Source organism: Trachemys scripta, chromosome 4 (genome assembly GCF_013100865.1).
Source record: "Trachemys scripta elegans isolate TJP31775 chromosome 4, CAS_Tse_1.0, whole genome shotgun sequence".
In the NCBI taxonomy this organism is placed as follows: domain Eukaryota; kingdom Metazoa; phylum Chordata; order Testudines; family Emydidae; genus Trachemys; species Trachemys scripta.
In genome coordinates this window covers 102226866-102298651 of record NC_048301.1, presented here as the reverse complement: position 1 = coordinate 102298651, position 71786 = coordinate 102226866, and the positions used below count along the sequence as shown (strand labels likewise).

General features: G+C 41.9%; 3 protein-coding genes across 5 annotated transcripts in view; 1 reads left to right on the top strand and 2 right to left on the bottom strand.

Annotated features, from left to right (window-relative positions):
* KCNJ11 (potassium inwardly rectifying channel subfamily J member 11) overlaps nt 1-2786 on the top strand; it is a 4857-nt gene extending 2071 nt beyond the window's left edge. The window contains exon 1 of the mRNA XM_034770190.1: nt 1-2786. This exon is cut by the window's left edge and continues 2071 nt beyond it. The gene's annotated coding sequence lies outside the window, so the exon portion shown is untranslated.
* A 12944-nt stretch (nt 2787-15730) lies between these two features.
* On the bottom strand, nt 15731-24467 carry LOC117877250 (natural cytotoxicity triggering receptor 3 ligand 1-like). Its single transcript, XM_034770181.1, has 5 exons — nt 24281-24467; nt 20758-21111; nt 19540-19866; nt 18635-18745; nt 15731-15851 (listed from the first exon to the last, which is right to left on the bottom strand). Exons 1-5 carry the CDS (start codon nt 24435-24437, stop codon nt 15835-15837), a joined length of 966 nt encoding a protein of 321 aa, XP_034626072.1. The 5' UTR covers nt 24438-24467; the 3' UTR covers nt 15731-15834.
* A 5148-nt stretch (nt 24468-29615) lies between these two features.
* Nucleotides 29616-59975, bottom strand: LOC117877249. 3 transcript variants are annotated; one of them, XR_004645663.1, is made up of 12 exons: nt 56591-56823; nt 50632-50985; nt 49467-49793; nt 48617-48727; nt 47310-47711; nt 43676-43987; nt 40351-40665; nt 38192-38503; nt 35625-35939; nt 34122-34181; nt 33169-33398; nt 30344-30450 (listed from the first exon to the last, which is right to left on the bottom strand). XR_004645663.1 is itself a non-coding variant. In XM_034770180.1 (11 exons), exons 2-11 carry the CDS (start codon nt 50966-50968, stop codon nt 30137-30139), a joined length of 2805 nt encoding a protein of 934 aa, XP_034626071.1. In that variant the 5' UTR covers nt 50969-50985; nt 59501-59975; the 3' UTR covers nt 29616-30136. The 3 variants fall into 3 exon arrangements, 2 of the variants coding, with proteins under 2 accessions (XP_034626071.1, XP_034626070.1); XM_034770180.1 differs by lacking the exons at nt 33169-33398; nt 56591-56823 and adding an exon at nt 59501-59975 and having other exon boundaries at nt 29616-30450; XM_034770179.1 differs by lacking the exon at nt 33169-33398 and having other exon boundaries at nt 29616-30450.
* Between the last annotated feature and the right edge of the window lie 11811 nt (nt 59976-71786).

Here is a 71786-nt window from a genome sequence, read left to right as displayed (position 1 = left end):
GTGGAAACATTTTGTTTTGTTGCTTGTAATTTCAGTTCTGACTGTCTTGTTTATTTGCATGATCATTTTGGATGATTCATCCACACTGAATAATGCCTTTTCTTGAAAAATAAGTTTATCTGTAGCCTAGCAGGTTGCATTATTTATGGTCTTGCAATGCCTCTCAGAAAGTTAATGTTTTTAAACTGGTTTTGTAAACAATCACAATACAAGAAAAAACTCTTCAATTATAATTATTAAAGTTACATGGAGTTTAAATAATAACAGAAAGACCATGCAGTAAGATTTGCACCCCAAAAAAGTCCAGATATGAAGATATCTGTTTAGGTTATGGTGCTTTATGTCTTAAAGAAATAAACTTATAGATTTATTTAGTCCATATTGTATGTTTGGATCTGTTGATTGCAAAAGCAATATGAAATGCATGCTTTTGTGCATTTTAAAACCCTTTTACAAAATAAACATTTAATATATTTAATATACATTTCTGATAGTGAATGATGCAACAATGGCTCTAAAAATATTTTGTCTTTACAAAGAACAGCAGATATTAATTGGTATGATGTGAATGAAATGTGTTGTACATAGGAAAAAATTTAATATATTAAGTGGCTGTATTTAAGAAAACAAACAAAAACCCTGACACAATGAAGTAGGACACATATGAAAATTCATCTCCCAATCCTACACATCAGAGTAAATGCCATCAAATAAGGAGGAAATTAAATAAGATCAGAGATCTTATATAGAAAGTCATCTTAAAAGATGCAGAAGAGCAGACCCAAATTACATTGAACAGTATTTGAATGCAATCAGCAACAACTTTTAATTTTTTTTCAGGTTTAAAAATGATGTTAGTGTGATTTGTGGTCATGAAAAGGAAGGACGTATAGGACAATGCAATCCACTTCCTGGGTGCCATGTCACCTTTGTTTCCTTTTCACTTAGGGTCTGAGCCTAAATTCCCCTCATACCTTAAATTCTCCCTGCCTATATTGGTTTTGTGTGTGCTGTTAATACAGGATCAGGCACTTAATGGAAAACAAACTATCCATATTCATACAACGAATTCACTCAGTTTACAAATAGAAGAGAGAAAACTGGATAGCCAGTCCATATTAGCCTGATCCTGTAAATTCTCTACATGAGGAACCCTCCATTAATAACAATAGCATTCCCTGTGTGGAAGACTTGCAGTATAGGACCCTGATAATGCAATTTACAATATATTGTTTACAAATACTTCAAACTGTCATTGAAGTGAAAGGGAATTTGGTCTAAGCCTGAGCAGGGACTGGGCCCACATTAGTGACAGAAGTTGTGTGGTGGTGATATTTCATAAGAAGCTGTGAGAACTTACATTACTAACGGTTTTTTATTCAAAGGAGTTTCAGTGTGACAACTTTTTGTCTCTTATGCACTAGATAACTCCGAAAACAATTTGTGTTAGCGTTGCTCTGGTCAATTTTTTTAGACTTCTCTGTATCATAACACATTCATGCAAGCTAAGGTCAAAAGGGAAAAGGAAAGTTGCGTATTCACTAAATAAGAATCTATGGTAAAATGAAATGCAATTCCAGAAATAAAATCTCAGTCCATTTTAAAATATTAGAAATACTATTTATTTTAATGTATTTAATGTATTTAACTATCTTAATAGTTGCATATTTTAGCAATATTAAGGCTTGCACTGACACTATCCAGGCTGCCAGCTAAATGAATGCTTAGGAGCATGTAAATATGTGTCTAATTTTCCAAAGGGTTAACACACTTCTTATTATTTGTACAGTGCTAAAAGTATAGTAGGTGTTTCACAATGAGAAGACAAGGTCCCTGTCCAGAACAGCTTATGATCAAAATAGGACTAATGTATAGCAGTATGCAAGGAAAATTTGAACATATACATTTTATATTTTGGTAAAACAAAAACAAATGCAACATTTAAAAAAAAATAGGAAAAGCCTAAAAAATGTTTTTGGTGGTTGTTACTTTTTTTAAATTCAATTTAATTGCAATGTTATTTGCCTACCCTTTGTTTTACTGACTCTGTGCCATTCTGCTCCTGAAAGGTAGTTCTGCATGTTTCTCCTAGGTGCAGGTGGAAAGCGTATGCCCCTTTGAAAATATACTCTTCTGTTTACCACTTGTCACTATTCTACCATCCTGTCATTATAAAATGCATAGATAAATATCAGTGGGGGAATTTCAAATGACCTGAAAAGTCATTGTCTTTTCTCTATTGTGCCTTATATCAGTGAATAAGAGATACTTGTAGATGTTTATTGGAAATTATTTGGAAGCTGTCATTACACTAAAGCATTTTTTAGGATTTGGCCTACATGAGAAGCAATTTAAGCAACACTGCCATGCAAGTGCCCATGATTCTTCTTCCCTTAAGGGAATCTCTATTACTCAAGCTACACGGATTCTCTTTGTTTTCTCTGAGATGAGGAGGGCGAAGCTGGGAGGAGGAGCTTGCTGTTACTGAACTGTTTTCAGGACCATCTTTTGTGTATCTTTGCAAGAAACCTCCTAGTTTTCTCCAGTGCTGGAGTAACAGATGCCAAAGAAAGGAATCTCAAGGAAGAGAATGAAAAAGAAAGGAATCACAAAATAATGGTTTCTGTGGCTTTAACCAAGATTTTCGTGAATTTAACCAAGACTTCCATAAATCTGTTTTCAGTCTTTTATTTTTCTCAGTTTAAATTCTCCTCCTCTTTAGAGGTATTAAACACATAAAAAAGAAATTTCAGAGTCAAAAGTCGTGGGGGAAAAAAGTTAAATGTTTAAAAGTGCCTCCGGACATTAAAAATTTGTGAAGAACATTTTATTTTGTTGCCATCAACTGTTATTTACAAGGGATGTGAGAACACCCAAAATCTGAAACTTTCCGTGAATTTGGGTTTACACTGACAAAGTACATTCTCTCTTTTAGTGGTCCGGTTAAAGCTTTAGTGCTATCATTCTGTATGGAAAAAAAAATTATCTTAGCATGAAGCTAAATGACTTCTTCTATTGCTGTAGTCCACAAGTGGGGGTTTTGAACTCTCCGAGAGTCCCCTGGATATCTGATGGGGGTAATCCCTAGCAGGTACCCTGAAGTAGCCCATTAACGGTCATTAAGTTATGAGAAACTCACAGTTCATGCTGCTTAGTGCTCTATTTGGCAATATTGAGTAGGGTAAATTAAAATGATGAAAGAAAGGATTCAATTCTGCAACCATGTACACGAGGAACTTTATTCACAAATACATTCAGTGCCATTTAACTCAGGACCATGCCCTGAATAAGTCTCTGTGTTTGTGAAAAGCCAAGTGTCATGACTCAGATATTAATATATTATAGCAATAAGGGGGTGGAGAAGATTCAATTTAACAGATGGGATTATAAGAAAAAACAGGTGAATCATGTTCATAAAAATCAATTAAAAGCTAGTCAAGGTATTTGTCATAGTTTTAACATAATTTTTAGTCACTGTTAATAAGAATAATTGGCCCTGTTGTGCCATCAATTTTATGCAGAGCTCCTCATTGAAATCAATAGGCATTATGTTTTTTAAATGATAGCATTATAGCGCCCAATATTCGTTATAAATGGCCCTGCCGCAAAGCACTGATGGACAAGTCATAATAATATAGTATAAAACACAATACAAATGTCAATATTACAACTATCTGCAACAAAAAACATTAAAAACCAGAAGCAAACTCAGGCAGATGCATGTGGCGGCTGGGGACAAGGGAAGGTCCAATAGCCATCATAGCAAATATATTTTTAAAATACTTCTTTAAAAGAATATGATGAGAGAGGAACTGAGACAGATATCAAGGAGGAGTAAGTGCCATGCCTCGGCAGTCACCACAACAAAGGCTTGATCAGCTGCTGACCTAAGCTGAGATGACTGAATACCGAAAAGGTGGATGAGATGGTCAGGAGACAGGAGCAGGTTAAGCGAGATAATATATACTGTAATGGGCTTTGATTTTGAATTGGCCTTGCAGGTTTTTAATCTACCCTTTATAGAAGTCATAATAGAGAATGCAGGTCAGACGTAATGTGATCACAGTTGCTCAAACCAGTGAGTAAACGCATTGCTGCATTCTGCACAAGCTTCATGCAACGGAGGAGCCCTGCTGGAAATCTTGTTGGGAGGGAACCGCAGTAGTTGAGTCTCATGATTGGCTATTTATTCCTAGTTAATAATGTAATACTAATTATAATCAACAGAATGTGCGTTGAAGTTGTAATTGTTTCTTTAAGATTTTCCCTATCCCCCTCTCTCTCTTTCACACACACCAACATATGCTGGTTAAGTATTGTAGGGCTGCTGGCACAGATTTGATGTTGTGAAAAAAGCACTGAAGAATTTGTTTCCAAAAAAACAACCATAGGAATTACATAGATTTCAGCAACACAGAAAACAGTTATGTGAAATATCAAGACTATCACCTGTCACTGATTCTTATTAATAAAACTTAAAGAATTAGTGGTCTATTAATATCAATTGGATATTAATAAGGTCTAACAAAGCATCTTGTTTTGTTCATGTTGCAGTGCATTGTGGGAGGGAGTGTGGTTTAGATACTGGGGAATAGGTAGTGGTGGGGGTCAGTAATCCTGCGCTCTAGTCCCATCTCAGTTACTTATTTGGTGCTTTGCTATAGTCACTGAAGCCTTAATCCTGCAAGCTGTTCTGCACAGGTGGATTCTGTGTCCACCCAGAGCTCTTTGCCACCTTGCTACAGGGGTCTGCCCATGTGTTTTTACGGGAATGCTCCTAACACGCAGATCACCAGTGTGTAGGATTTGCCCCCATTAACATATCTGTAAAATGGTGATAACCATTGTCTGGGTGTTTAAACCCCAGTTATCACCATCCTGTCTAAGCACTTGCACACCTCACACAGGTGTGTGAGGCTTAGCTGATGCTTAGCAGTCTGTGAGCTTTTGATGAAAGATGCCCTGTTAGTTGTATTAATTAATATATGTACTGTGTCTCCACGCCTCAGCCAGGAGCAGGGCCCTAGTGTGCTAAGTGCTGTACGCACATATAATGAAAAAATGACCCTGCTCAAATGTGTTTACAAGCAAAGGCTGAGGCAGGAGACTACAGTTGGATACCACAAACAGACAGGGGGAGCACAAAGGAATGTTGAGACAGTGATGTGATTAGTGACTAAGCATTGGTTATAGCGTATCGGCTGCCTAGCCATGGTCAGGTAGTTTGTGGGTATCATAACACGGGGGTTTTCAGGAGGTTATAGTAGTGGCTTTGTGGATTTTTTATGAGTTCCCTCTAGAATGAAAAGAATTGTTAGTGATGTTGGCTTTAGAGGTGGGACAAATGTGGATGAAGCCTCTGCAGTTGTAGGTCCCAAAGGCAGTGTGATGACTCTACTAAGGAGTAAATCTGCTGCTCTTCTGACCCTTGCACTGGTGGGCTATAGGTTGCCAAGACAAGCAGGTTCCATGCCAGTTGGGGGGATGGTTGCAGAGAGAGGTAGGGAGTCTGAGGGTGGTCAGGGAGGAGTGTAAAAAGGCAGTTGGAGACCAAGAGGGACAGGCTGAAGGGAGCTGTTCCTGGGCAGCTGGGCTGTGATGACTGAACTAAAGAAGAGAGGAAAGCCTGTCTAGTGGTTAGGGCAATAGCTTGGGACTACTGCCATATTCCCTGCTCCTCCACAGATTTCCTGTGTGACGTTGAACAAGTCACTTAGTCATGCTGTGTCTCAGTTCCCCATCTGTGACACTGGTATTTTAATGCTCCTTAACCACACAAGAGTGTCATAAACATAAATATGTTAAAGTGTGAGAAACGCTCAGATACTATGGTAATGGGGGATGAGGGGCATAAGCTCGGGCAGTCCCTGCAGAGCAGATTGCCTGCTTGCAGTTTGTGACTCCCTCTGCTGAAAACCAGCAACATTTAATGTATATAGTGTGAATGAATAAATCACACTAGAAGATGCCTGACTCCATGAACTCCAATTTCACTAGCAATGGAAACTGACCTGCTGCGAGGCCCTGAAATTAAAGGTAAGAGTCAATGATTCCCCTATAGTGCCCCGTTTGTGTATCCTCTTCCCTCGGCAGTTAATGCTATGGGGCTGGGAACAACAGGAAGAAAATAAGATTTTATGTTTTTAACTAGGTGGAAGATGGAAACAATGAAAGCGAGGGGGCCATGAGGATGGAGTGACAGGACTCATGGGAAGAAGGGATTTTTAAATAACGCATTTCTCTTCCTCGCCCTCCTCCCCCTTGCAGTGCCACACTTGTGTTTCCTCTAAAATTTGCAAGATCAGCACTGATTAGTGGCACTCTCTGCATTTTGACCTCACACACTGGCTTCCATTTGGTCAGATATAACTGCCCCAATTTGAGAAGTGTAAAAGACCATGTCCACAGTATATAGAAGCACAACAGGCCTGATACAAAGCCGATGTAAGTCAATAGAAAAACTCTCATAGACTTCAGTGGGCTTTTGATCAGACCCAAAGGGCCTAACCTGTCTAACTTCACGCAAACATATAGTCTCATTGAAGTCCGTGGTGAGGAGTTAACCCAAAGACAGAAAACTGAGGGGCCAGTCCTGCAGTCGTTACTCAAGCGAAGCTACCACTGAGATCAATGAGAACTTTGCCTGAAAAAAGACTAGGAAAATATTTCAGGCTTTACGTCCTACAAGATTATATGAAGTGTGTTCAAAATGTCTGGTGGGTGTTTTGTTCACTGTGTGTAACAAATGACTCTGTGTACTATTTTTGATGTTAGCAACAGGAGAAAGATACGTGATATAAACCTATACACCCTCGTCCAAGCTGTGCTATTAAAAGAGCAGAAGACATTCTTGAGAGTGTCTAGATATCATCATCTCTTAGCCGTGCTGGGGGTTTATGAGTTGCTCTATGCAGTTCTGGCTTACCGAGACATTTTCAAACCACCCAGAGGCAAAAACACAATAAAGCTTTAAAGAACTGTCACACATGTGAGTCTGTAATGACAGACTTGGAGGAATTCCCCAAGGCAGAGCACTTGCAGGCTCTCTTTACTCCGTTTCCTGTTTGTCTTCTGACACACCTATTAATACTGAGTTCAGTCAGCAGATTAAAATATCTGCACTTACCCATAGACAGTAACTCTCTGAGGGCTACATGTTTCCTACCTGCCTCCTTTCCTGCCAAGGAGAGGGGGGTCTAGGTGACCCTGACCTGGGCTGTAGCCTGCATCCCATCAGAGCTGACCTCTCCAGTCCTGCCTTGTGCTTTTCTGACATGGGAGAGGAGGGCCGGGGGACCCCCCCAGCCAGACTAGGCTCTAAGGAAAACTGCACTCTTCCCACATAGCCAGATAGGCTCCCAGTGGGACACTGGATATGGGAAGCAAGGGACACAGACCATTCCTTTCATCTGTTTTTGTCAGCCTAGCTCTCTCTCTGAAGCCTGAAGGGGCAGCAACTGCTGCAAACACCTCAGAAGGAGAAACAGAGCTGAAGGAGACAGTCTCCCCAGAAATCAAATGCAGCCCTGGGACATGACTGGAATTACATGGACACATTTTTGAGCTGAAGTATTAGTCAGAAATTTGAAATAAAGTCTGGAATTTTCCCCAGCAAAGTTCTGCAGCAGGAAGATCTGGCTTAGCTGCCAACCACTGAGGAGGCAGAAAAAATAGAAGTGAACTGTGTGGTGTTCAGGAATCACTCTGTGACCAAGTTGCTTGAAAGAGATCCTCTCCATTCCAACTGTCCCTAACAGAATACGGGTTTCTGCAGCACCCCACCCCAACTTTCCTGTCTGGGGAGCTAATCCACTTCAAGGGACAGTTCCAAAGCAGGCTCAAGTACCCATTGTAATGGATCTATGGACCTGAGCACTCAAAATACATTTTCTAGTAAGCACAGATACATTTTCCTAAAATGGTTTGGCAGAGATAGGGCCTGCTGCAGAGACACACACATAGACTGAGCATTTGGGAAACTCTTGGCCAAATCCCACAGAGTCTGCACCAGCTGCACAAAATTCTCATCCCTCAGTCTGCCAGCCATGGCTGGCCTGGTTTCCATGGTACCATTGGCTCCCAGGGCTACAACAGCAGTATTCTCTGATCCATGATGTAGTCGAGACCACAGAGGGCTATTTAATGTACTTCTAAGCAGAAATATTTTGTTATTTACATGGAAATAGACTTGCCTTGGAGGGGGCAAGGTGCTTAGCCCCTTTCCCCTGAAATCTCCCTGCTTTATGACTGCCTAGTGAGCAATGTGACCCTTCCCTTATCTTGGGAACCTTTCTGAGCATGCTGTCTTGATAGCTGGCCTTTTTAATCTGGGAGAGCGAGCCAGCTGTGCCCCTAAAGGAGCAATTTGGTCTTCAACAACTACAGGCTGCAACTCCTTCTCACCTTTCTAGCTAGTGAGTATTTAACTCTTCTTGTATGGTTGGTTTTTTTTTTTTTTCTTTTCATTTTCTCTTTGCCCTGAGAAGCTGGTAAATAATCTCACAGATATGTAAACAAATTGAACAATGTCTTTTGTTTGAGGTCCTGTTCATTTAAGATAATTACATTTTTAACCCCAAAAGCTACTGGAATGCACACACAACACTGGGGTAAGATGTGGGTGGCTAGTACTCTCAACACCCCTTTGCTGATTTGGAGAATTAGCCCTGGAAGGGGTTTTTTTGTTTTGTTTTGGGGGCAGATGTCAGTAGCTCTGCTGTTGGGTTGGAAACCAGTAGCTTGGAAGACAGGCTGAGTGGGAAGATAGATCCAAAGGCAAAAGGGTAGGGATTGGCAGTAAAGGGGAGATAGTGGGTGTCTGGTAAAGAAAAGGAGAGAACCAGCCTGGGGAGTAGGGGCAAGGTTAGCATATTTCCCAGGTGGATTGTAGATGGATAGGGAATAGGGAGAGTTCAGTGGATTGTGAATTGTCCCGAAAATTGTTTCTCTGAAATGATAGTTATTTTGATAGGAAGGGTCACAAAAATAAAACCCTGTTTGTTAACGTGTTTATATACTCTGTAGGAGTAACATCAAAGACTGCATTAATGGTAGATAGATTCAATTTACAATATTTGTCTGAAGTCTGTAGAATTTGCAGTAGGTAACTAGAAACCATATGGAATAGGCAAAATCTTGTCTGAAATTTATCTCTGACTGTTACAAGGAAACTGAGGCCCTGTCTACATGTGAGCATTCCACTGTTAGAATTGTCCTAGTTAGTGCATTGTGCTTATGTATATGGTGCCTGAAAGATATCTTTGTTTAAATTAATCTCTTTAACTCTTAGAGTGTCTCTTCAACAGTATATAAAAGGTAAAACTGTTCAATTTCATGTCAAAGTTCTGTAGCCTGGGGCTAGAAATTTTAACCGGCTACTTTACACTCCAAACTATTCTGAAGACATCGTGAGCATTTGTAAGAATGACAGTTGCCACAGTAAGGTTTTTTTCTCCATTGCATGTGTTTTTTTTTATTTTGCAGACTATAGAGTAGATTCATGCAGGAATCATCACTGTATTTCAGATTATAATACAGCAACATAAATACTTGTATTTTGAAAGGTTTCCTAAATCGAAAACAATAATGGTCTAATTGTCAAAGCGTCAAAGCATCTCTCATTGAAACTGCTAGCGATTTTGGGATTACAAGAACTTTTGAAAGATTATTTGATTTTTCAATCTTGCATTCCAGTATTATGTCAGTACAGAAATCAATGAGAGCTGTGTGTGCACAGAATCATCAAAAATCTTCATAAACACATTACCAGAATTCCTTAATTTCTTCAAATATAGTATCAATACCTATCTTCAGTGTTTAAGATTTTATAAAGAAACATTTTCAAGAATTTGTGGAAAGTTTACAGGTATCTTTCTGGGTAATTTACACCACACTGTGAAAATAACTTTATGCAGGTTAGAACATAGAAGCCTTTTAGTTATGTCGAGGTGGTTACCTTCAGATTCACTCCTGGACTATCTGCCCCCATTATTACAACGAAAACGTACCACGATACCAATACAGTTTTTAAAAACACGATAATTTGTCCAAGTCCCAGTGAACATAAATTTTAATTTTAATTAATTAAAACTGTATTGGGGACAACATCTTTATTTCAGAAGGTGGAGGAAGTAACTAGAGGGAACAGCATTTTAGACTTTATTCCAGCTAACAGCGATGAATTAGTTGAGAATCTGGCAGTTGAAGTCAATTTTAGTGAGATTAATCATGACATAATAGATTTCATGATTTTAAGGAAACAGGAGTGACAGCAGCAAATTAAGGACAATGGACTTTAAAAAGCAGATTTTAACAAACTCAGAGAAGTGGTCCTGTGGGAAGAAAATCTGAGCGAAATGGTTGTTCAGAAGAGCTGCAGTTTCTCAAAGAGACAATATTAAAGGCACAACATCAACCTATCCCAATGTGAAGGAAAGATAGGAAGAATAATAAGAGGCCAATATGGCTCCATCAGGTCTTTAATGACCTGAAAATCAAAAAGGAATCCTACACAAGTAGAACATGGACAAATGGCTAGAAATAAGTACAAAAGAATAGCACAAGCATGTAGGTACAAAATCTGAAAGGCTAAAGCACAAATGAGTTATGCCTAGCAAGGGACACAAAAGTCAATAAGAAAAAGTTATATAAATACATTGTCCTGTATGATTTCTACAGAAGTTAGACTTCCATTGTTCCTGATTCCACTATGCTTAATTTACACAGAAGACAGGTAGATAGCTGTGACATTCCCTCTTGTCTGGGCAGACCGTATGGCCTAATATCAATGAGTATCCATAACTCCTATATAATGTTAATACATACATTTCACAATGATATTAATCACCTGTTTGTCATTAGCTTTCAGAAATGACCTCACTTTATATACTTGTACAATATAGTAATAGTATATACAATCAGTTGATTCAGTTGTTTATCACCTCAGTTTCAGCCCCCCCTCCCCCGCCCCCATCTTTATAGATCAGTAAACTTTTGCAATGTATTCTTTGAAAAGTAAAACCGAGGACAAGCTTCTCTCTCCTGCATGTTTCTCACTTATATTCGGTTCCAGAGACTTCAACTCCCACCCCTTTGATGAAGGACCTATCTGTCTCAGGTCGAAAGAGTTCTATGCCCCTGTGTCTGCCTAGTGATGGATGCCAAAGATGGCTTCTGTCCTTGCTTATATCTTCCAAAGCTCAATTACTTTGTTTCAGGAGGCAGGATGACCTCATACTGTTCTTCCCTTCTTGTGAGGTAAATACAAGTTAGGACAGAGTAAGCAGAAGGGGTAACACACATTGGAGGTGGTCACTTGAAATGAAGTGGGCAGTTGGGAGTTAGTAGAATTATGCAGAAAGAAAATAAATAACACTTTGAGATTTTAACTCACTCAAATTTTTCTGCATCCAAGCAGATTCTCTATACGGTTTGAGCCTTTAAATTTAGCTTTGCATATGAATTTCTTTCCAAGTTCCTCAACTTTAGGACAAAATGGTGCAAAAGAAAAGCCCCTCTGGTCCCTTGGTCGCATCACTAATGAAGGGTTTCTCTGGCACTTGTTCATCTTTATGCCAAATCAATTGTTTCAGGGAAGAAAGAATGAACTGTGCAAGTCAAATTAACTGTGCTCATCTGGTTTTGGCACATCTGTGGAACACAGCACTGGATCCAACACTGGCACAGCTAGAAAGGAAAACAATCAGATTTGCACACTTTTTAAAATTTGATGAACAATATATGTCTGAGTCCTATAAAATGCTGAGTATCTCCTGCTAGAAACCGCACGCTATCAGCTCTTATGCTTGGGCATCTCTTAAAACGGCAACTGTTGAGGTTTTATAAGAGCTGATGCATTTTCCCAAGTTTTATAATTTCACTCAAAAGTAAAATATTTTACATTGTGCCAAATGAAATACTGTCCTCAGGTACATCAAAAAGTGAACTTCAAAAAAATCAAAATCACAAAGTAAATGTAACAAAGGTTAAATTCTAGCTTCCCACTGGTGTATTCTACATGTATTTGTAAATGAGATATTTTCTGATGTCTGTTCAGGAAAAATCAAACCCCCTCCCACCAACAAGAATTCCTTTGGATGTCTATCAATATTATATACTTTTATTTAGAACAAAATATTCCCAAGATTATGCTCTGAATCACAACCTACAGATCTGAAAGCTAGCATGGTAAATAGACTGTGAGTGTGCACTTTGCAGTATGCATTTGAAACATCTATATGCAATACTTACAAAGAGATGCAGTTTTTTATACTATGAGGCTCTACTACTCACCTATGGCTCTGAACAGAAAGCAAACATTACATATTGGTACCTCTAACTTTGGGCAGAAGATTGCTTCATTGATACACTGAAGCTGCAACCTTACACATCTGATCTGCTAAGCAGTCAATCCGTTTGAGAAAACTTGACTGTCTTCTCAATTCTAGACCTAACCCCTAAATTTCAGAAGTAGATACAAAAAATCAATTAACTGATTCAGAGCTTGGCATCAAGAATGTCAGTGATTGGGGAACAGGTAATTCTGAATCTACATGTAACTCCTGAGGTTCCAACATTGAAAATGTGATGCCATGACATCAATGTCTACCTTAAGCAACTCAAACTTGTACATGTTGTCTCTGACACAGTAGAAAAGTTCTGTGAAATCTGGGCCCAATATACAGTAGTCTCTGGTTCTGAATGAGAGTTGGCAGATGTAGATCTTATTCCAGTTAAAGGGGCCACATTAATCATAATAGTCAATGTTTAAAATAACAAATTTAAATGTAAAGTTCTGTATTATTAAATGGAAGAGCAAATATATGTAGGCCTTTCCACCTGAATGTTATCAGGTAGTAAAATACGAGCTCTGAATGTTATTGAATACTATCTTATTGACACTCTTCTACCAACTATTGTGTAGTATATTCATCTTTAAATTCTGTTAACCCTATGCTGAACTATATCTGATGCAAAATATATATATACGTGTGTGTACATTTACCATGTTCAAATAAAACGGTGTATCTCCTCTCAAGGAAAAACAAGGAGTTGGGATTGCAGGGACTACCAATCAGTAGTGAGGTACTTTGGCAAAGCTGGAGTGGGAACCCATCTACAGATCAGGCCATACCCACAAAAAAGCAGTCTGCTTCAAGCCATTGCTGCTAATTCTTCTTGCTCATAAGCATTTAGTTGTACAAAAATGTATGAAAAAATAGGGTTCATATGCACACATCTACCAAATTAGAGGCACTGTTACCATAGAGTAAGAGTTGAATTGTGCCCTAACTTACATAACAAAAGGGAGCTGCCACATGTGTGTTCTGACCACCACCTGAACCTGTGCCCATTGAAATCAATAGTCAAGCTTCCACTGACTTCAATCATGTAAGATAAAGACCCAGGTCAGGATAGGGGGATGTGTTGTGAAATTCATATCGCTGCATCTCTGAGAAGTAGCAAAAGGGGTGTTACCAGTCATCATTTGCTAATGACAACATATATGCCAGTGATTTGGGGTTTTTCAGAGGTTAAACATGCCACCAATTCACAGACTATGCCCTCTTTAGGGTGGCAGGCCAGTATACTAGCCAGGCATACTTCCTACCATCTGTAATTCCTTTAGACTCTATGTCCATATCAAGTGTACCCTTTGAGTTCTCCATTGCAAGAAGTACATGATACTTATGAATACTTAAAAGGACCTGTCATTCTCAAGCATCCATGTTTCTAGGAATTTCAAATGCAAACTAGGGAAGCACTTTGTGACTCTAACATTTTATACGGGGGAGGCGGGGAACAAGGCGAATGACTAGATGCCGGGGAATTCAGTACTGATATAACAACATAGCCACAATGGCAGGGCCTATTATCTTACCACCAGCAATGCTATGTGTACAGATAAGGATAACTAAAGCCCAGAGATCATCCAGGAAAGGAAGCCTGGGGCAGGGCAAATGACTCTTATCCTCAGAAAAAAAACACCCAGCCTCACTACCCTGAAGCGCAAAAAAAAAAAAAAAAAAAAAAAAAAACAATTACTGCCTGAATTTCCCATCATGTGGATTTGCAGTGTGGAGCTAGACTCAATATTCATTTTGAGAAATGTTTTATTGTAATGCCAGCTATGAACCTGTCAACAGGAAACCTACTGCACTTGCAGAAGCCAAACCAAGCCCTTCACATACTGTAAAGCACTTTGCTTACCTATGACCTTCAGGGTTCTTGACTGAACAGCAGAACATTGCTGAAGGGCCTTATGTGTCACTTCAAGGGAGCGCTCTGCCTTGTCAAGCTCATGCACGTCTGGAGATACATGAATTGTGCATGGAACTTCGAAAGTGCCATTACCTAGTGACTTCCAATGTATCTGAAACTGAAAAGCCTTTGATATAGGACAGCAGCACTTTCCCCATCTCATTCGAGGGCACCCTTTATTTCACTGTTCCAAGAGTAAATTTTCTCCTTTTGTTCTTGTTGATACTTGTTTAGAAAAAAGGCTACACTTAAAGGTTTTAGGCGAAAGCCTGAAATCTGGCAATGCAAAAAAGCATCGTCCAAATGCTTCATTTCCGCATTCCCTACGAATGGTATTATTGTTGGTGGTGTGACAGGTTGGACCCCCTTTTCCGGGATGCTACTTGATGTGCTGGAGTCCTACTGAGCCTGCCCTTTCCACCAGCCCGGGTTTCCTCGCCCTGCTCTTGCTGTGCCAGGCTCTCAAGCCTTCTCTGGCACACACACAGGTAAGGCCACATCAAGCTGCAGACACAGACTGCAACCAGCTCTGTGTGGGAAGACTCAGCTCGGGGATTATACCCAGCACTCATGTGCACATCCCTTTTGGGGTGCAAACCCAAAATAATATTGTCTTGTGCTCTATAGAGAAATCTGTACAGCATAAGCTCATAAAAATTGCCCTCTCCCTCAATGTGAAGAGAGATATGCACAGCTTCCCCCCCCCTCCCCGCCACCTCCCAGATATGAGTTGCACAACCTGGGTTATGTTATAAACAAGAAATACGTTTATTAACTACAAAAGGTAAATTTTAAGTGATGATAAGGGATAGCAAACAGAACAAGGAAGATTACTGAGCAAATAAAACCAAACACTCAAACTAAGCTTAATACACTCAAGACATAGGTTACAAAATGTAATTTCTCACCCTAAATGTTATTTTAGGCAAGTTGCAGAGTTTCTGTAGCTTAGAGTTCCAGTTATTTCTATTTAAAGACTGGACCCCTTGTCTCAGCCTGGACTCAGCCCTTGCCTTGCCTTCAGCTCAGTTCCTTTGTCTCTTCAGGTACTTTCAGCAGTCTTTCTTCTTGGGCAGGAAGGCAATGGAGAAGAGTCCTCTTTGTCTTACTCCCTAGCCTTAAATAGAATTTACATAAGGCAGGAAGCCTTTGTCTCCAGTGGAAAAGTACCAGCAGTGTCCAAGGTGGTACTTTGTACCAGGTGACATTGTCCAGTGACCTAGCAGTGTCAAAGCAACTATGAAACCAGGTTTATTTGCAATGTCCATAGGAAGGAACTCCCAGAAGATAGGAGATCCACATCTTTAAAGACTCATTGTCTTTTCCTAATGGTCTATCAAGGCTGATTGCTTACTCTGTGGTGGGCATCTCCAAGTATAACCATGGTTGTAATTGTTATATAGTCAATATTCCTAACTCCAGATACAGAAATGATACATGCATACAGATTGGATAATCACATTCAGTAAATCATAACCTTTCCAATTATATCTTACATGAGTCATCTTGCATAAAATATATTTTAGTTATGCCATATTCATATCGTAGGCATATTTCGATAACGAATATGGAGTGTCATGTCACAGGTGGAACTGCAAGGAAAAATATGTAAATTAGTTGCTTGATACACCACATTATGAAGAAAGACAAGTGAAAAAATTAACTGAAATTTTTCTATCTCTGCTGCATAACATTACACTATATTTCAATACACTAAAAACCCTATCAAAATTAATTACATAAGAATGGCCCTACTGGGTCAGACCAAAGGTCCATCTAGCCCAGTATCCTGTCTTCTGACAGTGGCCAGTGCCAGGTACCCCAGAGGGAATAAACAGAACAGGTAATCATCAAGTGATCCATCCCCTGTCGCTCATTCCCAGCTTCTGGCAAACAGAAGCTAGGGACACCATTCCTGCCCAACCTGGCTAATAGCCATTGATGGACCTATCCTCCATGAAATTATCTAGTTCTTTTTGAACCCTGTTATGGTCTTGGCCTTTACAGCATCCTCTAGCAAGAAGTTCCACAGGTTGACTGTGCGTTGTGTGAAGAAATACTTCCTTTTATTTGTTTTAAACCTGCTGCTTATTAATTTCATTTGGTGACCCCTAGTTCTTGTGTTATGAGAAGTAGTAAACAAACTTCCTTATCTACGTTCTCTATATCAGTCATGATTTTATAGACCTCAATCATATCTCCCCTTAGCCCTCTCTTTTCCAAGCTGAAAAGTCCCAGTCTTATTAATCTCTCCTCATACAGGAGCCATTCCATACCCCTAATCATTTTGTTGCCCTTTTCTGAACCTTTTCCAATTCCAATATATCTTTTTTGAGATGGGGCAACCACATCTGCACACAGTATTCAAGATGTGCTATGTGTACTATGGATTTATATAGAGGCAACATGATATTATCTATCCCTTCCTTAATCATTCCCAACATTCTGTTCGCTTTTTTGACTGCCGCTGCACATTGAGTGGATGTTTTCAGAGAACTATCCACAATGACTCCAAGATCTCTTTCTTGAGTGGTATCAGCTAATTTAGACCTCAACATTTTATATGTATAGTTGAGATTATGCTTTCCAATGTGCATTACTTTGCATTTATCGACATTAAATTTCCTCTGCCATTTTGTTGCCCAGTCACCCAGTTTTGAGAGATCCTTTTGTAGCTCTTCGCAGCCTGCCTGGGTCTTAACTATCTTTAGTAATTTTGTATCATCTGCAAATTTTGCCACCTCACGGTTTACCCCTTTTCCCAGATCATTTATGAATATGTTGAATAGGACTGGTCCCAGAACAGACACCTGGGAGACACCACTATTTACCTCTCTCCATTCTGAAAACTGACCATCTATACCTACCCTTTGTTCCCTATCTTTTAACCAGTTACCAATCCATGAGAGTACCTTCCCTCTTATCCCATAGCAGCTTACTTTGTGTAAGAGCCTTTGGTGAGGGACCTTGTTAGAGTTCTGAAAATCTAAGTACACTATATCCACTGGATTCCTTTGGTCCACATGCTTGTTGATCCCCTCAAAGAATTCTAGTAGATTGGTGAGTCATGATTTCCCTTTACTAAAACCATGCTGACTCTTCCTCAACAAATTATGTTCATCTATATGTCTGACAATATTGTTCTTTATTATAGTTTCAAACAGTTTGCCCGGTACTGAAGTCAGGCTTACTGACCTGTAATAGCTGGGATCACCTCTGGAGCTCTTTTTAAAAATTGGCGTCACATTAGCTATCCTCCAGTCATCTGGTACAGAAGCTGATTTAAATGATAGGTTACAGACTACAATTAGTAGCTCTGCAATTTCACATTTGAGTTCCATCAGAACTCTTGGGTGAATGCCATCTGGTGACTTATTGCTGTTTAATTTATCAATTTGTTCCAAAACCTCCTCTAATGACACCTCAATCTGGGACAATTCCTCAGATCTGTCACCTAAAAAGAATGGCTCAGGTTTGGGAATCTCCATCACATCCTCAGCCATGAAGACCAATGCAAAGAATTCATTTAGTTTCTCCACAATAGCCTTCTCATCCTTGAGTTCTCCTTTAGCACCTCAATCGTCCAGTGGCCCCACTGGTTGTTTAGCAGGCTTCCTGATTCTGATGTACTTACTTATGTTTGCCAATGCTGTCATATTTTATATATATTATACATATTGTACTGATAAACCATCCAGTTGAGTTCCCTTGATTCAAATGCCCCAATTTTTTTTTTCTTATCCACAGTTCTTGGCAGATAAGTGACTATATGGTCAGCTACTTACAGCCTCTGACTTTTCAGCCTGTTACATGAATCTCTCTCATGAAGGCGGTGATTTGGGCAGGAGTTACTTCTCCCCTTGTGTGTGTGAGAGTCAGTGTTTTTTCTGCACAGTTACACTAACAAAAATGCATCAGCATACTGTTACCACTTTAAGTTAGTTCCAGTTACTATTGATGCTGTGTTTGTGCTACTAAACCAATAAAAGGCAACTTTAAGAGCAAACCTTTATGTGACAGTATGTGAAAGCAGAGCATTTCTTACCAAGCCTGTCATTTCTCCTGACTGATAGCTATCAGGTTACAGGTTGTTTAAAATGTTCTAGTCACATACAGTATGACCCCAATTTTTCCCAAAGGGCTTCAGAGGCACCTGACACATTTAGCAAACATTGTTTTTTTCATAAGCAAGGGAGCAAAAGCGTGGTGGGAGATGACTAACCTTCACTTAATGGGTGAGTGGATAACGAACATTCTGAGGTTTTGATTATTGTTAGTTTGTCACTGGTGTTAAGGGTTAGAATTCAAGCATTCACAAGAGCTACTGGTTGCCATTAAGATATCCTTAGCACAGTGCACCTTTAAAACTACTTACTTTTCTTCAAACACCTACAGTACACGAAAGTTCCCAAACCGAGCACAATAATACAGGCTAGTATTGTTCCAATGACTGCTCCAATTATAGTGTTCAAATGTGACTTGGGGGCTGTAAATGAAAAAAATGAAGAAAATTCTGGTTCTATGTTTGTTCATATTAAAAAAACAAATTTTAGTGGACTGCACCTACACTTTCACAGTAAATGATTAACTGGTTATTTTTCTTGCTGAGTATTGTCATAAGAAAGTCAAAGTAGGAGTAAAACTTCTACTAGCCACTACACTACTAAAGAAATCACAGAATAACTGCCAGGCACATTGTGTTGTATCAAACCACAGCTTCAAAATGCCTTCCCCATAAGTAGACAGCATTAACGGTATCAAAATGCCCACTTAAAAACTTAAATATTAACAACATTCTATAGAATGAGGATAATAAAATGTAGGGTCAAGACAGCCTTTTGTAAAACACACCTGTGGATCAACTCAATTAGCTCAGAGAGGCCCTAAAATGTGGCATGTCACCCAATCTTACCAACACAAATATATGGCACTAAAATGGTGCATCCAGAAAAGCCCTGATATCAAAACGTCAGACCTTTGAAATGTTGCCACCACATTTCAACCCTTTCTTTTCACTGAACTTGCTCTCCTTGGCTGCTCTGCCACTCCTCCCACTCCCTTTCTGGCTGGCATGTCAGCAAGCGGACTGTTCTGAATGTCACTGCATGACCAGCTCTCCTGCCCTGCTGTCTATCTCAGATGACACCTGGTATCACTGCACCGCTGGGACAGCATAAGGTTAACAAGGTTCAAATTCTTTCAAAGAGGTCTAGCCATAGCATTCTGGAACACATGATATATCAAAAGAAAGAAGATAAGACCCTAAATGGGAATGGATACCTGTGACAGTCAAGGTGCTATTGAGAAGTAACTTGGCAGGAAATGTTTTGTGACTCACAATACATCTATAGACATTTCCATTATCTTGCAAAGACGGTTGCAACCTTAGTATGCTAGTGACATTAAATGTGCCATCTTCATTTTCTACAGAGGCTCCTGTGTGGATATCCTCTGCTGCTACGCTACTGTCCTGGTTATTCTTTGATATCTTCATCCACTTAATGTCAACCAAATTTGGATAGAACTTATTGACTTCACATGACAGGGTCTTCTCCTTGTCACTTTCTATTGTCACTTCCTTTGGAGACAGGCTGACTTCCGGTTGAGCTGTATGGAGATAAAGGTTTTATTACTGTCGTCATCATCAGGGATATTCTGGCTCTTTAACAGTGTTAATGTACACTGAATACACACAGTACCTAAATGTCTGATATGTGCATGTTTAATGTTCATTGCAGGAGTGGGGGTTTTTTGTTTTGTTTTTGGGTTGTTTTTTTTTTATAATCCCCCAGAAACAAGATCACAGAAGAGAATATTCTTTAGAAAATAAATATCATTTATGATCATTAGGACTTCAGAAGTTTTGTTATTTTCTGCTCTTTGTAAATAAGTATCTACAAAATTAATAGAGTTTCTCAGATTTAGAGCATGTCTGGATATTGAAAATGCCACTGCAAGTCTGAGGATTGGATAATGAAAACGTTACCTGGCCAAAACCTTAGAGATTATGACAAACAGGCTATTTAGGCCCATATTTTCCCCTGGCCTGCAAAAAATTCATGGAAGGGGAATATTTAGACTGATACAACTATGGAGAGGTTGCAGGGCAAAATGAACTGCAGTCTTCTCTGCTTGTGGCAAGGAAAGTGACAGTGAATAAGGAATAGGGATTGTGCCCTTTTAAAGGCAACTATGATGGAGAGACATAAAAAATACCAAGATAAACTCCAAATACATTAGCCTGATGAAGACTGCTAATCCCCATATAAAATCTCCTGCAGAAGGCTGGGCTCACCACACCACCACCATAACTGTTAGCACAGCTTACCCAAGTGCTGTGGCTATTCCACTGATATAATGCAATTCTCACCCCCATCCCATCCCCACAGAGGCTCAAGGGGGTGAGGAAATTGGTACCACTAAGATGGATTCTAATCTTCTGCCTTCGGGTCTCCAGGTGATGCAGTATAAAAGAAATGGTACAATAAAGTCACTTACCAACTACCTCTAAAACAGCTGTTCCATGAGCATCAGAAGGTGCGACAATAACATAGCACCTATATATTCCTGCTTCCTTAAACTGTATCTGTGGTAGAGAGAGTGCAGCATTTCCTCTTCTCAGGTCACTGTCAGACATACTGGCCCCATTTCTATGGGAAATATGTGCTCCAGCATGAAATGTGAATACTTTTTCTTCTTGGTCTGTCCTCGGAGTCTTAAGATACCAGGTAACTCCCACGTTCTTGCTATCCAGTTCTGCTGTATTGTACCCAGAGATCTTGCATGGTATGGAGATGTTATCATTCAGTGACACGATCAGTGGGGTGCTGCCCATCAACACTTGAAGAGTTTCTTCAAAAATAGAAAATGTATATTTGGAGCAATACATTCTAAAGGCAAGGTTCCTTTTAAAAGAGTTATTATTGGCTCAATGATCATGCAGTTTTTTAGTAGCCTGTTTCTGCACCCATAATCCTTTATAACCTCTCTCTATGGTAATCTAATGAAAGCTTTCCTTCCTAAATTGATAATGGCTTTATGAATAACAATCTTTGCTTTTATTTGAATGAAATAATAGAGATAACACAGGCTAGTTGGGTGGCCCTGGCTCTCGGAAACTACAATTCAGGAGAAACTTTAGCAGTGAATACACTGCATTTTACATGTAATACACTGGAGCTTTGTGGTAGAACTACAGCAGCAAGTGATGGGGAAAAAATGTCTATTCTATCTATCTGTCCATCCCAGGTATATATATGGACCCCATTACCATAATAGCTGAGCACCTCACACTCTCTTATGTATTTTATCCTCACAGCATCCTTGTGAGGTAGGGAAGTGCTATTATCCCCATTTTACACATGAGGATATGATGCACAGAGAGACTGAATGACTTGCCCACGGCCAGCCAGGAAGGTGGCGCAGAGAATTTAACGCAGATGAGTTCCAGACTAGTGCCCTAAGCCAGGAGTCACTTGTCCATCTCCTTTGAAGGAAAAACTGTCCTGCTGGCTCCCCATCACTGCTAGGGAGATAGACACAACATCACCAATTTCTTTTGCCTTCCCCTTGAGGGGAAAGACAAATGAATAATTAATATAGATAGATTATTACAAAAAGTCTATTTTTGGAAATGACTCAGAATTTCACTGGGTGTTTCAAAATATCCAGGAAACAACTCCAGGATCTCCATAATCTCAATCTTTGGCAAATCTAAGTGATAACAGTAATAGAAATGGCACCATATGCACATTTTCCTGCTTGGCTGCCTATGGGGACACTGTCTCCATTCAGGTACATTTCTGCTCTTGTCCCTATTTTCCATTTGCCGTGTTCTATACACACAGGATGGTGTAATGCAGCATCACTCAATAATGATGAGAACTGTGACCTCAGCCTCTCAAATTTATGGGCTCCCTCTAAGACTTGTGCATTCACACATGGTTTAAAGTTGCTGATTTTCAACTTTCTGAACTCAGACTCATACTGCTCACGTACCAGGAGCTTCAGGAATCCTTGTATAACACTCACTCAGGTGGAGAGATGACATGAGATGGCATGTGCTGAGGCTGAGGAAGATTACCAGGGGATAGAATGGAGGTTGTATCACTCCCTTACTGTACTCATTGCATTGACAAGACCTGTATGGACCATAGGAGGTCTGATGGTGGTCTCAAGAATTTAATTGTTACTGCAGAGTCCTGAAGCAGGGGGGAACCTACCCACCATATCTATGCAGCCAAATTGGGCTCTACAGTTATGGAGGCAACTTCAGCAGATATGGAGGGGGAAACTACTCCCTAATAGGTTACCAAATAATTCATCCCCACCCACCCCACCAGCACAGAATTCATGATTCCTGAAGTGGTGGGGAGGCACTGCATACTCATAGTGCCATGATGTGTGTGGTGGTGGTGGGTTGGTTTCTTCTCTTTTCCCACTGCCCCCAGAGGAACTTTAGAAGGACTGTGCTCCCCTTATGCAGCACTTTCAGCTGACAACACTGAAATTGGCAACCAGGGGAGGTGATAAGGTCAGGTGGACAATTAAAAGGACATTGAAAAACAAAAGAAAAAGAAAAATCTTTTAGAACACAGGAATCCTCCAACCCCCTTTCCATAGCAGTGGCTATGGGATCCTGCTGGCCAAGTCAGGGAGAAGCACTGGGTTATTGTGAGCTGATCTGAGAAGTAAGGATTTAAGTGACCTCCTTTTCTTCTCTCAAACAATTCTCCAACTTGCTTCTGTGAAGAAGAGGTCAGATGCTTCCACACTGAGCCAACTGTCCTGAAGATCAATCTACCCAATTCATGGAACAGTTTATGTGGCAGTGAGGGATTACCCCTATCCACTGTTACTGAATAACCAGCTCTGAGGATTTGGTCCACCAGGAATACCTGGCATACTTCCCTTTTACATGTCTATTTTTAGTGGCCGTCTAGCCTGAGAGGCTACAACCCATCTGTGGCTTAAAAATAGTTCAGCTGAGAGCTTCTCAGCTCTAACTCTTAAGGTTTTGCCCAATAGGACATCTCTTAGATATGAAATCATTTCCTGGGGTAGAATATTTATTCCATGCTATTGGCACTATGTTTAGGTTTGCTCACATATTACAGTTTGGAGTGAAGCTTTATAGTGAAAATGTGTCAAAATAACCTTTCCGCTGTTAAAGGCTGTATGCACTTTTTGCTGTCAATAAGAGGAGACTCTGAAACTGTTCTGAAGGAGCTGGTACGGGCCATTTTCTGACCCCAGGTGATATTTCTGGACTAAATGCTGCCACCCCATAGCCCCACCCTCTTGCAGTTTGCTAATGCTCTTTGAATAAGAAAGGAAGGAAGGGGGCCAGAAATAAAGCTGTGTGTCAGGGAATGGCATGTGCCAGCTACTTCGGAACAGCCTAATAGTCATAAGGATGAGTCCCTTGACGTGCCAAGGATTTTCTGACAGCTACTCAAAGCCGATTCCTCACTCCAGGAGCATTTGCAAAATGGAAAATTGGGTGGGTGATATATGACAGCATGTTGCACAGAAGTAAAGCTTCAGGTCAGGGAGTGGCATGTGCCATCTATCGCAGAACAGATTAATAGTTGCAGGCATGTGTCAAGTTATTTGTCAGTTATACACCCTCAGACATCAGTTACTTATTGCAAGTGAGAGGCCATTACACCATGTGGGATTGGGGGTCTTGCTCGAATATATATTGTTACAACATCCAAGAGCTGGTGAAATTTCTAAAACTATAAGCCCGCAGCAATGACTTTTGATGGCCTTTGGAATAAAGACCTGGGACTAAGGAACCAGCTTCAGCCTTGGGACGCCAGAAGTGCCACCCCTGCCCCCAGACACATCCCCACCACTCCCCCTCCGGGCGAGTGTTCTGGGGTGGGGGAGGACCAGGACCCTGGGCTGGGAGAATCCGCAGGCTCAGGAGGACCCCAGTGACCCTGCCCCTATAGTCTCTTTGCCAAGTTGGACCCGATCCTCCCCCGCCTTATGGGACCCGGGATCTCTCCTTTACCTGCAGGCTGGAGCGCGCTGCTGAGACACAGGAGCAGCCCGAGCAGCCGGCAGCACCGCCCGGCAGAGCCCGCTCCCCACCCCATGCTCTGAGGTAGGGCTGGGGGCTTCGCTGGCCCAGGTCGTGGCAGTGACGGGACTGAGTGGTTCCCCTTCATTTTCCTCCCTCGGACACGTGCCCCAATAAGGCAGCGCCCCGGGCGGGGCTGGGAGCCAGCAGGTGGCTGCTGTGACTATATAGGGCAGTGACCGGGCTGCAGGCACTGTGCAGCCACCCACACTTCAGTGCCCCTCGGGCAGCGCCTGGGAAATGTACCCGACCGGCCCGGGTTAATCCCCGCTCCGCAGATCGGGAACTGACCCTCAAAGACTGGCACCCTCGTCTCCGTGTTTAGGGACTTGCTCAGTGCCTGGGCTGACCTAGCGGGTATGTGCTGGACTATTGCTAGCACCAGCGGGCGTTAAGAATAGATTTGCAGCCTTAACTCTGGATTTTCTAGCTGTTGTGAGTTTACATCACAGACTCCCACCGTCTCATCTGAACGTCTTTTTTTTTTTTTTTTTTTTTTGTTGATTAACTGGCCTCTTTCATCAGAGAGCAATATGCAAGTTATTTCACTTAAGTGATCGCCACTTTCCCACGCACTCCACATTCACAGGCAGAATTTGGTAAAAACAAAACAAACAAACAAAACACCAGCCATCTGGTTCTGAGTTCCAATTTTACCCACTTACAAATTAATCTGTACAAAGTATGACTGAGGCAACATTATCCCACAAACACTGCACTGGGCATTCTTAATTTTTACCAGTGACCAACCCTCTTCCCCCCTCCATTCCATCAACAATCCCTGCCTTAAAAAACTGTAAAATCAATATTTACATCTGTTGGAAATCTCAGAATTCTTACCCAAGCCAAGATGCATTCAGCTATTGCCATGCCAGGCAGTTGGAGAAGGACAGGAGCATCAATGATTCCATTCCATTCTCACTAAAAAGCACCATTTTTATTACTCAGGGTGGTAGCAAAAAGTATGTACAGTGTTGTTTATTGTCAGACAAATGAAAGTCAATTGCATTTTTAAAAGGCATGTGTAACATTTTAAGCAACATTGGGCATGCTAAATTTATGTTCTGTCACTTAAATTTCAAATCAGATTGTTCTGTTGATTTGCATGATCATTTGGTATTGATTTATCCTGATTGAATGATGCTTTTTCTTAGAAACCAAGTCTAGCATATAGCAGGCTGTTTTATTTAGGGGGTTGCAAAGAATATAATAAATTTCTGATATGTTAACGTTTTTAAAACACAAATGCTATCATAATTTAAAGAAAGGCTCTAACAATAATTATTGCAATTAAGTGGAATTGAATAATGCAAGACCAGGCAGCAATATCTGTGACAAATACAAAAGTTCCATGAAGATATCTGTTTAGGTTACAGTGCTTAATGTCTTAATGAACTACATTTAGGAATTCATTTACTCTACATGTTGTATTGTGTGGATCCAACTATTGCAAGTGCAATATGCAATGTATGCTTTTCAATACATTAAAACTCCTCTACAGATCAGATCTGAAAACTTCTTGATTCAGACATTAGTCTGAGTTACTGACAAATCATCTGCTGAGCCAGTCTGTTTTACAAATTAAAGTTAGCAAAGAAATGGTCACAAGCAAATCAAACTGCCACTGACTGTTGCCCTGGTGGCAGGAGACCTAGCGGGCTGCACGAGTGCACAAGTCAAGGGGGAGTGGCCAACTTACAAAACTGAACTGCCACCACTAACTGCATGTCTGAACTGTGGAAGACAGAGCTGCAGAATACATCTTTTCCCTCTTGAGATTTCAGGCCCTGATTCTAAGCCAACTGAAGTCAATGGGAGTCTTTGAATCCAGGGTGAAATCCAAACCCCTTTGACATCAGTGGGATTTTTGTTATTGATTTCAATAGAGCCAGAATTGCACCCTCAGAGTTTAGCACTGTGAATAGATTAATGGGCCAAGAAGCAGGTCCAGATGATACATGAATTTTCTTTTGTCACATGTATGAAGCATCTGTCAATGTTCAAGTGGTGACATGCTGAGAGATGTAGTAGTCCCTTTTCCCTCCCTGCTTTCAATGCCACCTTTTCATGGACACCTTTCTGAGCATGCTCTCCTAACAGCTATGTGATGCTTCCCAGAGGTACCCAGGGTTGTGAGGCACCTCACTACCACCTGCCTTTCGGGCAAGGAAGCCTTGTATGTGCCTCCTGTGAGTCAGTTCCCTAGCACCACCAGCCTCTGGCCAGGGCAGGCTCCAGGGTTTTGGCCGCCCCAAGCAGCCAAAAAAAAAAAAAAAAGCTGCGATTGCGATCTGCGGCGACAATTCGGCGGGAGGTCCTTCGCTCTGAGAGGGAGTGAGGGACCGTCCGCCGAATTGCCGCCGAATAGCTGGACGTGCCGCCCCTCTCTGGAGCGGCCGCCCCAAGCTCCTGCTTGCCAGGCTGGTGCCTGGAGACGGCCCTGCCTCTGGCAATACAAGCCCTGCCTTTCAGCCTTCTGCAGGCCTTGCTCTCTCTTTACAGGTTAGCGATAGGCTCACTCCAACCTCAAGTCCTCCATGATGTTTCCCTAGTGTGCCTAGGGTGACCAGATGTCCCGATTTTATAGGGACAGTCCCGATTTTGGGATCTTTTTCTTTCTATAGGCTCCTATTACCCCCAACCCCCGTCCCGATTTTTCACATTTGCTGTCTGGTCACCCTAAGTGTGCCCAGCTCCTGAGCTACTGGACTCTCACAGAATTCCCAGATCCTCTGCTCCCAAAGGAGCTGTACACCAGAGCTTTCCAAACACAGCTCTGCTTAACTCAAAGCACTTCATTTGTTTATAGGGAAAGCAAGTATAATTTTATTGAACCAAGACCAGAGATTCAAATGATAGCAAGCAGCAATATTGAAAACAAGGTTACAGATAAAATAAAAGCATGACACACATACTAGAGCCTGAACTTAACTAATAGGCCATTATTAAGTCATAAGAGCAAAAGCTCACCCAAAATCCTTCCAGTGTATTACAGACGCCTGGTGGGATCTTTCATTCATCAAGCAAGCCCGCTGTCAGCTTCCATCCTCGGCGAAAGATACCAGGGTGTGCCTTTGCAACCCCAGATATATCAAAAGAGCCCTTTGATCTTTATTCCTAAACCAGACACCATCTGGTTGTATGCTCCTTCCTGTAGATTTTATGATCCTTTGTTAGTTTCTTAATCTTGATTATCTGGTTGCTTAGTATGCAAATGGGCATCCATTGTGAAGTATACAATATTCAATTTGCATACAACCAGACAGATAGATAAGTGTCTCCTGCCTGTCTGAAGGAAACATGTTTGTCACCTCATGGTGACCTGCTTTAACTCACAGACCTTAAGAACATAATTTCCAGTATAAGAACATAACTCCTTATAATATTATCTTTACATACATTTTGAAATGGTTATGATGAGCTGGGGGTTTGTGGCTCTTAGCAGAGATCTCACATGCCACCCTTTATGAATTATTATGCATATAACTGACCCAGGAGATCCCTATAAGGCTCTATGCACTATCTATGCCTTCTGCCAGGTGGCATCAAGAGGTTCCTGTGTCACAAGCTGGCCCTTTCAATCTGGGAGCAAGAGCCAGCTCCATCCCAACAGAGCAATTTTGTCCTTAACAGTTACCAGCTGCAATTCCTCCTCACTCTTTCAGCTAGTGGGTACCTAGCTCTTTTTATGTTCTTCCTCTTAATCGGGCATGGAAACCAGTAACTGGGGAGACAGAGTGAGTGGGAAAATAGATCCAAAGGCATAGAGATTGACAATAGAGAGGAGATAATGGATGTCTGGTGATGAAAAGAGTAGGGGCAAGGTTAGCAAATTTCTCAGGTGGGATGTAGATCGATAAGGGCTCAGGGAGAGGTCAGTGGTTTGTGACTTGCCCAGCAAAAGTGACAGTTGATTTTGCTAGAGAATGTCAAAAAAACAAAACCCTGATTGGTAACATATCCGAAGAAGTGGGCTGTAGTCCACAAAAGTTTATGCTCTAATAAATTTGTTAGTCTCTAAGGTGCCACAAGTACTCCTCGTTCTTTTTGCGGATACAGACTAACACGGCTGCTACTCTGAAACTTTGTAGGATGAACATCAATAATTGCATTAATAGTGGATAATTGAGCATAAAATAATTGTCTGCAGAATTCACCATAGGTAACTAGAAATCATAAGGAACAGGCAAAATCTTATCTGGAATTTACCTATGACTGTACAGGTAAACTGAGGCCCTGTCTACATGCAAACATTCCTCTGTTAGAACTGTCCTGGTATTGGCAAGAACTGCTGTGTGTCCACACAGAAGTTATCTTCCCTTGAGGGTTCTATGGATATTGATAGATTGAAATTACTCCGATACCCATCCTGAGTAATTCAGCACTGGAGTAAAGGTTATATTTTACTTCAATGATGCATGTTACGCTAAACTTTCATATTTAGACAAGCTCAAGTGCTCTTAAGATTCTCTCGTGATTTTTGGTCTGTTCCATTTTATGGGATCATTGGGGTGGAAAAATATATTTTTTATCTAAATTATTTCCTATTTTAGTGTATTTCTGCTTAGCATACATGGTGCTTGAAAGGTAGAGTGACTCTTTAACAGTATATGCAAGCTAAAACTATTCAACTTCACTTTATAGCCCTGGAACCTGGGGCTAAAACATTTCAGTAGCCCCTTTGCAATCCAAAATATTCTGGTGGCATCATGAGCATTTGTGAGGAATCACCCTGCAAGGACTTTTTTCCACCATTTGATACGGTGTGTTATTTTGCAGACTTTAAAGCACCATCATTGTGTTCCATATTACAATATAGCACCATAAATATGTGTGGTATAAAAGCAGATGCAGGAACAAAGAGTGTATAACATCCATCTGACTTAGTTTTTCTTTAGAATACTAGCAGCGAAGACTGTACTTCAGGTAGTCTTCTGAAAGGTTTCATAATCTAAGAACAATAATAGGCTGATTTTCAAAGGGCTAAACCCTCACAGTGCCCACTGAAGCTGTTCGTGATTTTGAATATACAAAATCTTTAAAAAGACTGATTTCCAATCTTGCTCACCTGTTAAATTCAGGACAGAAATCAATGAAAGCAGTGTGTGCTCAGCACCATTAAAAATCAAGTCACAAACACATTACTAGAGTTCCTTAATTTCTTCAAATATAGTATCAATGCCTATCTCTATTTTAAGACAATATAAAGGAATGTTTTCAAGAATTTGTGGAAGTTTACACATATCTTTCTGAGTCATTTACATCATACAGTGAAAATATCTTTATGTAGGAATGTACATACAAGTAGTTGCCCTTTAGTTTTAGCCAAGAGATTTTCTTCAAATTCACTCCCAGACTATGTTTCCCTATTGCTATAATAAAACCTTCCAAGATACTAATAAAGTTTAAAAAAAAATTCATATTTTTTTCCAAGTCTTGGTGAATATGCATTTTAATTAAGGATTCACTCTGTTGGTGTTAAAACCATTTTCCTTCGTTCTTTTATCATAGGATCATTACAGTCTCTGGCCAAGAAATTGAAGTAAAAAATACTCGAGATGGGGAAAAAGTGGTCTAGATAACTTCAATCCTGCGGAAGAACTTGGGTCCTGAACAGTCCATATTTTCTCAAACCCTGGTTCTCCCGAGTAGTGTATTTGTATACGCTGATAAAGTTTTAATTCCTGAAAGAGGTTTTTTTTAAAAAATGAGGTAACTGTTCACTGAACCCTTGAAGCACTGAAATAGAGTTGCTGTTTGATGGCCACATTCTTCACTGAAGGGAGATTATGCAAGTTTTAAAATGTATGAATCCTCAAAAGATTCCTCATCGTTAGAAACCTCACATCTGATCTTGCATTCTTTGTCCTGTTCTTCAGGTTTAAAAGTTACAGAAGTAATAAAACCAGACTCATTCTCACAGTCTGTGTTCTCTATTCTGTCTTCAATGGGGTATTTTCCCTTAAACCAGGAAACATAGGCACTCTCTGTAGTCCATCCATGTACAAAACAGCGAAGTGTCACATCCTCCCCAGCCTTTGGGTTGCTAGTAATGCATTCTATCTTCAGGGTGTTAATCTCTTGACTGATGGGTCTAGGGCCTAAAGATAGATACAATTGTCAGAAAAAGAAGATTACAAATAAAGGCCTCAGTACCAGGGCCATTTCATTAATCAGCTGCATTCTGCTGTTAGTTATATATTTTCCATTTACATGTCACTGATATGTTTTATGGTTACACTGATGTGATGGAGTGTGGACCCCACAGGGACCCTGAATGGGTTAATGTGGGCCTGAGAGGCGTTAACTGGCTGCACCCAGAGGAACAGCCAGGCTTAACTGATCATAAAGCTCAGCTGGGCAGGAGCAGGCCAGGTTAGTATAAAAAGAAGCAGTCTGTAGCAGAAAGGGGACTGGCTGGCTGTAGGCTGCAGGGGGGAGGGGCTGGACTGGGCTGGGATTAGGTTAGGTTGGGCGGGGATGGGGCTGTATGCTAGCATCTGGCTGGGCTGGGCTATAGGAGCAGGTTGGGCGTAGGGCTGCAGCTGACCCCTAACTGACAGGAGGCTGAATGCTAAAAATGACCAGGGGGAGGGGGGCAAAGGCGCTGACTCCATGGGTGCTCCAGGGCTGTAGCACCCACGAAAAAAAAAATTAGTGGGTGCTTAGCACCCACTGGCAGCCAACTTCCCCCCTTCCCCCAGCACCTCTTGCCTGCCGGTGGCCCTACCGCTCAACTTTTCCCCCCTCCCACCGCAATCAGCTGTTTCGTAGCATGCAGGAGGCTCTGGGAGGAAGGGGGAGGAGCGGGGATGGGGCGCGCTCACGGGAGAGGGTGGAATGAGGCGGGGAAGGGACGGGGGTGGGAAGAGGCAGGGTAGGGACTTGGGAGAAGGGGTGGGGTGGGGTAGAGCCTGGGGCAGACAGGGGACATGAAGAGGCGGGATGGGGGTGGGGGGTTTGATGTATTGATGTAGGTGAAGAAAAGTTTATAGTGCTCGAAGCAATTAAATTCATCTTGCAGATGTGGGGTGGGAAAATGAAAGATTAAAGTCATCTTTGAAATGTCAAAAAAGCCTAATGTAATATGAGTGCAAGAAACATGGCTAATTAGTAAACTTGTGTTCAATCTACCAGCTAGTAGATGCAGCTGGAAAATTATTAAAGAAGATGGAATGGGACGAGATCACTTCCCTACACTTACCTAGTACTAAGGCTGAAAAAATGTCAAAAATATAAGAGGAGTTCCTTGCTGGAATTTTCCAAAAGCTGACTGGGGTTTTTTCAAGAATAAATATGATGCAAATTTATGCAGAAATGGTACAAATGATAACCTAGGAGAATTCAATAACGTAATAAAAGGAATTACAGCAGCAGCTGATCCGGCCATCTATAAAACATCAAATTGCCCCAGACTTAGAAATCTGGATCCCTGGTGGAATAAGGATTGCAAATTAGAATGAACAATAACGACTTAATGAATTATAAATGATGTAAGGTGGTGGCACAAAGAATTTTCAAAAACACAAAAAAAGAAAGCTGGAGAAAATTCTGTGGGGAAACTGAACAAAGAATCAAAGCCTTCAAAAATATATAGGCAAATTCAAATGAATGGACTTCAAAATAAAAGTAAATGTATACCTGGTCTTACTGAAAACAACGAAAGTGAGGTTTCCAACGTAGGAAAGGCAGGCATTTTAGCAAAAAAATTCCCAAAGGACAGTAGCGATATGAATTAAAACAATGAGTTTCATGAAAAAGGAGGTTTATTGAGGATAACTGAACTATTAAATGGCTAGAGAGAATATACTGATGATGTGTTAAACAAAAATTTTAGTGTGCAGGAGCTTATTGCAATCATTAGAAAAAGGAAAAACACAGCTACAGGTAAAGATAATATAAGTAATTAAATGCTTCAACACTTGCCAGAAGGGAGTCTAAAGAGTCTGTTGTGATTATATAATGATGTATGAGAAGAAGGACTGCTGCCAATAGAATGGAAACCACCATTGGCGATATCAATTAGAAAATCAGGTAAGATACATACCAGATCTGATGCTTGTCAGCCTATTGTCCTCACATCATGTGTGGGGAAAATCATGGATAAAATGAAATGTAAGACTAGTGGGATACTTGAAGAAAAATGATGTAACAAAGTGGTTTCAAAAAAGGAGCATGGACAGTTGAACATATAGTGAGATGAGAAACAGAGGCACAAAAAAAGCCTAAGGGCTAAGACCTTTACGATAACTGTCTTCCTGGACATTGAACAAGCATATGACATGCTAGAGAGGGAAGGCCTCCTATATAAACTGGTCAAAACTAGAATAAAAGGGAGAATGTTTTGGAGGATAAGGGACTTCTTAAGTGACAGAACTATACAAGTCAAACTGGGAACAGCTTTATCAAAAACCTACAAGCTTAAAAATGGAACTCCACGAGGGTGTATTATCAGCCCTGCTTTGTTTTCCATTATAATAAATGACCTTCCAGAAAGAGTGCAGACAGGAATAGGTATTTCCCTTTTTGCAGATGACTGTGCTATATGGACTAAGCAAAAATACTTTACGTAGCATGGAAAAGACAAATGAAGCACTCCAGAGAACTTCCAAGTGGGGAAATGATTGGGGATTTAAATTCTCACTTGCAAAAACAAAAGGAATGCTTTTAACCAGGGAGAAAATCTGAGAAAATTGGACTTATTTCTTTATGATGAAAAAATTCAGACAGTTCACAAGTTTATGTGCATAGGAGAAGTGCATGATATATATATTAACTTGGACAGGTCACACAGATAATAAAAAGTAAGATGAACTTACTTAAAAGTGTAGCTGGAAACAAATGGGGTGCAAATAAGACGATACTGATGATGGTGTATAAAGCATCGATAAGACCAGTTTAGAACAGAGCCCAAGCTTTTGGTTCAGCTGCAAAAACAATGCTTGGGCCTGAAGCAATTCCAGGTTTCTAAGTTCTGAGACTGGCATGTGGCACAATGATAACACCAGTGTGTGTGCTGCAACTAGCCACTGGAGAAGCACCTATAAATCTAAGGATGAAACTATCAGATCAAACCTTTTGGGTAAAGGGAATAATGAAAATTGAAGTAAACAACAGATTTATGCGGATTGCTGAGAGCTTAGTAGACAAAATGATCTAGATTGCCACAGACTTCCTCATACTATCAGAGTCAAAAATGGGTAAAGGAGATATATAAAAAAGAAAAATTGAGAGAACTAAAAAAATGTAACCATGGGAAATCAAATTACAGCTGAACAGTTATTTCACCATTTGGAGATTTGGAGCTTGTAGCGGGGTGGTTACCCGCTCCTGCCCCCAAATCCCAGGGTTCTTGTGAATATGCTGGATAACAGGACCATCCGTGTGGAAGCCCTGTGTGTTCACATTCCTTCTCTGGTCTCCGGACTCTTCTCCAATTACCCAACCTGCCATGAACCCCAGAATCTCCCTTGGCCATCCTCAAGCGAGTTCCACAGCTGAAAGGGCTCTGTGAAAAAGTTAGGGTTTTTTTTGAGTTGATTCTTTCTATGCAGGGTTGAACTACCACCATCCTGCCCCAACACACACCCATCCCTGATCCCACACCCATAGGAGAAATGGGAGGAGGATGCCAATCAGACAGCACTGCCACTTTCTCAGATCTCCCACTAGGCTTTCCATCCCCTGTGCCTGAAGGGGACAAGGTGATGGGTTGGACCATTGCTATTAGAAGGAGGATTTACAATTATTCTCAGTTTGATATAAAACTCACTCAATGTGTAGTTCTGATTTACACACTCTGACTGGATATCTCCAGTGCTGGTAGAAAAATCTGTGAAGTAGGAAGAAATACCATGTTATCTATAACAAACATACATTTATCATCCGTGTAGTTAACATATCAGTAGGAAAACACACAATTATACACATTGCGAAATTTTGTACGGTTCCATGGCATCCTTATAAATATGTTCTCATCCCGTTATTTAATGTATCTGTTTTCACATTCACTGTCAGAGGACCTGATCCAAACTCCTCTGAACTCAACAGAAGTCTTTTCACTTACTCATTTCACTTATTTTCTCTGATCATTAAAACAAGCCAAGTTTTGACCATGAGTATCTTGAGAGGTTCTATCTCCATTTTAATGATTTTAATGATCATCTAAAGGCCATTTGCTCTATAATGCTAAGGATGTGGATATAGTTAGTTCAGTGGATGATGCTGGGAGGGAAAGCTAAGGTTCAGAACCAAGCCTCCCATGGCAGTGAATTCTATACGGATACTTATATAGAGACTCAAGCTTATTTAGGGTCAGATCCTGACACCTTTACTCACACTGAGTAGTATCTTGGCAGCAGATTTTCAAAGTATTTAGGTGCTTAAAGATGGATAGGCAAGTTTACCTGCCTAAATACTTTTAAAATCTGGCCCTTCCTTCATTAGCCAGTTCCACTGAAATCAACGTGAGTATCTGTGGAGTAAGGTGCTACCCAACCTAAAACTGGCCCCATGATGGGATGCACCTGGCCTTTGTGGCTCCCCACAGGAGGCCACACTGCTCTGCTATACCCTGCCCCAGGAAGCAGTGAAGTGAAACAGAAAGGAGCAGCAAAGGTGAGTGCTGCCTAGAGAGGCTTCATGGAAGCAGCCAATAAGAGCCTAGCAGGCTCAGATAAAAGGACCTGCAGAGCCTTAAAAGGTTAGTTCCTAGCTGGGACTAGAGGTCAAGGGTGCTGTGCTCTTGAGGGAGAACCAGAGTTTGTTTCTTGCTGCATTTGCTTGAACTGGGTTTGCAGGGAGAGAGAGAGAATCTAAAATCCTTAGCTCTGAGGGAATAGTGACACTAGAAGAGGCCCAAGAAAGAAACAGCAACAAACTAAAATCAAGCAACGTGTACTGCTGTTTATAATGTCCGTAGGGTTGAACCCTGGAGTGGTGGGTAGGCCTGGGTTTCCCCTATCGCCACAATGGCATGAACCCCAAGAAGGGGACAGGGCTTATGTGAGAGCGAAAACAAAGGGCTCAGAGCTAGGGCTGAACATCCTAGTAGGGGCAACAGGACTGTTCATTTATTGAACTCTTTACTACCCTGGAAGTGATTCATTTGGACTCTGACTCAGCCAGAGGGCACAGGTCATGGAAGATCCATCAAAGTCAGCTTGCAGGAGGCACAAGGTGAGAAAAGGACCACAGTACCACACTCAGCTGCTAACAGGCACTCAAGAGGTGAGTGCCTCCCATCACAGGCCCTTATTTAAAAAATCCAACTTACCATCAAGTTTCAATGTAAACCTTTTCTCTGTGCAGGAGTTTGTTGCTGGATGAATAACCTCACATCTGAACATTTTTCCATTATCAGATGCATTAGTAGTAAATTGTGTTTTCAATGTAGAGAAACATAAACCATTTTTTCCAATTTGAGTATCTATGTTATGGTTGTCTTTAGGTAACTCTGACCAGTCTTTATACCATGCAACTTTTATATTTTCTGGCGCAAAATCTGATATGGAAACTTCAAGACAGACAGTCTCATTGACCTTCGGTGATGTGGGTGTTGCTCTAATCTTGGAAACGGCAGGAGACTTTGCTAAAAATGAGGGATAATTTTCCATTAGAAACACAGTGCAGTAAAACACTCCTGGACACTATCAATGGGATTTATCAAGAAAAGATAATTGACCAGCAAAATATTCACTTTTTTTTTTTATGGGACAGAGCACCTGGGCTTGATCCTGCACAAGGACATGTACACAGTACTCTGCCATATAAGCACAGGCTAAAAGTGCTAAGCAGAACAGAGAGAGCCAGGGAATCTGATCTTGCATGAATAAGTTCTGCCACCAAATCACTTCTCTCCAGGAGCAGGAATAAGGCCAAAGAGTGGCATGTGCTGCTAAGCACTTCATTAGAATAATGAGGATTGTGATTGAATAAATGCGTCTGGAACACCCATCTGTAGGGCCCTACCAAATTCATGGCCATGAAAAACATGTCACAGACTGTGAAATCTGGTCTTTTGTGTGCTTTTACCCTATACTATACAGATTTCAGGGGGGGACCAGTGTTCCTCAACTTGGAGGTCCTTAGGGGGGTTGTGGTATTCATAGAATATCAGGGTTGGAAGGGACCTCAGGAGGTCATCTAGTCTAACCCCCTGCTCAAAGCAGGACCAATCCCCAATTAAATCATTCAACAGATTTTTGCCCCATATCCTTAAATGGCCCCCTCAAAGATTGAATTTACAACCCTGGGTTTAGCAGGCCACTGCTCAAACCACTGGGCTATCCCTACTCCCCCACCCCCTTACTTCTGCGCTGCCTTCAGAGCTGGGTGGTTGGAGCGTGACAGCTGTTGGCCAGATGCCCAGCTCTGAAGGCAGCGCCCCGCCAGCAGCAGCACAGAAGTAAGGGTGGCAATACCATAGCATGCCATCCTTACTTCTGTGCTGCTGCTGGCACCAGTTCTGCCTTCAGAGCTGGGATCCAAGTCAGCAGCCACCACTTTCCAGCTGCCCAGCTCTGAAGGCAGTGCCACCACCAGCAGCAGACAGAAGTAAGGGTAACAGTGCCACAACCCCCCCTAAAATAACCTTGCAACCCACTTCCCCCCTCCCCCTCCCCACACACACACTCCTTTTTGGGTCAGGACCCTTACAATTGAAACAACATGACATTTCAGATATAAATAGCTGAAATCCTGAAATTTACTAATTTTTAAAATCCTATGACCGTGAAATTGACCAAAATGGACCATGAATTGGGTAGGGCCCTACCCATCCGCAATCCATGTCCCACGCCCCTCAGAAAGGGGAGGTCGAGACTCTAAGTGTACGTCTATCTTACAGTTAGAGACACGCAGCTGACCCAGGCTCATGGGGCTCAGGCGGTGGGACTGTAAAAGTGCAATGTAGATCTTCAGACTTGAGCTGGATCCTGGGCTCCGGGACCCTCCTTTCTCACAGGGTCCCAGAGTCCAGGCTTCAGCCCAAGTCCAAACGTCTACATCGCAGCTTTACAGCCCAAGCCCCGAGAGCCTGAGTTAGCTGACACAGACCAGCTGCAGGTGTCTAACTGCAAAGTGACTATGCCCATTTACAGACAAGATACACATTAGGAGAGACTTGAAAGAAAGGGGTGTCTCTTTATTTGTAACACATTTTCTAGGGGGAGGAATCCCAGATCCTTCTGAAACTTGGAATTTTAAATGGCTAGCAAAAGACAGACAAACCTTTAACCTCAGCCTGGGCTAATCCTAATTTCTGCCAACGTGAAGCAATGCACAAGGTCCCAGAGGCAAAAAGTCCCTCAGGGTGGGGTGGTCTGTAGAGGGAGTTCTATGGACTACTGCTACACTAAAAGTAGCCAGCAATGGGGTATAGTCAAGGGGGCACACTAACAAAGGTCTTCAGGTGCTCAAAGATGTAGATAAATACTTGGTTGGATTTATGAATGGGTCTGGCAGGTTAAGTGCCCAACTCCCACTGAAAAGCAATTGGAATTAGGCACTGATATATTGGTGCCTTCTGTAGATCTTACTAGGTTCCTATCTGCATCTTTAGGCACATGTCTACCTTTGAAACTCTGGCCCTATATCTTTTCAGCAGACTCCATTTATGGGACTCCCATGCAGTCCTGACTGGACCCTAAACTGCCCCTGGCAAAACACAAATAGGGAGAGCAATAGCCAGGTGAATCTCATTGTTGCTAGAGGGTATAATTTACACCCTCCTGCACCATGGTTGGTGGATCTGGCCCTCTATCTGTAAAACAAAAATACTTTTTTCCTAATCTCTAGAAAACTCATTGCTCTATCATAGACCCAGAGACTTGTTAAACATACCTGGGAGTTTTAGATACACATTTTTTCTAATGGGCTTTGTCAGAGTCTTGTGCATCACCATTACACCAATCTTTCTGCCATAATCTCGAGCAGAGGGTATTAGCTGAAGATCAGAAGATGTGCAGAAAAGGCCCCTTGTATCCTGCTTTGGCTCTTGTACTGATGAACCCTTCTTGATTTCATTGTTCTCCTGAAACCACCGCACTTGAATATCGTTGGGATAGAAATCCATGATTTTGCAGGTCAGAGAAAGGGGTTTTCCATACTCCACATCATTTGGACTAAGAACAATACTTGTAATTTTTGGGAAACCTGCAAAAAGTGTTGAAATGTATTTTATCTGCATAAACAAAATTAATATTCAAGAAAGTACTACTATTGTTTGTGTTAATGTTAAATATATACAGAGTAGAATGTGAAGTTGGTAGCTAGTGGGTCTGATACACAGGAAGTAACCAAAGGCTCAGGGTTATGGAAGTGACTGTGCTTTTGGCAGTTTAAATATATTTCAAGAATAACTTTGCACCCCCCATAAATACATGTGTATAACTGGCCAAGAGAAGTGAAGTCCTACACTCAATTTGATGACATTTCTGTTTTTTATCTGGATGTAATGCAAGAATTCTTAAATGCTGCATCTGCTTAATTCCAAAAGTTCAGGAAATGTTATAGACATCAGTGGGCAGAATGCTACTGATTTTGGTGAAAAATGGAAAATTGGAAAGTGGAATGCATGAAGATGGGCGCTAGCATCTGGTTAGCGTAGACAACAGCTTCAACCGCTTATCTAATTGTCTATAGATCCAACAACCAGTTGATGGCACTCATTAACACATTCCCGCCTAACTCCCCCTCTGCCATCTAAGCTCTGCCCATCTTCCCAATAAAGTTTAATATGGTGACTTATCTCCCAGAGAGAAGGGGGGGGACTAAAAACAAACACAAAAATTGTAAGGGGGAAATAGAGTGATACCCAGAACCCTTGGCATGGGCTGGAAGAGGGGAGTAGGGAGCATGGAGGAATGAGAGTGTATCCAAAGCACTCTGGAATGGAAAAATGGGGGACCTTGGCAGAGGGCAAGGGGAAAAATGGGGAGCACACAGATCTTACCATGGGGGAGGGCTAATGGAGGGAGAAAACAGAAACCCTGGCATGGAGGAAGAATGGAGAACAATGGTATGGGCCTCGGGGGGGGGGGGGATACAGACCCCTGACATTAGAGAGGATGTGAGAGTGCAGGGAGTCCCTGCAAGAGAGGGGGATGTGGGGGTGGCATACAGGGAGTTTGTGGTAGAGAAGGGAGGGATGCAAGGGGTGCCTGGTGCGTGCAATGAGCTTGACCTACAAAAGCTATGAAGTTTGACCCCCTAATTTATATACCTCTCAGTAACTGTTCAGTTACAGAGCTTTTCTAAAAAAATAGTTCCTTCTTTGCTTTTTGGTTGAGCTCCCAGGAAGTTACTTCATACTTTTAGTCTTTAAAAAGACACAGAGAGGGAAATGTTCCATAACACCTAAGAGTGCTTGTTTTCTAGTTGTTCATAAATTTTTCAAGCTTCCAAGAGTCTCTTAAAGCCTGAGATTGTTAAATTTGCCTAAGAGATTTGGACACTGAGTTCCCATTAAAATTACTGGCAATGCGGTATCCAGATCCTCTCAATGGTTTTGAAATTCTCATCTAAATCTTTCTTTACTGAGTATTTTTCTCTACCTTGCACACACACTGGCTTGTTGTTGTAGGGTTGCTTGTCAGAAATCTGTTGGTTATTGACACTGGGACAAGTAAGTGTTTTACTTGAATAAATTATTCTATGTTCTACCCTCTACATACAAGGGGAAGGGAGCAGATCCTTGCGGAGCCAGACTGAGTGGTGAAGAGAGCAGGAGCAGCATTTTCACTGCATGCTCACTCCTTCTCCTCACCACACCTCATCTCTGTGGGGGCAGGGTCTGTGGCCAGGGGGGAGCTGTGCTATGGTGAAGATGCACCACACAGTATTCCTCCTGAGTCACTAATCCGATATCTCCAGAAGAGTTAATGCTGGTCCAAACAGTATCAACATCTGCTCTAGGCCTGTGCCCTTCCCATATAAGGTAAAGAAGACTAAAGGAGAAAGCAGGAGTACCTTGCACAAAGAACAGACAATTAAATACTCACCTTTTAACATGAGGGGATGGGACTTCTTTGTACTTCTGTTGCAATGGATGACTTCAATAGTGAACTCCACTGCATGGTCCTCAGGTTCAGGTGTAAATGTCACCTGGCTTACTCTGTGGAACAGGTTTGTTGCTGTATCAAGTTGAGGGTCCTGGGTTTTAATTGCAGCCTCGGTGAGTTCTTCAAAGCCTCTTATCCAGCGCACCTGACACTGTGCTGGGTGGTAATCTGTCACCTGGCAAGATAATGTGACGGCCTCCCCACTCTCGGGGATACTGGGCTCACATACAATATTTGAGACTTTTGGAGTAAATACTGCAAATAAAACAACAAATAGGGCAAAAGTAAAATGATTAGGAAGTGAAAGAGCACAGAAGTAAAAGTAGAGACTTTCCACTGTTACTTGCAGTATTGCTGTAGCCACGTTGGTCCCAAATATTAGAGACAAGGTGGGTGAGGTAATATCTTTATTGGACCAACTTCTGTAAGAGAAAGAGACATGCTTTTGAGCTACATAGAGCTCTTCTTCAAGTCTGGCTTTTCCCAGACTCAACTAGGCAAAAGTAGAATGATTAGGCGGTTGAGAGAAAACAGAAGCAAAAGTACAGACCTTTCGCTGTGTTTCTATTAATTAGAAATTCACAATAGCTCACAATACTTCCAATGAGAGCAAAGATCTTAATGGCTGTATGTGAGCAAAAGGAGAGGAAGGAGAAAAATAACAGGAAAATAGGAATGAAAATGGGAATAAAACTGAGGGGAAGAGGTAGAGACTCTAAATGATACAGTTCTGTAAAAAATTGCACATCCTGACTCTCAGAAACAGAAGTGTTACCTCTATGAAAGTCTCTTTCATTATTTGATGTCTTATTTTATTTATATCTTAGGGCTGTCGATAAATTGCAGTTAACTCATATGATTAACTCAAAAATATTAATCATGATTTAAAAATTAATCGCAGTTTTAATCTTACTGCTAAACAACAGAATACCAATTGAAATGTATTAAATATTTTGTATGTTTTTCTACATTTTCATATATATTGTATTCTGTGTTGTCACTGAAATCAAAGTGTATATTTTTGATGATAAATATTTGACTGTAAAAATGATTCACCTCATACATGTACTGTAGTGCAATCGTGCAATCTTTTTGTCGTAAAAGTGCAACTTACAAATGTCGTTGGTTTTTTTTGGTTACACAACTGCACTTAAAAACAAAACCATGTAAAACTTCAGAGCCTACAAGTCCACTCAGTCCGATTTCTTGTTCAGCCAATCGCTAAGACAAACAAGTTTGTTTATATTTACAGGAGATAATGCTGCCTGTTTCTTATTTACAATGTCATTAGAAAATGAGAACAAGGCATTTGCATGGCACTTTTGTAGCTGGCATTGCAAGGTATTTATATGCTAAATATTCATATGCCCCTTCATGCTCTGGCCACCATTCCAGAATACATGCTTCCATGCTGATGACACTTGTCAAAAGAAATGTTAATTAAATTTTGTGACTGAACTCCCTGGGGGAGAACTGTATGTCCCCTGCTCCGTTTTACCCACATTCTGCCATATACTTCATGTTATAGCAGTCTCGGATGATGACCCAGCACATGGTGTTCATTTTAAGAACACTTTCACTGCAGATTTGACAAAACGCAAAGGTACCAATGTGAGATTTCTAAAGATAGCTACAGCACTCGACCCAAGGGTTAAGAATCTGAAGTGCCTTCCAAAATCTGAGAGGGACAGGGTGTGAAGCATGCTTTCAGAAGTCTTAAAAGAGCAACACTCCAATGCGGAAACTACAGAACCCGAACCACCAAAAAAGAAAATCGACCTTCTGCTAGTGGCATCTGACTCAGATAATGAAAATGAACATGCGTCGGTCTGCACTGTTTTGGATTGTTATCGAGCAGAACCTGTCATCAGCATGGACACATGTCCCCTGGAATGGTGGTTGAAGCATGAAGGGACATATGAATCTTTAGCGCATGTGGCACATAAATATCCTGCAATGCCGGCTAAAACAGTGCCATGAGAACGCCTGTTCTCACTTTCACGTGATACTGTAAACAAGAAGCAGACCGCATTATCTCCTGCAAATGTAAACAAATGTGTTTGAGCAATTGGCTGAACAATAAGTAAGACTGAATGCACTTGCAGGCTCTAAAATTTTACATTGTTTTATTTTTGAATGCAGTTTTTTGTACATAATTCTACATTTGTAAGCTCAACTTTCATGATAAAGAGATTGCACTACAGTACTTGTATTAGGTGAACTGAAAAATACTATTTTTTGTTTTTTTACAGTGCTAATACTTGTAATCAAAAATATAAAGTGAGCACTGTTTACTTTGTATTCTGTGTTGTAATTGAAATCAATATATTTGAAAATGTAGAAAACATCCAAAATATTTAAATAAATGATATTCTATTATTTTTTTAATCACGCGATTAATCACTATTATTTTTTAAATTGCTTGACAGCCCTAATATATATAATATATATATATATGATTTCCCAGAGGAATGCTTCAGAGAGTAAAGCATGCCACATTTATGTACAGTAGTTTACAAATGTCCCCAACCTCCTTGAGAACTGAAACTTTGCATGTGTAGGCATCAGTTTGGGATCAGAAAAGAAAAGTTGGTAACTTGAACCAAGCACAGGATTTTTAAAGAAAACTCTGGGGGAGGCATTTGTTCTTGGTTTTCTTTTATACATAGTAAAAGAATAAAACGTGATCCTGCACTTACCCACTCATTTTCTAGTCAGGCAAAACCTGCAGTGATTTCAAAGGGTATTTTGCCTGCACAAGGAGTGTAAGATCTGGCCTAGAGATAGAACAGGGAGGCCTTGTCTTCACTAAGAAAAAACGTGGTTTGTTATGGATTTTTACACATGTAAAAAACCAAAATTTCAATACGTGTTAGTTCACTGAGGTGACACCAAAACTCCTACTTATTAAAATTGTAACAGTCTTGTCTACCGTAGGATTTTAATGTGTGTTAATGTGTAAAAATACACCCCTTTTCCTAGTGGGGATGTGGCCTTTTGATGAAATTCACCCCCGTGCAAAGATCTAGCAGCTCTAAGCCTATGCAGCAGTTAAATCCACAAAATATGGCTTTGATGGTGTCTAGGCCTTCTGCTGGCCCTCTGTGGAGGGTTGTATTTCACCTTTTAAAAGAGAGCACCTGAGTAGTGCAGAAAGTCACCCAAAGATCGATAATTTTTCTTTTAAAAGCAATGTGTATGTTATGGTGATGGTCATTACAGTTTTCATTCTACTAATAAAATAGTATTTTGAAAATTAACTTACTCAAATTTTCCAGCTTCCAAGAAGATTCTTTATACTGGTGTGAGCCTTTAAGTTTAGCTTTGCATATGAAGCTCCTTCCAGTGTCCTCAACTCCAAGATGTAATATTAAACTACTGGTGCAGAAGAAAAGTCCATCTGGTCCCCTTGTCACATCACTAATGAAGGGTTCCTCTGGCACTTCATCACCATCTTTATACCAAGCCAAATCAATTGTTTCAGGGAAAAAAGAATGAATTCTGCAAGTCAAAGTTATAGGCTCATCTGGTCTTGGCACATCTGTAGAACACAGGATTGGATCCAACACTGGCACGGCTAGAAAGGAAAACAATGAGATTTGCGCATTTAACAAGAATCAGCTTTTTAAAATGTGATGATCAGCACCTGACCAGTTCTGTAAGGTACTGAACACCATCTGCTCCCATAGAAATCAATGGGATTTGGGGGTGCTGAGCATCTTTCAGGAGACCTTATGTCTAAATTTTTCTACCACATCCATCTCATTTGCTATCTTAATACTTAGCATTCAACATACATGAGTGTCATAATTCACTCAGATAAAATATTTTACAGTAGGCCAAATAAAATACTGAGCTCAGGTACACCTAAAGGTGAACTTAAAAGATCAAAATCACAAAATAAAAGGTTAAATTCAAGCTTCTCTCTCTGCAGACGTCTACATGTGTTTGCAAGTGAGATTTTCTGATGTTTATTCAGGAAAAATATCTACCTCACTGCCCACAAGAATCCCTTTGGATATCTATCAATATTATATACTGAACAGAAAGCAGACATTACATACTGCTACTTCTAACTTTAGGCAGAAAGTTGCTTCATTAATGCATTGTATGTAGAGCTACACACTAATACAACTGTTCTATTAAGCAGTCAGTCAGTTTGAGAAAGTAGGGTTACCATATTTAAAAAACAAAAAAAGAGGACATTCCACGGGGCCCCGCCCCTTTCCCACCCCCGGCCCCGCCCCAACTCTGCCCCTTCCCCACCCATTCCCCAAAGTTCCCGCCCTAACTCCCCCTCCTCCCTCCCAGCCATGCGAAATGGGCTGCCCAAGCGCTACCGGCTTCATGGTTTGCTGGGCAGCCTCCAGACCCTGCGCCCCCGGCTGGAGCTTCCCCAGCACAGCTGGAGCCCGGGAGGGGAAGCGCCTAGCCGGGGGCACAGGGTCTGGAGGCTGCCCGGCAAACCATGAAGCCGGTAGCGCTCGGGCTTCGGGCAGCCCCTATGCCTCCAGACCCTGCGCCCCCGGCCGGGCACTTCCCCTCCCAGGCTCCAGCTGCTGTGCTCCTCCCCTGACTCTTTGGCTCTGTTTAAGAGCCAAGCTGCCCGAGCCAGCGCTACAGGCTTCGGGCAGCCCCCTTGCCTCCGGACCCTGCGCCGCTGGAGCAGAGCAGCTGGAGCCAGGGAGGAGAAGTGCCCGGCTGGCGGCTGGGGTCCGGAGACACGGGGGCTGCCCGAAGCCGGTAGCACTGGCAGCTTGGCTCTTAAACAGAGCCGAAGTCTGAGTCAGGGGAGGAGCAGAGCAGCCACGGGAGAGGAAGTGCCCGTCCATATTTTTCCCGGACATGTTCGGCTTTTTGGCAATTCCCCCCGGATGGGGGTTTGATTGCCGAAAAGCCGGACATGTCCGGGGAAAAAACAGATGTATGGTAACCCTAGAGAAAGCACATGACTAACTGTCATCTCAGTTCTAGACCCAATATATAAATTTCAGGAGCAGATACAAAAGATTGATTAACCTATAAAGAGCTTGAAATCAAGAATGCACTGTCAATGTCCAGGGGAAGAAATAATTCTCAATCTACATGTAACTGTTCCCATTCCAACACTGAAAATGTGATGCCAAGACAACAAATCTATCTTAAGCAGCTAAACTCAACCATGTTGTCAATGACACAGTAGAAAAGTTCTGTGCTATGGGGTCAAGTTCAATATACAGTTAGTGCCTGGTTTTAAATGAGAGTTGGTAGATCTGGATCCCATTCCAATTAAGGAAGCCCCTTTAATTTTAACATGCCACAGGCCAGCGTGCTAGCAAGGCATACTTCACAGTGTCTGTAATTGCTTCTTGACTCTATGTATATCTCAAGTTTAACCTTTAAGTTCTCTAATGCAAAATCTAAATGATACTTTCTGAATACTTAAAAGGGTCTGTTATTCACAAGTATCCATGTCCAAGCATTCCAAATGAAAACTAGGGAAACACCTTGTGACTTTACTAGTTCTTGGAAAAATATGAGAGGATACCTAAGAATTCAGTACTGAGATACTAACATTACCACATAGATAGGACATAATCTGTTACCAACAGCAATGCCAAGTAAGGGTAAGTAAAGCCAAAGATCTTCAAGCAAAGGGAATCTGGGGCAAAGTGAATAGCTCTTATAACCTCAGAGACAAAGAGCACCCAGCCTCAAAATGCCATGACTGGAAAAAACCAAGGTTAAATGCTGCCTGAATTTCCCATCAGATGGCTTTGCAATGTGGAGCTAATATTCATTTTGAGGAGAAATATTTTATTGTAATGCCAGCTATGAACCTGTCAACAATAAAATTGTCAACAAAAATAATTACAAAATTATTCAAGATAGCTAAGTCCAAAGCTGACTGCGAAGAGTTACAGGGGGATCTCAAAAAACTACGTCACTGGATGAAAAAATGGCAGATAATATTCAACATTGAAAAGTGCAAAGTAATGCATGTTGTAAGAAATGGTAGGGTCTAAACTAAATCTTACCACTGAATAAAGAGATCTTTGAGTCATCATGGATAGCTCTCTGAAAACTTCAGCTCCACACAGCAATGATCAAAAAAGCTAACAGAATGTTAGGAACTACCAGGAAAGGGATAGCAAATAAGACAGAAAATATCATAATGCCACTATATTGATCCATATTGTGCCTGCACCTTAAATACTGTGCCCAGTTCTGGTTGCCCCATCTCAAAAAGGATACAGTGGAACTGGAAAAAGTTCAGAGAATGGCAACAAAGATTATCAGAGGCATGGAACAGCTTCCACACAAGGAGAGACTAAAAAGATTAGGGCTGTTCAGCTTCAAAAAGAGACAATTAAGGGGGAATATGATAGGGGTCTATACAATGATGAAGGGTGTTGAAAAAATGAACAGGAAAGTGTTATTTACCCTTTCCCACAATACAAAAACCAGGGGTCACCCCATGAAATTAATAGTCAGCAAGTTTAATACATGCAAGAGGAAGTACTGTTTCAGTCAACACATGGTTTACCTGTGGAACTCACTGGTATGGGATGCTGTGATGGCCAAAAAGTATAACTGTGTTAAAAAAAGAACTAGTTAAGTTCACGGAGAATAGGTCCATTAATGACTACTAGCCAAGATGGTCAGAGACATAACCCCATGTCCTGGGTGTCCTTAAACATCTGACTGCGTGGGAGGGGAAGACAGGTGGATCACTCCAGTATTGCCCTGTTCTGTACACTCCACCTGAAGCTCTGGTACTGGCCACTGTTGGAGACAGGATACTGAGCTGGATTAACCATTGGTCTGACTCAGTATGGTGCAGTTCTTACGTTCTTAATTCAGACAGTGACTGAACTTGAAGAAACTAAAGTTTGCGTACTGCAGAGCACTTTGCTTACCTATGACCTTCAATTCCGTTATTGCCATAGCAGGACGTTGCTGAAGGGCCTCGTGTATAATTTCAAGAGAAATCTCTGCCTTGTTTAGCTCATGCACGTTTGGAGATATATGAATGATGCATGGAACTTCAAAAGTGCCATTATCTAGTGACTTCAAGTATATCTGAAACTGAAAATTCTTTGACGTAGACAGGAGAGCAGCACTTTCCTCATCTCGTTGAATGTCATCCTTTTCACTGTTCCAATAGTAAATTGTCTCCTTTTGTTCTTGTTGATACTTTTTCAGAAAAAAAGCTACGGTTATAGGTTTTGGACGAAAGCCGGAAAATTGACAATACAAAGAAGTGTCTTCTAAATGTTTCATTTCCACATTCCCTATGAATGCCATTATTGTTGGTGGAACTGCAATAAAATATATAAGTTAGTTGCACGATGCACCATGTTGTGAAGAATAACAAACTAAAAAGTGAAGTGCAATTTTTCTACCTCTACTGTATAAAAGTTACACTGTATTTCTATATGCTGAAGCATTGTGCTTACCAACATGAACTATCTTTATCAATGCTGTATTTTTTTAATATACCATATGGTTGAATTCCCTTGATTCAAATGCCCCAATTGTTGTTTCTTCTCCACAGTCCTTGGCAGATAAGTGACTATATGGTCAGATACATATAGTCCTCAAATTTTCAGTCTTTCACATGAATCTTTCTCAATAAAGGGGTGATCTGAGCAAGGGTTTCATCTCCCTTTTTATGTCTCAGTATTTTTTCTGTACAGTTAGTACTAAAAAAATAGATCATATTGTTAAAAGCTATCACTTTAAGTTAGTTCCAGTTACTACTGATGCTGTGTTCGTATGGAAAATTTCAGAATGACACTCACCTACTAAACCAAAAAAAGGCAACTTTAAGAACAAATCCTTTTGTGACAGTATATGAAAGCAGAGCATTTCTTACCAAGCCTGTCACTTCTCCTATTTAATACCTATCATGTTCCAATTTGTTTAAAATGTTCTAGTAAAATACAAAATGATCCCTATTTTTTTCCCAAAGGGCTTCAGAGGCATCTGAAGGATTCAGTGAAAATGGGGGGCTGGATAAGCAGGGGAACAAAAGCAATGGTGTGTACTGCTTTTGGGACATTTGACTAACCTGCATTTAACTGACGGGCAGCTAAAGAGCATGGTGATGTACTGATTCTTGTTAGTTTGTCCACTAGTGTTAGCTCTTGTGAATATTTGAATTCTAAGTCTATTTGTTTCCATTAATATATCATTAGCACAGTGCACTTTTAAAACTACTTACTTTTCTTAAAACACTTATCGTACACGAAAACTCCCAAACCGAGCACAATAATACAGGCTATTATTGTTCCAATGATCACTCCAATTAAAATGCTTGAATCGGACCTGGGGGCTGTGAATGGAAAAAAAATCTGATAATCCTAAACTTGCTCAAATCAAAGAATTTAGTGAAACATATCTACTCCTTCATTTCCTTGTTGAATATTTGAAATGTCACACACAAGTTAATGTAGGCCTAAAATTATTACCCATTGAACTACTCAAGAGACCATAGAATAACTGCCAGGTATGTTTTGTGGTATCAGATCAGAGCTTCCAAAGGCCATAATAAACGACCACTAAGAGTACTGAAACGCCCACTTAAAACATTACATATTTGCAAACCTTCAAGAATGAAGACCACAAAAATGTGTTGCAATGTATTGTAGAGTCAAAACCATCCTTTTGTTAAAGGCAAGTCTTGATCAACTCAGTGAGCTCAGAGAGGCACCAAAACGTTGTTAGCCCGACCTACCACCAAAAATACACGCCACTAAGATGGTACACTTGGAACAGCTCTGATATTCAAAGGTGTGAGTGGCACAACATATTTCAACCTCTTCTTTTTGTAAACTGGCTCTCCTTGGCTGCTCTGCCACTCCTCCCACTCCATAGTTGTTTCTTTGAGTGTCATTGCATGGCCAGTTCTCCTGCCCTGCTGTCTATCTCAGATGACACCTGGTATCATGGCACCCCAGGGATAGCAAAAGGTTGACATGGTTTAAATTCCTTCAAAAGAGGTCTAGACACAGCATTCTGGAACACATGACATATCAAAAGAAAAGAGATAAGACCCTAAAGGGGATGGATACCTGTGACAGTCAAGACGCTATTGAGAAGTAAATCGTCAGGAAATGTTTTGTGACTCACAATACATCTATAGACATTTCCATTATCTTGCAAAGACGGTTGCAGCCTTAATTTACTAGTGACATTAAATGTGCCGTCTTCATTTTCTACAGAGGCTCCTGTGCAGATATCCTCTGCTGCTACGCTACTGTCCTGGTTATTCTTTGAAATCTTCATCCACTTAATGTCAACCAAATTTGGATAGAACTTATTGACTTCACATGACAGAGTCTTCTCCTTGTCACTTTCTATTATAACTTCTTTTGGAGACAGGCTGACAGTTGGTTGAGCTGTATGAAGAAAAAAGTTAGAGTACGTTAGATTATAATCATAGCGATGGTGACACTTTAATAATGTTAGTTTTGTTGTGACACACACATTACCTAAATGTCTGGTATGTGTAATGTTTAATCTTTTTTTCCCTAAGCGTGTCATCTTTCCCCAGAAATATGACTGCAGTAGGGAATATTACTTGGATGATAAACAGCACAAATGTTCATTAGGACCTTGTCGGTTTTGTTATTCTCTGCTCTTTCTAAAAAAAAATAGAGCGAGAGCAAATAATAGTGTCCCAGATTTAGAGCATTTCAGACTAGTGAAAATGCCACTGCAAGTCTAAGGTTTGGATAATGAAAACCTTATCTGGCTAGAACCTTAACGATTATGACAAACAGGCTTACTTAGATCCATATTTTCACTCATCTGCAAAAAAAATCATGGAAAGGGAATATTTAGACTGATACTACTGTGGAGATGTTGCAGGGGAAAATGAGCTGCAGTCTTCTCTGCTTGTAGCAAGGAAAGTGACAGTGAATAGAGAACAGGGACTGTGCCTCTCCAAGGCAACTAAGATGGAGATGTATAGGAAACCTCAAAGATGAAGACTGCAAATCCACATATACATTCCCAGGGCAGGTGTGCTCGCCAAACTCCTGCCATCATTACTGGCAGCACAACTTACCCAATTTCTTGGGCTATTCCACTTATATCATGCAATTCCCACTCCTCCCCAGAGGCTCTATGGGGTGAGCAAACTAGTACCACTAAGATGGACTCCCATATTCAAATCATCTGCCTTCAAGTCCCCAGGATACAATATGAAAGAAATACTACAATAAAATCACTTACCAACTACCTCTAAAACAGCTGTTCCCTGAGCATCAAAAGGGGTTACAGTAACGTGGCAGGTATATGTTCCTGCTTCCTTAAACTGTATCTGTGGTAGAAAGAGTGCAGCATTTCCTCTTCTCAGGTCACTGTCAGACATATTGGCCCCATTTCTACGAGGAAAATGTTCTCCAGTCAGAAATGTGAATACTTCCTCTTTTTGGTCTGCTCTTGGAGGCTTAAGATACCAGGTAACTCCCACATTCTTGATATCCAGTTCTTCTGTCTTGTACCCAGAGATCGTGCATGGTATGAAGATGTTATCATTCAGTGACACTATTTGTGGGGTGCTTCCCATCCGCACTTGAAGAGTTTCTTCAAAACAGAAAGTATATATTTTGAGTAATACATCCTAAAGGCAAGGTTCCTTTTAAAGCAGTTATTTGGCTGAAGGATCATTCAATATTTTAGTAGCCTGTTTGCTCACCCATAATCCCCTGTAACCTGTCTCAATGGAAATATAATGAAAGCTTTCCTTCCTAAATTGATAATGACTTTGTGAACAACAATTTTTGCTTTTATTTGAATGAAATAATAGAGATAACACAGACTAGTTGGGTGGCCCAGGCCCTTAGGAACTACAGTGCAGGAGGAACTTTAGAAGTGAATACACTGCATATTACATGTAATACACTGGAGCTTTGTGGTAGAACTACAGCAGCACCTAATAGAAGAGAAATGTGCATTCTATCCATCCATCCATCCCAGGTATTTATATGGATCCTATTACCATAATAGTTGAGTACCTCAGGCTCTTTTATATATTTTATCTTCACAGTACCCCTGTGGTAGGGAAGTGCTATTATCCCCATTTTACCCATGGGGATATGATGCACAGAGAGACTGAATGACTTGCCCATGGCCAAGCAGGAAGTCTGTTGTGGAGCGGAGAACTTAACCCAGTTGAGTCCCAAGCTAGTGCCCTGAGCACCAGACTCAGTGTCCCAGTCAGAAGCCACTTGTCCATCTCCTCTAAAGGAAAAACTGTGCTGCTTGGTCCCCATCACCATTGGGGTGAGGGGAAGAGGGACACACCACCAATTCCTTGTCATAGAATTATAGAAGTGTAAGACTAGGAAGGGACCTCAATAGTTCAGTCCCCTGCACTTAAGGAAGGAATAAGTAATAACTAGATTTGTCTAATCCAGTAGTTCTCAACCCACAGCCCGCAAGCCACTTGCGGCCCAATCAGCACACAGCTGTGGCCCATGTGACATCCTCAGGGCCATACAGGTAGTTTATATCTTGTGTGGATGCAGCCCACATAACACATAGAGAGCTGCATATGTGGCTCACAATGGTAAATAGGTTGAGAACCATTGGTCTCACCTGTTCTTGACCTCCAAAGACCGACATTCCTCAACCTCCCTCAGCAATTTGTTCCTGTGCTTAACTACCCTGACAGGAAGCTTTTCACAATGTCCAACCTAAACCTCCCTTACCTCAATTTAAGACCATTGCTTCTTATCCTATCCTCAAGGTTAAGGAGAACAATTTTTCACCCTAATCCTTGTAACCACCTTTTATATACTTGAAAACTTATCATGCCCCCCTCAGTCTTGTCTTCTCCAGACTACACAAACTCAAGTTTTTCAATCTTTCTTCATAGGTCATGTTTTTTAGACCTTTAATCATTTTTGTTGCTCTCCTCTGGACTTTCTCCAATATGTCCACATTTTTCCTGAAATGTGGCACCCAGAACTGGACACAATACTCCAGTTGAGGCCTAATCAGCACAGAGTAGAGCGGAAGAATGACTTCTCGTGTCTTGCTTACAACACTCCTGCTAACACATCCCAGAATGATGTTTGCTTTTTTTTTTTTTTTTTTTTTTTTTTTTGCAACAGTGTTACACTGTTGATTCATATTGAACTTGTGATCCATTATAACCCCCAGATCACTTTCTGCAGTACTCCTTCTTAGGCAGACATTTCCCATTTTGTATGTGTGCAACTGATTGTTCCTTCCTAAATGGAGTGAGTACTTTGCACTTGTCCTTATTGAATTTCATCCTATTTACTTCAGACCATTTCTCAACTTTGTCCAGATCATTTTGAATTTTAATCCTATCTTCCAAAGCACTTGCAACCCCTCTGAGCTTGGTATTGTCCACAAACTTTATAAGTGTACTCTCTATGCCATTATCTAAATCATTGATGAAGATATTGAACAGAACTGGACCAAGAACCGATCCCTTCGGGACCCCACTCAATATGCCTTTCCAGCATGATTGTGAACCTTGATAACTACTCTCTAGGAATGGTTTTCCTGCCAATCATGCACCCCTTATAATAGCTCCATCTAAGCTATATTTCCCTAGTTTGTTTATGAGAAGGTCTTGTGAGACCGTATCAAAAGCCTTACTAAAGTCAAGATATACCACATCTACCGCTTTCCCCCATCCACAAGGCTTGTTACCCTGTCAAAAAAAAAACTATTAGATTGGTTTGATATGATTTGTTCTTGCCAAATCCATATTGACTGTTATTTAGTAATCTTCTAGGTATTTGCAAATTCATTGCTTGATTATTTGCTCCATTATCTTGCTGGGTACTGAAGTTAAGATGACTGATCTGTAATTCCCCAGGTTGTCCTTATTCCTATTTTTATAGATTGGCACTATATTTGCCCTCTTTTAGCTCTCTGGAATTTCTCCCATCTTCCATGAGTGTTCAATGTCTCTGATATCTCCTCAGGCAGCTCTTTGAGTATTCTAGGATGTATTTCATCAGTCCTTGCTTACTTAAAAACCTCTAACTTGTCTAAGTATTTTTTAACTTGTTCTTTCCCTATTTTCGCCTCAGATCATACCTCATTTTCACTAGCATTCACTGTGTTAGATGACCAATTGCTACTAACCTTTCTGGTGAAAACTGAAACAAAAAAAGCATTTAGCATTTCCACATTTTTGTTGTCGTCTTTTCCACTCATTGAGTAATGGGTTTACCCTGTCCTTGGTCTTCCTCGTGCTTCTAATGTATTTGATTTATGTGAGCTCCTCTTCCCTTCCCAAACAATTCCCCAACTTGCTTCTGTGAAGAAGGGGTAAGATGTTCCTGCACTGAGCCAACAGTTGTGGGATAAATCCCAGTTTATATGACAGTGAGGGGTTACCCCATCCATGGCTACTGTATAATCAGCCCTAAGGATCTGGTCCAACAAGAATGGCTGGCATCCTTTTACAAGCCTATTTTTAGTGATCATGCAGGGTATGTCTGCACTGCAAATGAAAAATGTGATTGTAGCACATGTAAGCGTACCTGTGGTAGCGTTAATCTAGCTAGTATGGATAACAGTGAAGTGTAGACATGTTGGCATGGCTTTCAGGATGGGTTAGCAACAAGAGTACATACCCAGAGTCCTTGAAGGGCTTGTTCTTGGATTTCTGGCACAGACTTAAGCATGGTCTAGCAACCCAAGTATTTTGTTGTTTATACTTCCTGAAATTTCAGTTACTTATTGATTAAGAAGCAATCACACTATGTAGGTTTGGGGCCTCGCTTGGGTCTATATTGCTATAAAATTTTCCTTTGTTTTATTCCAAATATCTTTTATTTTGGTGAAATTTCTAAAAATGTAAACTTACATTAACTTTTTAAAATTAGGCTTTGAATAAAGAATTGAGAGCCTTGAACAAGGAACCAACTTCAGCTTTGAGTTAGGTGGGAGGATAACTGATTCCAGGGGTGAAAGTAACTTAAGAGACTTACCAGTATGCAGGGCAGCCAAGATCCTAAGCAAGGTGGGGGGGCAGCTCAATCGGAAAGGGCAGGGCTGGGGCCAGACTCCCCCAGCCAGCCCTCCAGCGCAGCCCAGCGGTGATGTAAAGGGCCCGGGGTTCCCGGCTGCCACCGCCAGTGCTGCCCCGAGGCTCTGGCACTGATTTAAAGGGCCCCAACCCTGGGCCCTTTAAATCGCCACCGAGCCCTGGGGCGCCCAGCTGCTGCCGCTACCACAGCCAGAGCCCCAGACCCTTTAGATCATTGTCGGAGCGAGGTGGTAGCAGCGGCCAGGAGCCCCGGGCCCTTTAAATCACCGCGCAGAGCCCCATGGTAGCGGTAGCGGCAGCCGAGAGCCCCGGGGCTCTGGCAGCAATTTAAAGGGCCAGGGGCCCCGGGGAAGCTTCCCCCTGCCGGTACAGTCAGCTGTGTACCTGCTCTTACCCGTACGCCATACCAGACCGGACCAGCTTACTTTCACCTCTGACTGATTCTGAGATAACAGGAAAATGCCCCTAAAACTAGTACTTCCTGAAGAGATGCAGCAATTTATCATTCGGGGCTAGTCTACACTAGAAGCACGGCACTACAGTGGAACAGCTGCACCAATGCAGTTGCACCGCTGTAGTGCAGCTGGTGAAGACGCTCTATGCCGATGGGAGAGAGTGATCCCATCAGCATAATCACTCATCTCTGCGAGAGGCAGTAGCTATGTCAGTGGAAGAAGGTCTCTTGCCGACATAGCGCTGTCCACACTGGCACTTAGGTCGGTGTAACTTTCGTCGCTCAGGGGTGTGGATTATTCACACCTCTGAGCAACGTATGTTATACTAAAGTGAGCTCTACATAGACCAAGCCTCCCTAATGATACTTTCTGAAGTGATGTGAGCCAACATGGTGCTATGCGTGGGCATGGAGGGTAAGTCGTAGTCAGAAAACCTGAATCTACTAGACGGGAGGTAGGCAGATTCTTTCTTCTAGAAGGGAGGTAGACAGATTCTTTCTTCGGGGTTTTTTGTTTTTTTTTTTTTTGGTCTGAATTGAGTGTTTCCATCTTGAACAGTCAACCCAGCAACAGACCAGCATGAGTGTGTTGATGTTGCAATCCTTCATGTGCTCTTGCCTACTTAAAAAGAGTACCAGCCTAGAGGTATGCAGCTTAAGTGGCAATAGCTTGTCCCAGATTCCAGTCCAACCAACTTATTTTTTATTTATATATAAATAAAAAAATTGTACAATGAGCTGTGCTAAAATTTGTTAAAGAACCCTGGGACTCATTTATATGAGCTACACTCTTTGAATAAGGTCAAATTTGCATTTAAAGACTGATCTTACATTTATATAGTGCAGTTCATATAAAAAAGTCCCCATGTGTTTTTAACTAATTTAAGAACAGCTGATTGTACAAATTACTGATAGAGGGGAATCTGCTCACCATGTAACCAACTCTGTGGTTAATCACAACTGATTAATAGCCCACAGCAACCTACAACCCTAGGGTATAGAACAGGAAGCACAGCAGAGGCTACCTCATTGAAAATACAGGGGGAATTTAGGCTGGTACAGTAGTGGCTTGAGATCTAATTACGTTAGACCTAACACTCAAACTCTTGCCATGAGAGCATAACAATAATTAATAAACAGTGAAAAGAAGCACTCCGGTACCAGTCAGAGTGGGGATTGTCACTGACTCACTAGCACCACCTCCCCACCGGGCTCAGCCTCCAGTTGTGACATTTTAAACGAATGGCCCTTTGTAAGTTAAATATTAAACGTCTGGTTTAAACAAACAGCCAGGGCCAGGGTAACCCTGGAGCCCCAGGGAGAGGCCAGATCGGATTGGCAAACAGAGGCGAGAGAGCTTTGGGGAGGCTGGGCCCAGCCCGGGAATCGGAACACGGAGCAGTTACAGCATTAAACCAGACACCAGCTGTGCCAGGCAAACTGACCCCTGCAACGAGAGGGGGGAGCCCCTCAAACCCTCCCCAGCCCACCCCGCTCCAGGGCCTGCGACCAGCGCCCCAGTCCCGCAGCTCCTGGTGCCTCTGCAGGCTCAGGACGCCAGTGACACTGGCCCCCATACCCCTTTGCCCAGGGGCACCCGCAGTTTGGCCTGATTCTGTACCGAGGCCTCCCGCAACTCTTATCGCCGTGGCCCGTGGATCTCCCTCCCGGCCGCCCCCGGCTGAGCGCTTGTTCACCTGCCAGCTGGAGCAAGCCGCCGAGACCCAGGAGCAGCAGGCACCGCTGCCCAGCGGAGCCCCCTGCCCATGCCATGGCCCGCGGCCGATCCAGCCAGGGGGCGGTGGTCGCTCTGCTCTGTCCACCCCGGATCTGAGCTCTGTCAGTCTGGTCGGCAAAGAGACGTCGTTTCGCTTTTACTTTCTCTCTCTGGTATCCTTAGCCCCAAGAAGGGTGCGGTGTTTGTAGCCTCGGGACGGGGTAGGAGCTGGCAGGCTGCATGACTTGTACTTTGTACAAGGAAACACCAGTCATCTTCTGACTTTGCCTTTGGGTGTCCCTCACGCAAACACTAAAAGCTGGGAAATATTTGTTTTTAAAAGCCCTGACCAACCAGCTTCCACCTCCCCACCCCATCCCCCAAATCCCTACCCCGACAAAAATGTAAAACCTGACAGAAAGGGTCACCCAAGGAGAAATGAAGGAATCTTGTAGCTGCTAGCCTCTCTCTGGGAGATGAAAAATAGTCCAAAACTAGAGAAATGGCTTTACAAATGTGGGAGGTTATTATGGAAAAATAATGCACCAATTACATACCCAGCAAATTAGACATATGACAAATAGGTATTTAGTTACCATTCATTCAATACTCTAAGTACGCTCACCTGCAAAAAAAACCCAGCACACCTGTCCATTATTCTTGAATATTAACATTCCATAGACTCACTGGTTTGAGAAATATGTGTAAATCAGAAATTTCAACTCCATTTGGTGAGATTACCAGCAACAACATGTCCTGGGTAGTGTGAGGAGAATGGTGGTTGCACCCAGTTGGGGGAGAAATCTGATTATTATATTCCTGTATAAGGTTTCTCTAAACAAAGCTCACTGTTGTGGTGTTTATCATTTGTCCCTGATATTTACATGGCAATGATTTGTAAATAGATTAAAGTGTGAAACCAATGTTTACTAATGTTAGTCTTAGAATTTTTACCAAAGCCAAGATGCATGGCAATTATTTAAAAATGTCCTGTATATAATACTTATCGCTTAGTGCACCCCTAGACTGCTGGAGGAAGATAGAAGCAGCAGCCCTGTAGCTAAGGGGGAGCATGAGAGGTCACTGCCCCCCTGGAAATCTCTTTCCCCACCTCTCTGTAGAAATAAGATGTGTTCCAGTTTTTTCCCCTCAGTTTCTGTCTGTTTCCTCAGATGAATGATTGTAGTCCGAAGGCCCAGAGTTGTAGTCACAATTCCAGTAGCCCATGAAGGGTGAGTTATTGACTGTGTTTCAGCTAAGTGAGTGTGGTGACTGCATTATGTTGCTGCTATAATAAAAGACACCGGTAAGAAAGTGTATACAGAAACTGCATCTGCAGGGAGGCATCCAAGGTACATGAAGTGGCAAAGTGGGGACATAGGGCTCTGTGCTGCAGTTTCTACAACCAGACCCTACCTACCTGTTTGGAGGGGGGAGAAGAGAGGAGAGAGTTCCTTTCGAACTGAGAGAGAGGAGAAAGCTCCTTTTGGAGTGTGTAAGAGAGCATCGATGGGCTGACCAGAACTAGAATGCTCCTGTAGCGTCCAGAAGAAACCTTAGATGAGCTGTACACTGTGACTGTGACATAACTGCAGAGCCAAGGAGAATCCCTAGATTGGCTGGCAACAGTATTGTGAGTACCATTTCTGTTAAAGCTGAAAAGGCCTTTTGTTTTCTTATAGGATGTATGCACACCCTGGCAGTGCTGGTGGAATGGGAGCTGCTATGGACTTTATAGCAAATCTGGATTTTGCAACTGGAAAAATCCATTTTCTCAAGGCAAAGGTTTAATCAAACAGGAAAACTGCTTAGTCCACTTGAATGCAGTGGCTGATTGAAGAAACGCTACAGGGTTGGGGGGGAAGGGGTTGTTTTGTTTTGATATTTCTTCGTTTGTGACACTTAGGGTCTAGACACTCCAAAGGGAGATCTGAGAGTCTAAATCCCAAAGAACGTGCAATTGAATCAACTGGTTGTATACAATATTACTGTGTTAAAATATGTCAAGCAAGGTCTCTTATGAAAATTTGTAACATGCTGAACCTGTTGGTTATTATGAGATACGTATACAAACTGTGATTGTGAGTTTATGTATTTGTGTATATAAACCTGTGCTCATAATTTGTGCTGCAACATTCAGCTACACCTCACTGCGGGGGGGTGAACCAATCAGACACACAGGGCCACCTCCCCAACCAGACAAGACTCTGACTAGCCACAAGCACTTAGCATTGTACAATCCAGAAAAGAGAAGGGTGGACTATTAAAATTAATGGGGAAAGCATTGAAGCAACTTGAAACTGAAAAGAAAACCTTAGTCATGGAAAACTAAAAAAGGAGGGAATTCCCCCTCGCCCCCCGAATAACCATGGGTCACCACGCAAACAGAGAAAAACCTTTTAAAAACAGGCACCTCAGCACCTATAAAAAAATCCCGTATCATGAGGAAAGCTCCAAAACTTGATGTGGTAGATTCAACATACAAAAAATTTACTAAATTTATTATTTCAGTTTATTCGTGTGCTCAATAACTGAATTATTAATTTGATTATGATGTTTATTTTACCATAACTTCATTTTAGAGGTGCCACAATTGCTGCTTTGGTCTCACCCCCACAAATTGAAAGAAACAGGTACTATTTAAAAATCTTGGCAAAACAGTGATAGTCCACTCAGCCACAAAAAAACCATCCCATTTGAATTTTGTTTCTTTTTCACTGTTAACAAGTCTGATAGACATGGCTGGGTTTGTAAACACAAGTAAAGATAGAATTTTCTTTCGTCTTAAGAAAATCCCCAGAAACAATATGTCTTGGGTGGTGTAATGAGGCTCATAGCCACCCCCCTGCACTCCTTTTTGGTCAAATATGGCACTCCATATGCTCCTTACCTCAGTTTCCTCCAAAGGTGGGACCCCTCTGCCTTCACCTAATGGGTTGGCATAGACAAACTGGCTTAGCATTCTGGACAAGAAACTTAAATTTAACTTCTTCTGGGGTAACAAGTCCAACTAAATGTCGAAACAAACAAAAGGTTATTCCACCCCTCACCCCCCCCCCAGGGATGTTCTCAGCCCAATTTCTCAGCTCCTTCTGGTCTATCTTTAAGTTTTTCCCTGCTTTGTTAGAGCACTGACTTCCAGGCTGTCTTCCTTGGAGTCCCTCTGACAGTGTACCAGTCACTAGAGTTCCCTACTTCTTGCAGATCCTACTTCAGGACTTTCCATAGGAGCCTGACTGCTTCTTGTAGTTCCTCTCTCTGAGGGAACATCTATCTACACTGCAAAACAAACAAACAAAAAACCCCTACAGCAGTGAATCTCACATCCTGAGTCTACAGACTCAGGCTCATGCTATGGCACTAAAAATAGCCATGTAGATATTCCCGCTCAGGCTCTGAAACTCAGGGAGAGAGGGGTGAGTTTCAGAGTCCGAGCGGGAATGTCTACATAGCTATTTTTAGCACTGTGGCGCAAGCTTGAATCTGTAGACTTAGGCTCTCAGACTTACTGCCGCGGGGTGCAGCGTAGACATACATTTAGTTCTCTCAGCCCTTATGGGCTATGTCTACACTACATTGTAAATCTGGGTCAATGGGATCCAGGCTTGTGGCCCTGGTGTTTCCAAGCCCATACTTGAGCATTCACACTGCACTGTAAACCTGGATTTACAATTTCTGGACTCAGGTCTCATTGCCATGCTAATGTGTCCATACTGCACTATGCAGACTGTCTGATTTGGTTCTGTAGCTTGAACTGCGTCCATAATGCAAAATGACAGGGCTTAGACCCAAGTCACAATGGGACTCGGGCTCTGACTACCCCTTAGCAGGACTTGGATCCAGAGTGCTTGCTGACCCAAATCAAACCGATTTGTGTGTGGACGGAAGAGGTACTTGGGCTCAAACCTGAGTCAGAGCCCAGGCTTAGGATATGTTTACATTGTAAAAATAAACCCACAGCAGCGAGTCTCTGAGCCCAGGTCAACTGACAAGCTCTGGGGCGTGTGCTACAGGGCTAAAATTAGCCATGTAGATAGTCAGACTCAGGCTGGAATTAGGCTCCAAGACCCTCTCCAGTGGCTGTATTAGGCACCTGCATCCCATGTAACTGCAGGGGACTGCCTGACATGGTGACTCAGTTACTTGTCCATGGTGACAAATACAGCTGTAGTGGAGCCCGAACCTGTCCTACCTGTGCAGAGCATGCCATTTTGTTGAGCAAAATGGCATCCTCCATGCAGCGTGACCTCACACATACAATGCATGGGACATCACACTGTGCAGCACTGTGCTCAACAAAATGGCGTCCTCTACAGAGGTAGGGGCCCCGGAATTGAACTTTGCGCGGAGCCCCCATGGAACAAACGCTGCCCCCTCTGCCAGAGCCCAGTCTCCAGCCAGAGCCCAAACATCTGCACTGCTATTTTTAGCCCCATAGCACAAGCCCTATGAGCCCAAGTCAGTTGGCCCCGGCTCTGAGACTTGCTGTCATGAGTCTTTTTTCACAGTGTCCAGGTACCCATAACGTGCAGGGTAAACATACCATTTGATATCCAGGTGTTCATCAAGCTCTCACCTGGCCTCATTAGTCCTCACCCCACCTTCTCAGGTTGGGAGGCAACTGATTATGGTACAGGCAGGGCTGGCCCCAATGCCCTTTACAGAGGCAATCAACCCCACATGGTAATATCCCATCACATACAAAAATGAGATTAACATATCCCTAAATAAAAAGCTTATGACAGTGATTTGTACACTTGTTAAAATGTCAGAAATAACCCATTCTAAAACATTACAAACCCTACTTATGCTTATAACATTGTTTGCTAGTGGCCCAGCATAGTGCTATTCCTAGATCACCCTAGAACCAAGCTTTCTAGAGAGGACCATGGGAATTATAAGCTGTAGCAAGGCATTCTGGGAGGGAGTGCCAGGAAAGGAGCCTTCCCTCAGAGCAATAAGAGACTTAGAAACAGCAAGCTTGTCTCGTGGGTTTCTCTAGGTTGGACTCTAGAAGGAGCGTGGGCAGTGACTAAAGGTGTGTCAGAGAAAGTGTGTGCCAAAAGAGAGGAGAATAGGGCTGGTGGGTCTTATTTTTGTTTGAGGACTGGAGGGGCTTTGTTTAGCAAGTGCCTTTGAGATGAAGAAGGTGACTTGTGTACTGAAGCAGGGCTTGTGGAAAGCCTAGGGTTAGCATTTGCTTCCTGTCAGGGGTTCCAGTACAAGGAGGTGGCTTGTTTTGCTAGATTCTTGTGACAAGGATGTCTGTTTGTTATTGGAACTTTGCTACCCCAGAAGGGTGAAGTTCAGTTTTGGTTTGAGGGCTAAACCGCTACTACAGAAAATGGAAACTGAGGCAGGAGCTGCATCACCAGAGGAGGAGGTAAGAGCTCTGTAACAATACTGTTACATATTTTAGACATAAAGACCCTCACTGTTGTTATCCAGACTGCAATCTAAGTGAATGCTGAAGAGATTGTAAATGTATTTCCAAGTTTCCAAAGCATTAACACATTGACTTCAATATTTGTGCACCACTAAATGTTTTACAGTGAGAAGATAAAGTCCTTGCTCAGAAACACTTTCAGTAAAAAATAACAAATATGCAGCATGAGGAAAAATTGAACCTAGAAATATTATAGTGTGGTAACAAAAGAAAATGCTCTTTTTTAAAAAATACAAACTGTTTTAAAAATTGCTGATTAAATTCCTTTTGTGAAATTCAGCTTATTTGCAATGTTATTTTCCAACCCTCTGTTTTACTGCAGCTGGGCAGCTATCATAAATCTGCATGTTTCTTCTTGGTATGGGCAGAAACCATATATGCCCTGGTAAACATTCACTCTCTGCCACCTGTCATTGTTATAGTTTGTGTCTTACAGTGATTTAATACAGTCAAATTGCAAATGACCTGAAAAGTCACTGTCTTCTATTTCTTGGTCTATGAATGACATTTGTATATGTTTTTTAGTGAGAATGTTGGCTGATGTGTTGTATGGATAAGAGAGGTGTTTTGGGCCCAGGAGAGACAGAGTTGTTTTAAAACCCTTCTTCACTTATTCAGCATTAAACAATTAATTGTGATTCTGGGTTTGCATCTGTTACTGCAGACAAACTCCCATTGCAACATCCAGCTAATAAATACATTTTAATAGCTTATTAATTGCATATGTTAAAGCATTTGAAACCTAAAAAGTAACGCTTCCATTTTAACAACCTCCCTTATTTCTTTTATGTTTGCTGTACAGTGTCTTTTGTGTTGCTAGGACCCTCAGTCATGGACCAGGACCCCATTGTGGTAGGCATTGTACAAACACAACAACAACAAAAAAGAAATTTCTTGTTAGTCTATTTAGTTTATACTAAATTTCCAAAAAAAAAAAAGGGGGGGAAGAATCCATTGTAAATACCCTTGAACTGCTGAGGTCTGTTCCTTTTCAGACAAAACAAGACACATCTGAGGAAAGCAAAAGACAGAAATTGCAGCTTTTGTTTGTGTCTTTCCCACTTGCAAATTAGCTGCTAGGAAGTTACAGGCACAACACAATCTTATTGTGACCTGGCAAACTCTTCTGCGTGTGTTAAGGTGTTGATTTTAGCTTGCCTTTTCTTATTGCAGCAGTGTTGCAAAATCAAATGCCTTGTGTACCTAAGCCAAACTTTTGGGGGAGGTTTAGGTTGGATATTAGGAAAAACTTTTTCACTAGGAGGGTGGTGAAGCACTGGAATGGGTTACCTAGGAAGTGGTGAAATCTCCTTCCTTAGAGGTTTTTAAGGTCAGGTTTGACAAATCCCTGGCTGGGATGATTTAGTTGGTGTTGGCCCTGCTTTGAGCAGGGGGTTGGACTAGATGACCTCCTGAGGTCCCTTTCAACCCTGATATTCTATGATTCTAAGGCGAAAAAGAGAAAGGAAAGAGACAAAATAAGGAAAAATGACACAACAGGGTGGCTGGGAAGGATAATAGTAACTCCAGCCATCAATCTGGATGCAGCTGAACCTAATGCAGATAGTGGTATTAGCTGGTGTGCTCTTCTTGTTCAGTCAGGACTAGGGCTAGTCAAAGAGTTTGTGTTGAAACTCTTTTTTAAATGGAAAACTGTGTGTCTGCTTTCTGTGCGGAAACGTAGGTTTCATTTATTTATACATATATTGTCAAAAGAACATCTGAAAACTGAAATATTTTAGCAAAAAAAACAAACTATTTAGATTCTGAAATGCCATCTTGATGGCACCTGGGAGTTGTAGCTCAGGTGCTTTGTGTTCCCATTTTTCTCTCTGGGTCAGGTTCTCCAGCCATACGTCAATTCCCATCATACACTGCTGCCATGAGAGTACCGTGGTGCACTGCCTCCCCTCCCCAGTGTAGTCCAACCAGTGAGCCTTGCCTATAGAGGAGAATGGGAGCATGTGGCATACGAACTGCAGCTCCCATAAAGCACTCTAGCAGCATTTCAGAATTGAAATATTTGGCCAAATCCCAAAGTATTTCAGTTCTGGATTTTGGCCAAATATTTTAGTTTTTTGACAAAAACAAGATAGGGGTTTTTTGGTCAACATTTTCCAGCAAAGGGGTGTGGGGAGGGGGAGAGGGGAATTCCAACCAGCTTTATTTGGGACATCTGTCAGGATAAGGACCATGGAGGTCCAACAAATGGTAGATTCCTGGATCCCAGCTGAGATACAAACTTGAGATTTCTGCTGCCGCCCTCCACCAGTGTATCAAATTTCCTTCTCAACTTTATCTCTTTCTGGGTCTAGATTTTTGGGCAGAGGTTCGGGTCATATTTAATTATATCTGAACCAGTTCTCCCATCCCTAATTGTCCATGGCATGTGTCATAATAACTGTCATTCTGGTTAGAAGTTTAAAAGGAACAGAATAACTGTTCATTGAACCCTAGAAAGTCAGGGATAGAGTTGCTGTTTGATGTCCACCTTCTTCACTGTATGGAGATTATCCAAGTTTTAAAATATATGTTTCTTCTAGTGGTCCATCTTCAGTATCAGCCTCACATCTGACCTTGCATTCTATATTTTGTTCTTCAGCTTTAAAAGTCACAGAGAAAATAAAACCACCCTCAGACTCAGCATTTTCTATTCCTTTGTCAATGGGATATTTTCCCTTAAACCAGGAAATGTAGGTGTCCTCTGTATTCCTTCCACATATAAAACAGTGAAGTGTCACATCCTCACCAGCTTTTGAGTTGCTAGTACTGCACTCTGTCTTAGCCATCTCTTGACTAGAAGGGCTAGGACAGTGATTCTCAACCTATTTACCATTGTGGGACGCATCCAATACTACCTGTATGGCCCTGAGGATGTCACATGGGCCGCAGCTGTGTGCTGGTCGGACTGTAGGTTGAGAACCATTTGACTGGGGCCTAAAAATGGATTACAAATAAGCCTACATAATAATAAGGCCTCAGAAGCAGGGACTCTCATATTTGCTGTATGTTAGGATATGTTTTGCTGCTCAAGTTGTAATTTTTAGGTAAGTCATAATTTTTCTGTTCACATGTGACTGTTGCCTTTTAAGCTGACATAAACAAACAGGGGTTTAGGTCCCCAAATCCCATAACTCATGGATGTGCTGGAGTCTGGGTCCATCCATGAGGAAGCATTGTCTGGTCACGTTCCTTCTCTGGTCCCCGTGGGCCTCTCCAGCAGCCCTGCCTGCCATGGACCCCAAAATCCCCCACTGCTACCTTCAAGGGGGTTCCAACGCACGAAGAGGGCTGATGCAAAGTATTACTGATCAGTGTTAATTGTTGTCAGTTCTCAATACATAGATTTGATCGTATTGGTAAACCGGGAAGTGGGCGGGCTCACCCGCCCACTACTAAAGGCCCCTCCCCCAGCCTAGCGGGAGGGACCACTGGACCCAGTACCAAATAATTACTTGGGACAACTAATAAAAAAAACAGGGAGCGAGGTGACGGTCAAAGGTTCAAAATCAGGGAACCAGATGGGGACACTGAGCAGAGAACCCCGGACAGCGCCCACTGCTCCTCGAAGGTGGCAAGGGAGCCAGCGGACGCTGCCCAGTGGAACTCCGCCCGGAGACGTGAAACCAAAAAAGTATGAAAGTAGGCTCCACAGTCGCAGAGCACCCCCTCGGCCAACATCCTCTCCCTGGTATTATAAATGGTAAGTTTGGCCAGGGCCAGGAAGAGGTTGACGAGGAGGTCCCGCGACTTAGTGGGGCCACGGATAGGGTGTGCATAAATAAACAAGTGTGGGGAAAAGTGCAGCCAGAACCTCAACAAGAGGTTCTGGAGGAGCCGGAAAAGGGATTGCAGCCTGGCGCACTCAAGGTAAGCGTGCGCCAGGGTCTCCCTGATGCCGCAGAATGGGCAGGCCTCGGGAATAGGGGTGAACCGCGCCAAGTACACGCCCGTGCTCACGGCTCCATGAAGGAGCCGCCAACCAATGTCCCCGGCGGGCCTGGGAACTAAGGTGGAATAAAGGCTGGCCCACCGGGGCTCCTCACCCTCCACAGGTAGCAGATAGTCCCTCCACTTGGTGTCAGGGCGGGACACGAGGGTGAGGTGATAGTGTAACAAGGCACAGCCTCTCCAGCCATGCCCGTTCCAAGCAAATGAATCCCTGATCCCACAGATAGACCTTCAAGGGCATGGAGGAGGGAATGATTGCCTTTTCTCACTTCTCCCAGTAGGCTTTCCATCCCTGTGTCAGAAGAGGAAAAGGGGGTGAGTAGGGCCATTGTTATGAGATGGGGCTCTGCAGTTTCATCTCAGTTTTAGGTATAATACTGACTTGTTGATGGCTTTGTGTGGTTCTGATTTACATTCAGAGTAGGTATTCGTTCACAGCTAGTTGAGAAATCTTTAAAGGGGAAAGCAAATACCATGTTACCTATAATATTAAGCATACATTTGTAATAGGGGTAATTAACATCTCAATGGGAAAGCACACAATGTAAAATTTGTACTACTCCATGGCATCCTTATCAATATGTTCTCCTCCCCTGTTAGTCAATACAGCTCTGTCATTTCATATTCACTCACAGAGCACAGCTGACTGCAGCATATAAATAACTTGCTGTTTCATTTATCTTCTGAAACCTTTTAAACAAGCCAGTTTTTAGCAGGAATATTTTGGGATGTCACCTCTCAATTTTAGTGATTAAAAATATAAACTGACAAGCCCTTTTCTCTGCCAAGCTTTGGGATCTGTACTATAAGAAAGTGAAGATAGCTAATTCAGTGCATAGCACTGAGAGCAGAAGGTGGACTAGGGTTTGGAACTGAACTTCCCAAGGTAGTAAAATCTACCTTCATACTGATATATAGATTCAAATATACTTAGTGCCAGATTCTGCTACCTTCTCTCAGGTTAACTAGTGCCTTACTCCACACACAGCATTGTTGAAATCAATGGGAATATTCACAGAGCAAGGTACTACTCAACACAAGAAAGGGAAGTAGAATCTGATTTTAGAAATTAAGCAGTTCTGCTCACCTCAGAGTTTCAATTCAAAGGCTCTCTCTCTATACAGGAGTGAGTTGTTGGATGAGTAACCTCACATCTGATCCTTCTCCCTCTGTCAGTTGCATTTGGAGTAAATTTTATTTTACTTGTAGAAAAACATAAACCATTTTCACCAATGTGAGTTTTTATGACATGGTTTTCTTCAGGTAACTTGGCCCAGTCTTTATACCATGCAGATTTTATATCTTTAGGTTGCAAACTCCAATATGGAAACTTCAAAACAGACAGCCTCATTAACATTGAGCAGAAACGTCAGGAAGCTTAGCTAAATAGGTGAAAAAGTGTTTCTGACACTACCGGTAATCAGTACGATTATTCAGCAAAGTAACTAACAAGAAATAGCGTACGCACACTTTTTATGTGCCTTGAGCGGCTAGGCTTGATCCTGCACAGGGCAAGTTCAGAGTACTGCCCAGATTAAACATGCTGAACTGAACAGGGAGTGCAGGGGACTAATTCTGCACTGCCACCAAATTACTCCTGTGTGTGTTCACGGGGGTAAGGCAAAGAGAGGCGTCTGTGGCTAAGAGAATGTGAGGACTTTGATTAAACCCCTTGCTCCTCAGACACCTCTATTATTAGCCCAAACCCAAATCTATCTTGACGAAAACAAAACCTGCTGTCTGTCAGAGGCAGAAAACAAGACCTCCAGAAAAAATCTAGTGTTGGGATGTGGCTAATAATAATAAATATGATTTTATATTTATATATATTTCTGGACTTGTATAGTGCTTTACATTTACAGATATTAAAGCTCTTTACAAAAGAGGGGAAACATGATTGTACCCCTTTTACAGATGAGGATAGATGAGGCCAGGGCAGAAAGTCCACCAATGGAGGAGATGGGGTTTGTGCTACCCCGAAGGGGGCATGGTCAAGGCACATTTTGATCACTGATTCAGGATATCTCCTTGGCAGTCTTCATCTGTTGGGCTCTCATAGGTCCCATTTATAATCTGAATTTGCCCTGGCCAGAAAATATAAAATAGGGACATCAATAGCAGCAACTCTACCAGGCCACACCAAAGATGACTTCCTACTCACTGTAGCAGAGTGGTATAACTTAAACCTTTGTACTTTACCCTAAAATTAAAAGTGACAGTAGAATTGTTATATATACCTGGGAGTTTTAGATACACATTTTTTCTTTTTTGTAATGGGCTTTGTCAGAGTCCTGTGTTTCACCATGAAACCAATGTGTTTGCCATAATCCAGAGCAGTGGGTTTTAGCAGAAAATCAGACAAGTAGAAAAATCCATTTGTATCCAGCTCTGGCTCCTCCACCAATGAACCTTCCTGATTACGCCATCATCCTAGAACCAACACAACTAAATATCTTTGGGATAGAAATCCACGGCTTTGAGGTTAGAGAGAGGGGTTTTCCATACTCAGCATTTTTTTTTTTTTTGAATTAAGAACAATACCTGTAACATTTGGAAAACCTGCAAAGCCATGGATTTCTATTCCAAAGATATCTAGCTCTGTTGGTTCCAGGATGATGACATAATCAGGAAGGGTTCATTGGTGGAGGAGGGGTTTTCCATACTCAGCATATTTTGAATTAAGAACATTTGGAAAACCCGCAAGAGGTTTGGAAAAAAATGTTTTACCTATTAAAAAAAACAAATTAAGAAAGCTATTAGAAATGGTATAGTATTTGCAAATGATCGATATAAACAGAGGACAGTGTAAGAATTATATCAAATAGATGATAACGTTGATAGCTACTACGAGTGATGCTTAGGAAGTAGGAAACCGAGGGTCTGAGGCTAATAAAGGAAAGAGACTGGGCTCTGTTGACTGTTGCTGGGAAGTTTTGTGTTTAATCATTTACACCAGTTCAAAGTAAATGTAAAATGCTATTATTCTTGTTTATTAATGTCTAGCACCCTCTTTGCACTAGTGTAATGAAATATACAAGATGCAGGGCAATGGCAAACTGAGCCCATTGTGCCTTTAGGTAGATTAAAGACATTACAAGAATTTCCAGTCTGAATCTGTTGAGCTTCAATTTCCAACCACTGGATTTTATTATGCCTTTTTGTCCTAGATTAAAATCCATCTATTTTCAGAAATCTCTGCCAAACAAGAATAATAGCAGTTTACCCCTATTTTGCACTGGTAGGTACTTGTTGTCCATTCAGGTCCTTCGTTTACTTTCTCTTGCATAAACTAAATAGATTGGGAGTTTAAGACTCTCAGTATAAGGCGTATTTTTCCATAACTCAGATAATTCATGTAGCTCTTTTCTGAGCTACAAGAATTTGTCAACATCTTTTTTTTTAATCTGGAGACGCCAGAAATGGACACAGTACTCCAGTAACAGATTTTCCAGTGCTGTATACAGAGGTAATACCACCTCTCTACTCCTACTTGATATTCTTTTGTTTATCCGTGCATGGATCATGTTCACAGTCTGAGTTGCAGCATCACATTGGCAGCTCATGTTCATTTGGTTTTCTATAATTACACCTTTAAGTGTATGTCCTTTTCAGTGTCATTGCGTTTCAGGATAGGGTCTCCCATCTTCTAAGTGTGACCATTCATCCTAGATGCATGACCTTGCCTTTGGTTGGCTGAAAAGGACTGTTGTTCAAATGAACATAGCTTATCCAGCAGTCCTGATTGGGCTGCATAGCTGACCTGTTCTCTTCATTGTGTCATTTGCGAATTTTACCTGCAATGATTTTATATTTTCTTCTAAGTCACTGATAAAGATATTGACCAGGATTGGGCCAACAACAGATCCCTGCAGGATCCCACTAGAAACACCCCTATAGGATGATGAGTCTCTATTTACAATTACTCTTAGTGATCTATCAGTTAACCAGTTTTTAATCCATTAAATATGGGCTACATTGATTTTTTTTTTTTTTTTTTTGTATAGTGCCCACTTTTTCTATCAGAATGTCATGTGAGACTAAGTCAAATGCCTTACAGAAGTCAGAGTATATTGTATCAACAGTAACCTTTAATCAACCTGTCAGACTCACAGATCGTGCCCACTCTTGGCCCCATGCGGTCCGTGGGGGGTGCCCCTTTCAGTGAGACGGCCCTTTTCGGGGGTCTACTCTCTCTCGGGGTTAGGCCCCTCGCACCTCTCTGAGCTTAGCACACGTGTTTCTTGCTATGGGTCCCCTCAGGGAGTCCACTCGCTCTGGACCCCCGGGGCTTCCACCCCCGAAGGGGATGATGCAACCCTGTTCTCTAGACCAGAGTGACTCTCAGCCAGCGTAAAACAGGAAGGTTTATTGAGCGTTGAACACAGCACAGGAAACTCTCAAGGTCTCAGGCCTGGCCTCCCTCAGCACAGCACATCCCAGTCTCCCCTGCATCCAGGTGGGCTCTGCCTGCTCTCTCTCACCAGCCCAGGGACCCCCCTGCTTCCCAGCTGGGCATCTGATATCACCTCCCCCGAGCCCCGCCTCTGTCCATTGTCTTCTCTCCAGGTAAACAAGGTCATAAACTGGGTCTCCTGGGCCTCCTCTCCTCTCTTCTGTCCTCTGGCCCACTCTGGCTGGAACCGGCTGGTTAGGTCACCGGGGTCCTCTCTTTACAGCCCATTATCCTCCCACTGGCCAGAACTGGCTGCGACTCCTGAGCTGGGTCTCCGGGTCGTCAGGTCACCAGTCGGTGGGGTGTCCATCCTCCAGGCCATTGGCTGGGGTCCCAAGTTCCCTCTCCGGTCCTCTGTAACAACAAACTCCCTCTCCCCTCACCTCATTAAACCAGTACACTGGGACACTGAGTCCCACTCCCTCTGCATGCAAACCATTGGAAAACAAGGAAAAAATAAGGCAATCCCCCACTTCATCACACAACCAAATTTGTAATATCAAAAAAATAACATTGTTTGCTTGACAAGACACATTTTCCATACAAGTATGTTAACTGGCATTAATTATGCTACCATCCTTAAATTCTTTATTGATTGTGCCCCATTCAGCTTTTTCTGGCTGATGTTTGCCTTGGATCAATGTCAGGCTAACTGCCTTATAGTTACCTAGGTCATCCCATGTGCCCTTTTTAAACATTGGCATAACATTAGCTTTCTCCTCCCCCCGCCAGTCCTCTGGAACTTGCCCGCTAGTCCAAATTTGATTAAAAATCAACACATACAGGTGGCTCCAAGAGGTCCTCAGACAATTCTGTTAATACTCGAGTGCAAGTTATCCCATGCTGCCAATTTTAAAACATGTTTAACTTTAATACTTTTAAATATCCTCTCTTCATAGGAATACATCATCCCCATGAGAATTAATGCTGGTCTAAACAGCATCAACTTCTACTCTAGGCATTTGCCACTCCCATATAATGTGAAGTCCATAAACAGAGACACCCAGGAATGTCTTGCACAAAGAGCAGATCATTAAATATTAACCTTTTAAGATGAAGGGGTAGGCACTTAGAGTTCTGTTGCAATGGATGACTTCAATAGTGAACTCCACTGCATGGTCCTCAGGTTCAGGTGTAAATGTCACCTGGCTTACTCTGTGGAACAGGTTTGTTGCTGTATCAAGTTGAGGGTCCTGGGTTTTAATTGCAGCCTGAGTTCTTCAAAGCCTCTTATCCAGCGCACCTGACACTGTGCTGGGTGGTAATCTGTCACCTGGCAACAGGGCCGCCCGGGGGGGCAAGTGGGGTAATTTGCCCCGGGCCCCA

Excerpts from the sequence above, each read along its gene's own strand:
- LOC117877250 (XM_034770181.1), bottom strand. The coding sequence starts at position 24,437 with ATGAAGGGGAACCACTCAGTCCCGTCACTGCCACGACCTGGGCCAGCG. Across the intron at positions 19,867-20,757 it reads AGCTGTTTTAGAGGTAGTTG|CTCAACCGGAAGTCAGCCTG; the intron begins GTAAGTGACTTT and ends ATCTCCATACAG. Across the intron at positions 18,746-19,539 it reads TAGCACCTTGACTGTCACAG|CCCCCAAGTCACATTTGAAC; the intron begins GTATCCATTCCC and ends TTTCATTTACAG.
- LOC117877249 (XM_034770179.1), bottom strand. The coding sequence starts at position 56,666 with ATGGCATGGGCAGGGGGCTCCGCTGGGCAGCGGTGCCTGCTGCTCCTG. Across the intron at positions 47,712-48,616 it reads CGATAAGTGTTTTAAGAAAA|TTCCACCAACAATAATGGCA; the intron begins GTAAGTAGTTTT and ends ATTTTATTGCAG. Across the intron at positions 40,666-43,675 it reads TTGGAAGCTGGAAAATTTGA|TATTTACTCCAAAAGTCTCA; the intron begins GTAAGTTAATTT and ends TTTTATTTGCAG.